Consider the following 68,853-nt stretch of genomic DNA (forward strand, 5'->3'; position numbering starts at 1 on the left):
TTTTTCTGATTTCAGGGAATTGTACCTGTTTGCTCTCCATCTCCCAATTCAGAAAGCCCCTAATCTTTCCTCCAGTTAGAACCTAGATCATCTAATTCTACATCCTGTTTTGTATCTTATTTATTATCTTTTAATGCATAAACATCTGTCTCCTCCTGTATTCAGGGTCCAGTACCAAGCTGAGGATAGTTGGTCCCGATTTGTTATGTAATTGATATGCATTGCTTAATAAATCGATATTCTTGGAAGTTTAAACCTTTGTTTCCTCAATTTATTTCATCTTTTACCTATCAGATTGTTTGGTTTTTTTGTTTTGCTTTTGCAAAGCCAGTAAGGTTGAGATAGGCCTTGGACCCCCAAGATGGGTTTTCAGTAACTTCATAGAGGACTGTTCTTAGAGGTCAGACTCTCCATCTTGACCTCAGATTCTTCTGAGCTAAGGTAAGATTTGCCCCCATACTGCTGGGGACAGTTTATCCTCACCCAGGTCATCCCGACTCTGGGGCCGGTGCTCTTATTCACTGTGCTACCTGGCCGCCCGAAATACTCCCTTTAAGAGAATGAAGGGTTCCAGTGACAGTAAAACACTTAGGGAGTCCCCCTTAGAAAAACTGGTTTGAGACCAGGAGAAGAGCACACTATTAAACTGACACCCCTTTAGGGAAATTCTTACTGGCCTTACAGGTGTAGCTTGAGATTCTTGACAATCTCTTGAGCTCCAAAGCAAGGAGATGGGAATTTGAGGCTGCCACTTGGAATCTTTCCCTATCTTTTGCCCAGGGTTAAAGTGAAAAGCCTCAGGAAAAGACAAGGTAGGGCCAGGTTATGAATATGAAAGGAATGTAAAGTGAAAAGCCTCAGGAAAAGACAAGGTAGGGCCAGGTTATGAATATGAAAGGAATTGGTTTGGCTCTTTAAGCAATTTTTGAAATAAAATAAAAAGTTTATGGAAAGGTGAAAGTGTTACCATGAACCTTTGAAAATGAGCTAATTGTTAGCTCTGGGCTCCAAGTTTTAAAGCACAAGGAAAGGCCTAATAGTTCTGGAAAACTAAGATTTTGAATTTATGGTTGTAAACCCATGTTGGATTTGGTTGAGATTTGTGCTATAACTAAATTATAATATGGTGAAATGTATTCTATTAATTGTGGCATCAAATGCAAAAAAACATGCAGGGAAAACTGAGTTATATTCTGGTCTCAGAAATTTATTAGCTGTACAATCTTAAGCAAATTATTTTCTCTGTTTACCTCAGTTTCCTGAACTCTAAAGAGGGAAATAATAATGGTATCCACCTCCCAGAATTATTGTGAGGATCAAATGATATAATAATTTTAAAGTGCTATAGTGCCTAGCACTATATAATTGTTAACTACTGTTATTGCTTCTTTGATTGTATAATGTGATGCCTCTATATGAGGTTTTAGCTGTGATTGCTATAAAATGTCAAAGCTGATAAGATGATTTTTTTAATGTAAAATAATTTGGAAAGGCATTAGGCTGAAGTGATGTCATCTGACTGGCAATAAGTTTTGTTTCATGTTTTAAATATATGACATTGTGCATGTTGTTATTGTATTTCCAAATTCTCTTATGCTGTAAAATTTGGGAAATCAGAAATGCTGTTTAAGGGGCAGCTAGGTGGCTCAGTGAATAGAGTAGTGCCCCTGGAGTCAGGAGGACCTGAGTTCAAATTAGACCTCAGATACTTTAACACTTACTAGCCCTGTGTCCTTGGGCAAGTCACTTAACCCCAATTGCCCTGCCTTCCCCCCTCCAAAAAGCAAAAAAAAAAAAAAAATTAAAAAAAAAGAATATCTCTTGTACATGCCTCCTTTTCTCCTGGGACACTACTAGTGAAAGCCACCATTCCTTTACACCTAGACTATTGAAATAGCATGCTGATTCACTTCCTTCCAAATCTAAATTCACTCCTACCCCAAACTGATCTTCCTAAAACCCTTCTGACTGTCACCCCAACTATCCAGTCAACTCCCTCCAGTGGCTCAATTATAGTCATCTGTGTGACCTTTAAAACTCCTTATAATTTGGCCCCTTCCTGCCTTGTTTCCCAAGATTTGGTAATAATGATCTACTTGCTACTCTTCACATTCCTTCCCCTGACTGGGCATTTCACTAGCTGTGGCCCTCATCTCCTTCCCCATGTCTACCCCCAGGCTTCCCTTACTTTAAGTCTCAGCTAGTCTCATTTATCTGATAAACCTTTCCCAGGCCTCCTTGATCTTAGTGCCTTCACTGAAATTCTCTCCAATTTAACTTGTACATAGTTTGTTTATACATAGCTATTTGCACATTGTCTTCCATGAAAGCACGAGTTCCCTGAAAGCAAAGATTCATTTTTTGTTGTTCTGCATTTCTTTGCATCCCCAGTGCTTAGCATAGAGCCTAGCACACAGTAGGAGCTTAATAAATACTTATTGACTAAATTACAGAAGAGGCCAATTACATTGGTGAGGGCAGTTTCTTCTTTGTAAATTCTCTATGGCAATTAAATCACGAGGTGTGCTTCTCTCACTCGCTCCCACACCCCCAAAATCTTTGTGGACTCAATGGAAAGATGTGAGATGGATTCAGCATTGGCTGAATGACTGGATCCAAGGAGTTTTAGTGTCCCAGGGCTCCATCTCCAATTTAATGCTTTTATTAAGGACTTGAATGAAGGTATAGATGACAGTTATCAAACTTGCTAATAACAAGGCTAGTTAATATGTCATATGACAGAATCAGGAAGCAACAAGCATTTTATTAAGCATTTACTATGTGCCAGGCTCTGTGCTAAGTGCTGTGGATACACATACAAATAAAAAGAAAGACATTCCCTGCCCTCAAGGAGCTTACAAATCTAATGGGAGACCACAGCATGGGAAGAGAAGAAAGAAGGTATCCTAGGGGGTGGAGTGGCAAATCAGAAGCATACCGTGTTTCCCTGATAATAAGACCTATCCCAAAAATAAGCCCTCCCCTTACTGTGTAAGATTCCTCTAAAATAAGCCCTCCCCCGAAAATAAGCCCTGTTGAGATTGCTACTGTAGTGAAGGTGATCCCCTGCGCTACACGCTACATTACAGTACCCTCTGTATGCACCGTACCCCCCGCCCCGGTGAAACGCACGCCACGCTCCGCCACGCTCCGAGCTGCATCCAATCAGAGCTGCAGCAGTGAGCGCGTCATCTTGTTCTTCCCCAGTGATTTGTTTATTGAATAAAGGTACATTTTTTTGTTCACATTTACCTGTTTATTAAAATTGCTGTCAATGTTCATTAAAATAAGCCCTCTGGTGTTTTTCTGTCCAAAAAAAAATAATAAGACAGTGTCTTATTATTGGGGAAACACGGTAGGTGGTTGGTGAATGACTCAGAAATTACTAACCTAGGTGGTTGGAAGAATGGGAGAATCACAGATTTCAAGCCAAAAGGACCTTAGAGCATCTGATCTCTGTCCCCCACAAAGTACCTTTTGATCCAACACTTTTGTGATCAGATACTTTCCTGTGTGGAGATAAAATTGTTTTGCATTTACCTAAACCATTCCTATATCCCTGTTGAGTGTCCTATCCATATTGTTAAGTAAGCTTCTTTTTCTTAAATGTTAAATGGTCTCATTTCATTACAATCCAAAACTTCCAGACCAGACTACCCCTCCCAGCCAGCTTTGTGTCATCTACAAATTGGACTAGCATGTATCCTATACCTTCATCCAGGATCTTAGGTTACAGATTGAGAGCTCAAAGGGTCCTATGAAATCATCTACTCCAATCCCCTCATTTTATAGATGAGAAACTGAGGCCCAGGAGAAGTTGATTTGCCTAAGGTTACACAGTAAGTGGCAAAGCTAGCATTCGAACACAGGTCCTCTTAACTCCAAATCTGGCCCTCCTCTCTGTATAATGCTGCCACTAAGTCACTGATAAAACTGTTGAAGAACACAGGGTAAATCCCTGGGACATAACCCTCGTAATCTCCCTCCAACATGAACATGAACCAATAATGACTCTTCCTGGGTCGGCTAGGTGGCACAGTGAATAGAGCACCAGCCCTGGAGTCAGGAGGACCTGAGTTCAAATCCTGCTTCAGATACTTGAAACACTTACTAGCCATGTGACTTTGGGCAAGTCACTTGACCCCAGTTGCCCTCCAAAAAGCAAATAATAATAATAATAATAACAATAATGACTCTTCCTTGTGTCCTGTCATTCAACTAGTTCCAACTCCACCTAACAGGTACTATCATCTAGATGAATGTCATCATTTTGCTGAAACTGAAGTATACTTTGTCTGCATCTCCATGATCTAGATCCCAGTCCAGTAAATGCCAAAAAAGGAAATTAGCTTAATTTAAGAAGGCCTCTTCTTGCTTTTAGTAATCACTGTTTCCCTTTTTAAAGGTCTTTCAAGATATCATCTAGAATTTTGTGAAGCGATAACCATAAAAACATTCTGCTATTGACTAAGAAATAGAGTGGTGAGTTAACAAAATAGATTAAGTACACAATACACAGTAGTAAATGAACATGGTAAGCTAGAGTTTGATGAACCCAAAGATCTAAGCTTTTAGGGTAATCACTCACCATCTGACAAAAATTGCTAAGAAAACTGGAAAGCAGTTTGGCAGAAACTAGGAACAGCCTAACAGCTTACACTATACACAAGATAAGATCAAAATGGATACATGATTTAGACATAACAGGTGATATCATAAACAAATTAGGGGAGCAATGAAAAACTTACTCATCAGATCTATGGATAAGGGAAGAATTTATGACCAAACAAGAGATAGAGAGGATCACAGGAAGTAAAATGGATAATTATGATTACATGAAATCAAAAAGCTTTTGCATGCACAAAACCAATGTAGCCAATAATAGAAGGAAAACAGGAAACTGGTGGTGGGGGGGGGGGAATTTTATAGCAAGTTTCTCTGATAAAGGCCTCATTTCTCAAATATATTGGTAGTTGAATCAAATTTATAAAAAGCCATTCTCCAATTGATAAATGGTAGAAAAATATGAATAGGCAGTTTTCAGAAGAAGAAATCAAAGCTATCTATAGTCATATGAAAAAATGCTCTAAATCACTTGATTAGATAAATGCAAATTAAAACAACACTGAGGTACCATCTCAAACCAACGAAAGTGACTAACATGACAGAAAAGGAAAATAGCAAATGCTGGAGACGTGGAAAAAGTTGTGAATTGGTCCAACCATTCTGAAGAACAATTTAGAACTATGCCCAAAGGACTATAAAACTGTCTCCCCTTTGACCTCGTAATATCACTACCAGGTCTGTATCCCAAAGAGATCAAAGAAAAAGGGAAAAAAATCTATGTATACAAAAATATTTTTGTGTTGGTTAAGAATTGGAAAATTGAGGGTGTGTCTATCAATTGGGGAATGGCTGACCAAGTTGTAGCATGATTGTGATGGAATAATATTGTGCTATAAGAAATGACGAGCAGGACAGTTTTAGAAAAACCTCAGAAGACTTATATGAAATGATACAAACTGAAGTGAGTAGAACCAGAACATCATACATAGCAACAATATTGTAACAATGATCAACTGTAAAGGACTTAGCTTCTCTAATGAATAAAATAATCCAATATAATTCCAAAGGATTCATGATGAAAAATGTTATCCACCTCCAGAAGGAGAACTGATGAACTCTGAATACAGATCAAAGCATATTTTTTTCACTTATTTATTTTTCTTGCAACATGGCTAATACGCATAACTTCACATATATAATTAATATATTGCTTCCCTTTTCAATGGTTGGAGGAGGGGCTAGAGGGAGAGAATTTAGAACTCAAAATGTTGAAAAATGAATGTTAAGATAGAATTTTGCTAGGAACAGAAGTCAAATTTGATGGATTACAGTTTGTAGAATCCACCCTCTTCTTTTTTTGAAAAGTCAGGATATTTGCCCTTCTTCAGTACTGCAGCACCTCTCCTGGTCTTCCTAATATGTCAGTGATCAATAGTGGCTCACATCTTCCCCTTCTTTCAGTATCCTCGGATAGAGTTCATCTAGGCCTGGACGGCAGATAGATGCTGTCTCATTTATCTTGAGTCTCCATTCCCTGCTAATCAATTTTGTCCTGTCCTTTCCAATCTCAATATCATTTTCCTTGGAAGAGAAATGAGAAGCAGAGTAAAAGATGAGTACTTCAGCCTTCTAATCATCACCTATTACCATTATCCAATCCCCTCTGTGCAGCAGTCCTATATATTCTTTGACCATTATTTTGCCTCCAACAGTAATTTTTTAAAAGCCCTTGTTTTTAAGTATTCCTCAAGCTAGTTTGCTCATGTCTCCAATTCTTAAAACTCCTTACAGAACTATTCTATTCTTACTTACCCTTTCATCTTTTTTGTTTTCAAAATTTTTTTTCTATTGACATATTTTGTTTTCACATCGACTAGATTTCCCCCTGTATCCATCCCTCTTCTGCCCTGCCTCTTCTGGGTCATCCTTTATAAAAAAGAATTTTTAATGAAAGAAAGAGGGAAAAAAAATCAGCAAAATTAGTCAACAATCCGATCTGACAGCATATGCTACATTCCAAGCCAACAGTCCCCATCCCCTATTGCCCATGTCTACAGTGGAGAGAAGATACATTTTCACAGTTCTTAGTAGCCATTTGTTTTATTATTTATATTGTTTTTCTGGTCCTACTTCTTTCACTCTGCACCACGTCACAAGCCTTCCTATACTTCTCTGAATCTCTTATATTGGTCTTTTCTCATGACACTGTAATATACCAGCACATTCATGTACAATTTATTTAGCTACTCCTCATACCATAGCTCTTCATTGTCTCTAGTTCTTCTCTACCACAAAAATACTGTAATCAGTATTTTGATATGTGGAAATTTTGTCTTTGACCTCGCTGGAGGTATATGAGTAGCAGTGAGATCCATGGATCAAAAAAAAAGACATTGTTGGGGAGGCTAAGTAGTGCAGCGAACAGAGCACCGGCCCTGGAGTCAGGAGGACCTGAGTTCAAATCCACCTCAGACACTCAACACAAAAACTAGTTGTGTGACCTTGAGCAAGTCACTTAACCCCAATTGCCCTCCAAAAAGCAAAAATAAAACAAAAAACGACTGTCACTTTTTTCATAGCATAATTCTTAATTGCTTTCCAGAATAATTAGAACAATGCACAGCTCCACCCCATGTATTAGTATGTTTTCATTCCATGGCCCCTTTAACATTGACTATTTCTATTTTTTGTCATCTTTGTCAATTTGGTGCACATGATACAAAACCTCAGAGATATTTGGTTTCACGTTCTTATTAGTGATTTGGAACAATCTTTAACATAAATCTCAACAGGTTAAGTTCCCTCCATAGCTTCATTGGTCCTTTTAGGCAGTTCCCATCTTTCCTCCTAATAAAAATTACTACCATTTGTGTCTTCAGAATTTTATTCTCAAAAGCTTCCCTTCATTTGGGGGCCAATTTCTCCTGCAAAGTACTACGACCATTGGATCTTTATCCTTCTCTTATCTGATCTCTTGACTCCCTAGGGCTCCCCTGCTCAGTAAGCTCTTATGGATTCCTAATTACCTCTAGGATGAAATACAAACCTCCTCTGTTGGGCAATTATGTACTTCACATTCTGGCTCCAGCCTCCCTTTCACACATTCTTCAGTGCAGCCAAACTGGTCTTCTTGCTGCTCTTCATATAAAATTCTATCTCTAATCTCTGAGCACTTTGCATAGCCTTGTAAACCCTTCTCACTTGAGCTCAGGTCAAGATCCAGTGATATGTAGACTTTCCTGACCCATCCCCCCCCTCAACTGCTAGTGCCTTTTCTCCAAAAATTACCTTGTATTCATTTTTTAAATAACATATACTTAGGTAACAGAAGTGACTGGAGAACCTCTTGATCTAATAACTGGGGCGCTGTCCATGAAGCCAGCATGCAAACCCCGGTTCCATAAGGATGTAAATGTGCTCTGGCACAGGGTTGAAGAACTGGCAGTTTGGAAGGATGAAGCAATCCCTTACTAGTTCTCATGACCAGGAGCTGTGTCAAAGAGGATTGGAAACTGAGCCAGGAAGAATCACCTACTCAGTATAATAAGGAAGAGGAGAAATGTCTTCTGGTATCTTCCCACTTAACAATAGAGAGGGACATTTATGGAGGAGATTCATGATTCAGATGGTGTTAGGACTAGATGACTTCTACAATCCTTCTAAATCCAAAATTACAAAACTAAGTTTGATTCTTATATGCTCAGTCTTCACAGACCAGTGCTGACAGAAAACTGGTCATCTGCCAAGAAAACAAGTAGAGGGGAGAGGTGGGCTCAATCAAGCCTGAGTGTGAGAAACAAGGTATCCCTAACAACCTTCTGGTTATCGCAAAAGAAAAGAGTCACAGTCAGACATCTCTACTTGGGATTTATTATCTTATTCTTTAAAAAAAGAAAAAAGGAATGGGGTAGAATGGAAATAACCCCCAAAACACTAAACAGGAACCAAGAACCCAAGAGTTTATAGTCACCCATTCCCACCCTAAGTTCAGCCCTTCCTGAGACCCTGACCCATCCTACCCTCCCACCCAAATAAAAAAAGAAAAACCCCAAGCCAGGAAGAGTGGTACCTGGGACAGTCACTGAGATTCCGGACACAGGGAAAGGGAAGGGTAGAGTCCGAAAAGTAAGGGCTCAAGGTGAGGATTAATGGAGAGGCGAGGCTCTGGAAGGAAAGGCTGGACCAGAGACATCAGGGCAAGAATAGGAGGGCAGAGAACAGGGTGCTTCCCTCCTGGCTGCTGCTGCCGCCGCCACAGTCCCCAGGCCCCTCTGAGGGAACGTCATGGTTTGTCCTACAGTCCACATTCCCAGTCCAGGAGGAGCCTCATAAGCCTAACTCCAAGTCCTCCAGCTCTTCTTCTAAGGCCCCCCTCCTCGCCAGTTTTTCTAACTGCTCTCTGCTGGGATGGCTGATCTCCCCGCTCTGGATCCGCTGCTGCAGCTCCACTATCTGACGAAGCTTCTTCTTCAGATTCTTGATCTTCTTGGCTTTCTCGGTGGTGGAGAGCGTGTCAGGTTTGTCAGGGCTCGGTGCGGGGGTGGCTCGGGGAGCAGGGGGCACACTTGGCAGCTGCGCTGGTTCCTTCAATGACACTTTATCCAGAGTCCGGCTCAAGCTCTCTACTGCCCCCTTCCCTTGCTGCTGTCGCCTCTTCTCCTTGCGTTTCAGGTTGCGTTTGGCAGTCTTAGAAAGGCCTGGTTCACCACTGTCTAGCCGGGGTGGAGTTGGTACCCCAGCCTCCAGGCTCAGCCCAGGAGGTAACTCAGGCTTACTCTTGAAGAACTTTACATACTTGTTTTCATACCTGAGAGGAACAAAAGCTGTCAACATGTCTTCAGTTCCCCTGCGTCCTAAGCCTGACTTTCTCTCCATACCAGTCTGATTTCTTTCTTTTCATCCCTGCACTAGGGAAACCAGCTTCCCCTCGCTTTTCTCCCCTCCCTTCATTATAACATGCAGCCCAGCACAGACGTTATGGAGGTCTAGGAAATTCTACCCAGCCCTCTGGTGGTAATGATAACCAAGCATTACAGGAACTCTTACTCTGACAGGGAAGATCAGTAAGAGCCTTCTGCCTCCTTACCTTACTCCTGCTCTCACATCCTATCCAAGGTCTAGATTACATCTCTTGGGAATCCAAGAGAAAACTTCCCCAGCACCTACATATTACCCTGCTTCTCCTGGGATAAATAACCAGCCCTCTACTCGTCCCTAGACCAGCCACATACACAGGAACTTCCTCCTGGGGCACGTAACCTTCTCCTGGGATAAATAACCAGCCCTCTACCCGTCCCTAGACCAGCCACATACACAGGAACTTCCTCCTGAGGCACGTAACCTTCTTTCACTTTCCGCTGCTTCCTCCAGGTCCCGTCCGGTCGCTGGGTTGAAGCAATATATTTACCTAGAGCAGGATAAATCAGGTGATGAAGACAATCTTTCTTGTTTTCCAAAAGCTCCAGAAAGAGAATTAAATCCTTGAATTTGTTTAACTGTGTTAATTTTCTTTTAGGTATTATTTGTCTACTCTATTCAACTGATCTACTTTTCTATTTTTTTTTTAAACCAGTACCAAACACATGCTGGTTATCTATCAATTACTACTGGGGAAGGGACTCCTCATTTGATAAGACCTGCTTGGAAAATTGTAAAGTTGTTTAGAAGAAGACAGGTTCAGGCTACGCATGCACCTTGCACCATGTAACATGATGATGATGAAGTGAAAGAGCAATTTAAATGTAAAATGCCATATCATAAAAAAGGATAGAAACGATCAGAAAAGACAAAAGACAATTTTATTATGTAAAATTTTCAAACTTTTGAATGAACAAAATGCAGCTAGAATATAAAGAAGTTGTAGAATGGAGAAAAAACTCTTTGTATCAAATATCTGATAAAATTTTAAGATCCAAGACAAACATGGAATTAATGCAAATAAATATATATGACTAAGCCATTCCCCAAGAGATCAAAGGGCCGTGAGAAGACAGGTACACTAAGATACTATTGGCTGACCTAGGATTTGGCCAAACTGACACAAAAATGTTACTAACCTCTTCATACTCTAATACCAAATTATTAATGAGGTCAATGACTTTGACAAAGAAAGGTCCTATCTATACCAAAATAGTCATAGCCACACTTTTTTGAAGCAGCAACAACCTAGAAACAAAATGGGGAACAAATGAACAAGCTGTGACAAATGGATGTAATAAAATATTATTGCGCAATAAAAAGAATAAATATGAAGAATCCAGAGAACCATGGAAAGAGCTGTATAGATTTAAGCAGGGCAAGGAAAGAACCTGTGGAAAACACACAATGACAACCATTATCTAAATGAAAATGATCCTAAAAGTCATCAGAAATCGGAGTAAATGCAGTGACTGGTGTTGGTTCTAGATGACTGTGAGCTGGGAATTTCTATCTCTGTATCCTCAGCCTTTAGCACAATGTCTGGCACTTAGGAAATGCTCGTGTACTGACAGACTGAAGACCTCAAATATAGTTTGTTCTCCTCTCCATAGAGGGAGTAAACTCTGGATGTGGAATATTGAATGCTTTGTTAGGGGTCAGTTGCTAAATCCTAACCATTTCTTTGTTACAAGGATGGGAAACAGGTTTATTGGATAATAACTATGTTTTTTAAATAAGATAAATTTTTTTTGAAGAGGAAAGAATGAAATTCTATCGATTTCCCTCAGTATATATACAAATATATCTGCACATTATTTCTCATGTCTTACATCACTCTACGTGTATTTGGGTGGCAAACACTGTGAACAAAGTAAAACATACTGTCCTTTTTCTTTTTTTTTATTATTAAGCAATCAGGGTTAAGTAACTTGCTCAAGGTTACACGGCCAGTTATTTCTGGGTGTGGTGCTGAGTGTCTGAGCCCGGGATTCGATCTCCAGGTCAGGATTATATCTCCAGGTCATCCTAACACTGGAGCCGGTGCTCTTACTCGCTGAGCCACCTGGCCGCTCTGTCCTTTTTCTTTAAAAGCTTACAATTTACTTGGAGGAGACAAGCCAGACATTAAAGCGCTCCAAAAAACACCCTCTTTATCTGAACGTTATTGTGTTTTATATATGTGTTATGCAAGGCAAAGGAATGACAGGATATGTATGTACCATGTATACGTATCCTCTAGGAGTTTGTGGCATTCAATCTAGTAGGAGATATAAGGCACAAACACAAATAACTACAACACAAAATAGACAGAGAGAAGTATTCAAGAGATATATACAAATACTGTGAGAGTTCAGAGGAGGGAGAAATCATTCCCTAATGGACTAATCTGGGAAGTCTTCAGAGAAAAACTATCACGTAAGCTGGGATTTGAACAATAGGAATTTTAAAAGGAAGAGATAAAGGAGTACCTAGTCAAAGGGAATGGCATGAGCAAAGGTATGGAGATAGGAAAGCATGGGGCATCCTTGGCTGAAGTTTGGCTACATGGCAGGGTACGTATAAGTTAGAAAGGCCCTGGGGCCAGCACATGGAGGATCTTCACCTGGATGAGGCAGTGGCAAATCACTGAGGAGGAACATAGTAAGGGCTGTGGTTTATTAATGATAGTTAACATTTATGTAAGGCTGAATGACCTGCAAAAGCATTTTACATATTATCTCATCTGAGCTATACAATGACCCTATGAGGTAAGTGCTATTGTCACCCCTGTTTCATAGATAAGGAAACCAAGGCAACTCACCTAACCTAGTAGGTATATAACCAAGTCACCTAACTAGTAAGGGTCTGAGGCAAGATGGGCTCCAGTCTTCTTGGCTCCAAACCCAACACTTTATCTCTATACATTCAGCCACCTAAAGTGCTTCACACCAGTGGCCTCTAAACCTTGACTAGATACTCCATCAATAGAAATGTTTGAGCACATACCCCCAACATGTTTGCTTATTTATAAATCCTATAATACTCCTCTACTAATAGTTATAAAAATTATAAAATTTACACAAAAATAGTAATTTAGAAAGGATAAAATAAAGCTAAACTAATAGTTGCTTCAAGTCACTAAGGAGTTAATTAAATAGAGCAGTGATATGGTGAGAGGTGCCCTTCAGCTGTGGAGAAGATGGGCTGGAAAAGGGAGAGATAAGGCAGAGACACAAATTCAGAGGTTACTTCAATAGTCCCCGCAAGATGTCACGAAGGCCCCTAAACAAGGTGAGTGGTTGAGAGATTGCAGAGAAAGGAAGAGATGCCAGAGGGATTGTGGAAGTAGAAACAGTAGGACGTGGCAAATGACTGGCTATGTGGGGAGATGAAAGTTGAGGCACTAAAGATGACATGAAGGTTTTGAACCTGTGTGACAGTGATACCCTTAACAGGAAAGGGAAAAGTTGTGAAGAAGGGTGGTTTTGTGGAGGAAAGATCATGTAATGTAATCTGAGATCTGTTGCAACCTACCCAAGCCTGCTCATCCTTTGCAACTCACTCTGACCCACCCAAATGAAAAGGGAGTAGCTGGTACTCTTACCAGTCACTGCTCTAAAGCCTGGAACCCACCGTCAAAGGGGCACCTTTCATAGCCACTAGGAGATTTAGGTGGGGAGGGGAGAAGTAGCCTGGGTATGGGAAGCAGAATTTTTCCAATGGCAAGAGCTTGGCTGTTGTTATGAGTGATTGGGTCCAGATTAGGTCTAACACTGCCCTGAAGGGCCAATTCCTGGAGGTAAGGGTGGGGAAGAGTAAGGCAGGTATGGCTTTTGATAAGTGATTGCTGGGAAGGTAAGATTAGACCCAGTTCACCACCCCTTGATTGGTTAATCACACACTCCTTGGGGTCAGGCCATAGTAACCATCACTTCTGTGGTTACAAGTATACAGGACATATTAGAAGGAATAGGGACTAAAGGTGTGGAGACCAGTTTGGAGGCTATCTCAAGAGTGCACCTGAGAACAATGAGAACTTGGCACAAAGGCATCAAAAGAATGGAAAGGGAGTGAATAATGGATTCTGGGAGAAGCGGAATGGAGATATGGAAATTGATTAAATTGGGCGGGGAGTAAAATAGAGGGAGGAGTCAAGAATGACAAGGAGATCTTGAGCTTGGGTGACTGGGAAATAGCAGACAGGCCAGAATATAGGTCTTCAAGTATTTGAAGGGCCATCACGTGGGTTTAGATTTACTCTGTTTGACTTCCCAAAGGAGAGATTAGGATGAAAACTGCAAAGAGGTGGAAGGGAAAAAAAGATTTAACAATTAGAACTCTCTAAAAGTGAAAAGAGCTGCCTCAAGAGATAGTGGATTAATGATGGAACCAGAGAAGAGATGAAAAACATGTCCCTCCTCTCAGTAGAGACAGGTGGCACCATGGGTATGAACTGTTACCAGTGAAGTCACATACAGTTGCTCATGTTGGTCAGTTTTTAACTGCTTTCCTTGTTACAAAGGAGCAGGTTTGGCATGGGGTGGGGTAGACATGCATAGGAAAATGATTGTGCTATAAAGCACAAAAGGCATCAATAAACTTTTTTTTTCTTTAAGCAATTGGGGTTAAGTAACTTGTTCAAGGTTACACGGCCAGTTATTTCTGGGTGTGGTGCTGAGTATCTGAGCCCGGATTTGATCCAGGTCATCCCGACACTAGAGCTGGTGCTCTTACTCACTGAGCCACCTGGCTGCCCCTAAGCAATTGGGGTTAAGTAACTTGCTCAAGGTTACACGGCCAGGTGTTTCTGGATGGGTGCTAAGTGTCTGAGCCCGGGATAATAAACTTTTAATAAATACATACAGAAGGAGTGAATCTCCTTCAAGGGAGATCTTCAGATAGAGGCTAGACAGCATTACTTGTAGAACACATGTTCAATATGAACTGGACCTCTGAGGCCTTCCCCTTCCCACTCAGAGATTCTGAGGACTACCAGAAGGAAAGATGAATACTTCAAATTTGGATATGTCAAGTTTGAGATGTCTGCTAACATTTAGGTAAACATGTACAGCAACTAGCCTGGAGCTTGAGAGGGCGTTCAGGTAGACATGTAGATTTGCATAGAGGTGGTATCAGAAACCACAGGAACAAATGAGATCACCCAGGAACTGGATAGAGTAAGAGAAGAAAAGATGTTGGAGCTTTGGACAACATTAGTTTAAAAGCAACCCAACAAGCATTCAGTGAGCACATATAAAGACAGAGAAAGTCCCCACCCTCAAGCAACTTAGGCTGAGATCTTGGGGTCACAGGATCCAAGACCTACAGCTGCAACAAAGATTAGGTGACTTGACACTTGGCCAGGGGAGTAAATGGGCAGGATTTAAATGTTCTTTCCAATGTCCCAGACTACTCCTCACTCTCCTGTTTGTGTGTGTGTATGTATGTGTGGGTATGCGCGCACGGGTAACAAAATGTACGCAGATAAATAAATACAAACTAAATTTAAAGTCATTTACGGAGAAGCATCAACAACTGAGATCATCAGGAACTTAAGCCTTGTAGGGACTCAGAGGTTCCCTCTGGGAAACAAAGAGGAAGCACTGAAGTGAACAGAAGGAATGGCCTGGAAGAGGGTTACGTAATTTGAAAGTAGGAAGGGACTTCCATAACTATTGAGTCAAATACACATCTAGTCCTATATGCAAAAGGAATCCACACAACGATCCAGGACAACATGGTTGTCCTGACCCTAAGAACTAGGAGGGTATAGTGCTATGGAAACAAAAGAGAAAAGAAGGCATCAAGAAGGGATGTTTTAGATAAAGAGATGGGGGCTATAGGTACAGAATGAGGTATACAATGTCAGCTGATGAAGTTTCTTGTCAGCAAATCTTGCTTAGTGGGTTTTTCTTTCTTAGGAGGGTTCACAGTAAGAAAGTGGCATATCAGAAAATGTATTGGAAAAGAAACAAAATGTATCAATCATTAAAAACCCAAAAGGAGAAGGGATGGTCAATAGTCTCTGATGCTGAATAGTTCAAGGAAGATGAAGACTGAGAAATGGTTGTTGGGTTTAGTAATAAGGTTACTAATAACTTTTAGAGGGTAGTTTCAATAGTTTTTGGGAGGAAAGGAAGACTATAAGGGTTTAAGAACTAATCAGATGGTGAGAGAGTAGAACCATCAAATATAGATTATTTATTCTGAGAATTCCGATGTTGAAAGGAAGGAGAGGATGGTACCTTGAGGGAGCATAAAAGACAAAGGAAAGGTTTTTAAGAATTAGGTGATTAATATCATTAATATAATGGACTAAGTGGCCCAGTGAATAGAGCACCAGACCTAGGTGTCAGAAGGACCTGAGTTCAAATCCAACCTCAGACACTTAACACTTACTAGTGTGTGACTTTGGGCAAATCACTTAACCCCAATTGACCTTCAAAAGAAAAGAAATAGGTGATATTTATAATGTAGGTGGACAGGTAAGGGTCTAGTAGGTGACTAGTGGTCAGGCAAAGATGAATGAGACAGTAGGGAGAGGGAGAAAGGGAAAGAGGAGGGGAGAGAGAGAGGATGTTTGATAGAGCAATGAATGTCTCAGAGTAAACATGAGATACATGGTATCAAAATAATCATCTCTAAGCTTTAACCTTGGTGAGGAAGAGAAACACCTCTTTTTCTGAATCAGGAGGAGAGGAAGGAACAGTGGGAGACCCTAAAGAATTTTAAAGTGTGGTAATAGAGAATTAAGGTTCTGGGTTTTTTCTGGGTAGAGGCAACCCAAGTCATCTGCGGGGGGATGGAAGTAGGGGTAAGTTTTATCAGCTTAAGAGGAAAAGCTGTTGTGGAGAATGAAATAGGGAAACAATAAGTGAATAAAAAGGACTACTGAGCAGCAAGGTAAAAAGCACATTTGGCACATCTTAAAAACACGTTATGGATTCTTCATATGAGCACACTTAACATACAATTCAATCGTATCTAGTTGATAATATTTCTGTCTTAAGCATCTGTTATAAACAAGGAATTATGCTAGACCTTGCCGATACAAAGCTTAATTTATGACAGTTCCTTGCCTTAAGAAGTTTACACTCTACTGGTGTTTCAAGTAGGAAGGACACAATATACACAGATACTCAAGTAGTATAAAATAAGGGGGATCATATAGTATATGTAGGAATATACAGCTAACTATAATATAAAGTAGATTGTGATGTGGGCAAAGAAGAGATCCAGACAAAGTGCTTTAAAATGATAAGAGAAATAACACTTCCAGCTGTGTGGGAGGGTGGGGGTGGGGTGGAAAGGGAGGATTAAAGAAGGCATTTTAAAGGAGGTGGCAACTGAGCTGAGTCTCGAAGAAGAGATTCTGAGAGGCGGAAATGAGAAAGCAGTGCATTCTAGGAATGGCGGAGGATCTGTGTAAATGCATGGAGATAGGAAAGGGCTGATCAAATTCAGCAAACTGCTCATAATCCAGCTTCAGGGGGTATAAAGAGTAAGGTAAAATAAGGTTGAAAAGGTAGATTAGAGCAGACTATGGAGAGCACTGAATGGCACGAAGAGGGAGGAATTTGTATTTAATCTCAAAGGCAACAGGGAGTCACTGAAGGTTTCTGAGAGGAGAGACAAAATAGAACTTGTGGCTTCAGAAACTTCTCTGGTTGTGGCCAGGTGACACAGTGAGTAAGAGCTCCAGTTCCATCATTGGGAGACTTGGGATCGGTTCCAACTTCAGATACTTAACCCCACACAAAATAACTGGCCGTGTAACCTTGAGCAAGTTACTTAACCCCGATTGCTTTAAAAAAAAAAAAAAGAAAAGAAACTCCTTCTGACCCTGGAGTCAGGAGGATCTGAGTTCAAATCCAGCCTCAGACACTTAACACAAATACTAGCCTTGTGACCTTGGGCAAGTCACTTAACCCCAATTGCCCTCCAGAAAAAAAAAAAAACTCCTTCTGACAACTGCCTGAAGGATGAGTTGGTAAGAGCATAGACCAGAAGAAAGGAGGAAAATCAATCAGATTATTACAAAAGACTTCATTTGAGAAAGGTGATGAAGAGCTGAGCTAGAGTAGCAGCAGTACAAGGGATGAAAATGGAATGTAAATAGAGAGTAAGAACCCACAGAAATGGGCAACTGCCTGGATGTTGGGGATGGAAGAGAGGGAAGATTTCAAGAAAATTCAGAGGTTCTAAGGTTAAGAATCCAGGGTGGTGGCATCTTCAAAAATCAGAAAGTCTGGAGGAAGGACAAATTTGATGGGAAAAGATGTTGAGTTCAGTTTTAAGAGAGACTAGGATGTTCTTAGGGAGTAGGTGGAGGATGAATCAGCAAAGAAAAGAGGAAAAAGAGTAATGGGAGAAAGGTAGAGAAACAGAATAAAAACAGCAGTGTCAAAGAAGTCAGAGGACATAAGAGCATGTAGCAGGAGGGATAATCAAGTGTTTAATACAGTAGAAAGGTCAAGAAGGATGAGAACTAAGAAAGACCACTGAATCTGACAATTAAAAAAAATCACCGGCCAGTTTTAATGTAATGGTGGGGTCAGAGGCTAGACTGAAAGGAGCTGAGTGAATTGATGGGTAAGTGGAGGCATCCAGTATTGACTAATCGTTCTTATACTCTAGCTGTAAGAAATAGAGAAATGGGAAATAATTTGAGGGAATGGCAGAATGAAATGCAGGTTCTTAAAGGAGATCTGGTAATATTTTTAAGTAACAGTAAATAGTCATATAGGGAGAGATTAAAGAAGAGTTAAAGAGAAAGTAATTAATCCAGAAGCTCCCAAAGGAGACTGGAAGAAATGGGGATCAGGGGCACAAATAAAAGGATTAACCTTGGCAGAGAAAACACCTCATCCACTGAGACTACAGCAACTGAGGAAAAGATAGGTAAGGTTCTAAGGACGGGGGATAAGAAAATTTAGGAATGACAACTTTCATAGTCTCAGTATTGGAGGAATGGAGGTTATATGTTGAGAAAGAGGTGAGTCTGGAGTTGGAGGTTTTAAAAGACAGAGTTTGGAAAAGTCACTGTAGGGAATCAAAGATGACAGCAGTGAGATTTCAGTTAAGTAATAACATAACTTTATAGTGTATCCAGTATGAATGATTTCATGACTTATGCAATGTCTGCTCTACATGGGGACCACATGTACATATACACCACATGTACTCTACACATATTTTCTGTATATTGTTTTGATAAGGAGGCTACAAGTTTCCTCCCTCTGGTCCTTGGGCAGAGTGGTACCAGTACCAGTACCATCTAAGGATGAGACCTCACTTTCTCCATCCCTGTCTTCTCCCAGGACCTCATCCTAGCACAAGGCTGCTGCCTATCCCCCAGCAGGCCTTCATACAATTCTTCTCTACAGTTTGGTGAGACAGAGAGCTGAGGAAGGGTCACGTTAGTAGTTTGACTACCAGGCTGAGTGCAGAGACACTTGTGTTCTGGTCTTAGCACAGCAGCTGGTACACAGTGGAAACTTAGTTAAGTGCTTGTTGACTTGACTTGACAGATCCCTTCCCTGCCCAGGCTGACAGTTTCCTGGGGAAGGTAGAGGAGATGCTTAAAGCGGCCCACGTTGGCGATTAGATCTCCAAAGAAAAAGCTCAGAGAGTCGGAAAAAGGGAGCAAGGGCCACAAGTTAGAGGTTCCTTCCCGATCCTTCACACTTAAGGTGGGTGAAGCTAAAGTGGGGGTGCGGGGGGGAGACCAGAAATTGAAAGGGACACGGGCAGAGCTCCGCGGGCTGGCGGACCAAAGGGGGTCCGGGGACCAAGTGGAGACTCCCGGGGCTAAGCGGAGGTCCGGAGACCAGTCCTGGCCAGCAGAGACCCTAGCCTAGAGTTTGGGTGACCGGAAGCAGAGGGACCCCGGCGCCACAGGACCGGAAGGGGGCGCAGGTGCAGCCCCGAAGGAGCGAATGAATGGGGTAGGCGGTCCGGGGGGGGCGGGAACAGGGGAGGGGCCCCGGGATGGGCGGGGCGCAGGTCCCTTCCAAGTCCGCCCTCCACCTCTACCCCCACCCCCAAAGGCCCGGGGAGAGGAGACTCTGCACCGCCCGCACTCACCGCCGGTCTCGTCAGTTACATAGGGAGTCGCCATCTTGGAAACGAGAACCACTTCCGGCGTGAGTGACACCCTCCCCCAGGACCCGCCTCCTTCTCCACCGGAAGTGGAGTCCGCCTGGTCGCGAGCTGCCATTTTCGTCTTAAAGAGACAGAGCCCCCTAGGACTTGATGCCCGAGGCTAAGGGAGGGAACGGCGGGGTTATTAAGAGGGGACTGTACCTTTCAGCTCGTCCTCGGGAGCGGGCTGGCGGCTGGACGACATCCCTGGCCGGGCGGCGCAGCAAAGGCGGAAGGGAGGAGAGGAGACGCTGCAGGCCCGGGCCGCAGGCGTGCGCGCCCCGCCGAGAGTCGGCGCTCGATCAGTCTGTGGAATGAATGAAACAGGAGGCCTGCGGCCGTCTCTCTACGGAGGGGGCCAGGCCGCCGAGATCCTCGCGGCTGGCCTCCGGCTCCGGGGCCCCAGCGCCGGCCGCCTCACGAGACTCCCCGGCTCGGCCGAGGCCGGAGATCTCGGTTCAAATCCTGACCCCGCTCCTCCTTGCCCCGGTGACCTTGGACTCGGCTCGCCTGAGGGGCTGGGCTCACTGACCTCCCCTCCGCTCCCTTCCGGCCTAAGCCCGCCCTCCCCGCTTCAGTTTCTGGCTCTGCCCAAGATTCCCACCTCTCGGTCTCCGGCTCTACCCCGAGGGTGCGGGAAGAAAGCGATCGCGGGAAGGAGGGAGGGGCGTGATCGGAGGGGTTGGGCTTGACCCTGCCGCCCTTCCAGCACTCCCCATCTCTGCCCTTCTCCCCTCCCCTTTTGCTAACTGCAAATCTTCCCGCCCTCGGCCTCTTCCCCCCCCCAGCGAAATTCGGAGGCTGGGGAGGCCCCTGGCTGCTGCTCTCTCCCAGTCTTCGCTTTTCTCCTCTGCCCCACCCCAGCCCACCCCTCACTGTCTGCACAGTGCTGACATTTATGTAGCGCTTTACCACGGAAACTGTTTCTGCCCCATCCTTCTGCTTTTGGCTGAGGCTAATGCCCAAGAGTGCTCCCTGCGGGGGGGAGAGACCCAAGGAATTGGGATAGAACTCAGTCGTTTGGGAGCCCTTTTTCCAAAATGACTAATGGTAACAATATACCACATAGGAACCTTTCGTGACTTAGAAATCCGACTATTGAAGGTCCCAACCCCAATCAGCAGCTTTCTTCTTCCACCCGGCAGTGGGTGCCCAGCTAAGATCGGGAATACTGTTTTGCAACGATTAACATGTTAATACATTCCTTCCCCCAATCCTCTCCCTCCTAATGTTTCCATTCTATTCTTTACACACACCCACGTCCGTAGTAGCCCTTTATGCTTGAAGCTGCGGGGAAACCTGGAAAAACTGGTAGAACTCAGTGGCTCTTTGGCATAGTCTCTCCGGGCTTAGGGTCACCCGTTCAATTCAGACTCTTTGCAAAAGGGAAACTCAGGAGACCTACAGCAGCTCCCCTTGGGGCCTGCGTAACCTGGTGCCAAGGGCCCCTCCTCTTGTACCTCTTTCCACCCCCAGACTTCCTGCCCTAACTTTGGGGCTGGCAGGAAGTGAAACTCTCTTGTCTAACAGCCCGTTGGGGGACTTGCAGACCCTAGCCTAGGCTGGGGTGTGGCTCTCGCCCCCAACCAGAGGAGGAAGGGAGAAGTGGGGGTGGGGTGGGGGTAGAAATGAAGCTGTTGTTTTTTCCTCCCTTTGTTCACTGTGGTTTCTTTTTCTCGCTCCATTTTGTGATGTGGCCGATAAGAGGAAATGTGCACCTGGGACATGGTGCAGTGAGCCTATTGATTATACCCATTTCCCACACATTGCCCCAGGGCAGTGGAGCCTGGGTGGTATGTGGGAGAAAGACTGAAGAAGGGGCTTACACTAAGGTAATTCACTGAGGGTCTCAGAAGGAATTAAGTTTCACTGAGGGAATGAGAGCCACTCACCCTATTTCCCCACATTGAGATCCCCTGTAATTTCCATTCTGAGGCTCCAGCTCTTAAAAAGGAAGCTGTCAGAATGGGATATGGGTAGAGTGAGATCAGGAATGGCATTTCTACACCGCTAGAATCTTTCAAAACATTGTCTCTTCCACAACCCTGTGAAGTAAGTAGTATAGGTAATATTGCCATTTTACAGATAGGGATTCTTGAGGCTCCTAGGGGAAGGGAAGGGAGAGGAATACGAATTTATAAAGATCCTACTGTGTGTCGACTGCTTTATAAATATTACCTCATTTGATTCTCATCAAAACACTGAGATGGGTATTGTTCATATCCCCATATTACAGCTGAGGAAACTGAGGCAAGTGATTTGCCCAGAGTCACATAGCTAATGATAATAATAGCTAACATCTATAAACTGTCTACTATGTGACAGGTACCTTTACAAATATCTCATTTGATTCTCAAAAAAATCTGGGAGCTAGGTGCTGTTATTGTCATCCCTATTAAGGCTGGGTTTGAACACAGGTCTTCCTGACTCCAGGCCCAGCACTCTCCACTGCTCCACCTGGTGCCTCATAGTTTAAGATGGCTTGCCCACAGTCACATAACTAGACTCAAACCCCAGCCTTCTGACTTAAAGTTCTCTACTTTTCCCACAATACAACACCCAGCATCCTCATGAATATTCTTTGCTGGGAAAGGAGATCTATAAGGACATAGGAAAGAGAAAAAAGTTCAACCATTTCCTAGAATGGAGAATTTTTTGACCTGTGATTTCATTGCTGCAGGGAACTCTGAGTATAGGAAGCTTCTCTATCCATGCAAATTTGGCAGTTGGTCTCTCATTTACACAGTTGCCTCACACACTGAAAGTGGAAGTGACGTGTCCCATTGTCTTGGAAGAGGTTGAAAATTTAGGGACAGCACTTGAACTAATGCAGGTCTTGGGTTTTCTATCCACTTTACTACTATGCTTCCTCTTCCATTATTGTAAATTTAATGTGTGCAATATTTTATAGGTAGGAAACTAAAAGCAGAGGGGTGAAATTTTTCTCAGTTTTCACAGCTGTGGAACTGTTACTTCACCTTTGAATCTCAGTATTCTCATCTATAAACTAGAATAATGTTCCCTTCCTCATTGGGGCATCGTAAGGAGTGTTTTTCAAAACTTTAAATTTGCTATGGAAATATGAATTTTTTTAATTCTCTCTAAAGGTGGGAGGGAACAGAGAGAGACTACATAGTCTTTCGTCTCAGACACCTGCCCCAGATCTCTAGCTAAGATAACTAGCAGCAAGCTCTTCATATCAGAAACTTTTTACTTTGCAGCTTCCTTTCTGGGGAACATAAGGGAGGATCCCGCAAGTGTGTCTGTCTGTATTGGGGCTAAACAGGAACTTCTTAGATATCGTTTTCCAATCCCATTAAAAAATATCCTATTTGAAGAGGTTGGTCTTTATAACTTTCCCATCCCAGACTTCAAGGCAGGTATGAGAGAAGAGATTCCAGGAAATAGTAATTGGTTACTCTGCCCCACTTAATAAAGGAAGAGAATTCTGATTATTGGAGATAGGATGGAACTGGAGAGAATATTTACATCTGCAAGTCAAGTCCAAAGGCTTTTACCTCTCTTTTCTAGACTTCTAGCCCCTATCTACTGGGGTCCCAGAGTGTTTTCTCTGGTGAAGTATCTCTTTCTGGGACACAGAACCAGTCCTCCCAAACTACCCATTCTGAGGTATGAGAAGCACAATATTTTTATTTTCATTTCTCATTTCTGGACAAGCATGGATAGTTATTCAGTTAAAGTGGCAGATAAGAGGGGCAGGGAATAGACATGGAATGAAAGGATTAAAGGGAAGCATTGGATACACACACATACTCCACAAAGTGGAATTGAGGGATGGAAATGTTCCCAGAACATGGAGATGGTGTCACTTGGGGTGTGAGCAATCTAGGGTTTGGCAATCTGTGGAGTGTGAGGTATATAGCATGAGGGTCTAGTAATTCTCAGAAGTTGTGGTCAGGTGAGGAATCTAGGTCTGAGATCCCTTAATGTGATGTGATTTTGAGGGTATCTCTAGTGATTGAAATTCATGGACTGAAAAAGAGCCTGAAAATTACTAGGGTAAGAGAGGAGGTGGCCAAAGCTCTCATAAGATGATTTAAAGCCAAAAGGGAACTTAAGAGGCATGTGGTTCGACCCCCCCCCCATTTTACAGAGGAGAGACCTGAGGCCCAAAGAGATTCAGTGCTGAAAATCACCCAGGTATTAAACTAAGAATTGAACACAAGTCCTCAGCCTACCAATTTCGGCTACAAGACACTGCTTCCTTTAGGAAAAGGACAACAGAGGAAGAGTGGGGTGGTGTCCTCCTTGCCTCTCAGCTCTTCTGCTATCTCGGGTCCTTCAGGGTCAGGGAAAGGTGAAAATGGGAAGGGACGTCATTGGATGATCTAGAAATAAAAAGGAAAAAATGGGGAGGAGAATTGGAGAATTTACTATAATAACATCACGACGATCACCTAGAGCAGCAGAACTATGGGGGGAATCTGGCTGTTGGGGAGCAGTAAGCCAGCTGGGTCCCTGACTTGGACCTGGGAACGGGGAGAGAACTGGGGGGTGGGAGCGAGTCCCGCTAGGCTTGAAGGGCGGGAGCTAGAGGCTGTGTCGTCAGTCTCTGGGCGGCCCTCCGGAGGCAAAGCCCGCCCCGCCCGGCTCCCCAAACCCAGCTCGGGCTCTGGCTCCTAGCTCCAGCGCCGGCGCCGCAGCACCCTCCCGCGCAGCCCCGCTCTCCTTAAGGTAAACTCCAGAAACCCCTCATTAACTCTCCCACTCCCCTCATCTCCAGGGGAGGGGCCGGGAGTGAAGGCCTGCGGGGTGTCTCCAATTAGTACGGCGGGAACAGTCTGAGCAAAACCTTAGGACTGGAAAGAATCGGAGGCGGGGGAAGAGGTGGAGGGGGAAGGATTGAAGACTGGGGATGTTGGGGGGAAGGGAGTGGAGGATCAGCCCTGGGTGGGGAGCAGAAGTGGATGGTTGGGAGGAGTGAACCCGGTTGCTGGCTTCCAAGGAGGGAAGAGCTGTGGGGGCTCCAGGAGTTCCCGGGGTGGGAGTAGGGGCTAATCGACCCCTCCCTCCTAGATCTGGGTCGGATTTTGCCCTCTGCCTTCAGGCAGTACCACCACCTCACTCCACCCTCTTCTCCTGGCCACATTTATAGTTCTACTGAGTCTCTATTCTATTTGTTACTCTTTTTATGGGGGAAAATTAACTTGGTAGGCAAATCATACCACCCTTAGCCCCAACTTTTAGTCCTTTGTTCCCTAAGGGTGAAGTGATTTAGAAATCCTTAATCTAAATCTCTGCCTCCTGGGTACCCAATTGGCACCCAAAACATAAGCCAACTGAGTGGCCTAGGGACTCGTGTCTGAACGTCCCAAAGCTCTCGATCACAACCCAGATGGCCTAGCTTCCAACCATCCTTTTCCAACATTCCCTTCTGCAAGATTGACTTCAGAGCTCAAAAGCCTCCATGGCCTTGGGAGCCTCCCTTAAAGGTTAAGACATATTGTTTCATATAACAATTTGTTTCAAACTTCTTGAGTATTTTTCAAGGAAAAATACTAAATGTCAAAATGTTTTGAACATGGCATTGATTTCAATACCAGTCGCGGTAGGCAAAAGAGTTAAAATAAGGATAAAAGTACAGAGGCAGTGTAGTAGATTGGAGAAACCCTTGACTTGGAATTAGAAAACACAAGTTCTAGTCTCTCCGATATCCAGCTAGAAGATGTATGACCTTGAACACAAGTCACAACCTCAGTGCCCCAGTTTTCTCAGCTCTAAGTGAAGGCATTGGGAGTTGGACTAAATGATATGTAAAGTCTCTTCCATTTCTGACTCCTTTCCTTACTTTGCTGAACCTGGAGAGCCTGGGGAAGGGGGAGGGGAGGGAAGGATGAGTCACAGAATGAGGAGGGCAGCAGACATGCCCTGCCCCTACCCAGGCTTTTGCTTGGACTAGCCCAGTTTACAATTAATCAGGAGATTGTAACCAGGCAGGGCCAGAGGAACTCATGTACCCAAATTCCTAAACTCTGTTGTAGCCATTGACTGATTCTTACCAGATCCAGGACTGACAATTCCCAGTCTCTGCAAGCACCGTCACCTTATGCCTCTCTTATTTGCCTCCCTGCCCCCCTCCAAAAACCCTCCAGAGTTTTCTGGATACTCTGGTGCCTCAACTAGCTCTTACCAGGGGTGGGGAACCTGCAGTCTCAAGGCCTTCTAAGTCCGTGGGTTAGGCCTTTTGACTGAGTCCAAGTTTTACAGAACAAATCCTTTTATTAGGGGGATTTGTTCTGTGAAGTTTGGATACAGGCAAAGGGCCACATTTGGGGACCTAGAAGGCACATATGGCCTCCAGGCCAAAGATTCCCTGCCCCTGTTAGACACTTCTGGTTCCAAGGACTAGTTCTGCCCCATCTGAAGACTATGAGGTCCCTCTGCACAGGGGAAGGTGGAAAAGCTTGACTGGGACCTGGGGTGCTTAGATTATGGACCTTGGCTTTAGCAAGAGTGGGCAACTAGATGCATGAGTCCCTTGTCCACTCAGTGGACTGTCCCACCTTCCCACTCTTCCTTGACATAGATTTTGTCTTCCCTAACTTGCCAATTGGGTACCCTTGGGAGACAGATTTGGACTGAGTTTCTCTAGATCCTTTCACTCTCTGGGAACGTTGGAAGTAGTCATTAGAGATTAAGGGTGATGAGATAGCCCAGTTGGGGGACCGAAGAGAGGGTTCTTAAGTTGGAGGTATGGAGAAATATAGAATGGTCTTCTATGCTTTGTTGGGGAGTAATAATGTGCTGGGATTTCATTCTTCCTAAGTTAAATAGCTTCCCTTTCCCACTCTCCTGGCACCATATAGGTTCTTTCTACCCTTTTACCTCAGTTTCATCTTCTGAGTCACCTTTGGATCCTGGAGCAAAAAAGAAAAGACTAAGAAAGAAACTGACTGTTTCTTGCTCACCTTTCCCTGACACTTCCCCTTGTCCCTCTCTCGAAATGGCATTCCCTGGATATGGAGGGGGAAAGGTGGGAGAAAACACTGGCTAGAAAGAAATAGAGCCTTCTATCTATCTGTGGAAGAAGTGGAAGAAGGAGGTTATGTAAGGGTAGCTCATTAACTCAACCCAATCTTATTAGCTATGACATTATGTCTTATTAGCTACTGATAGCCATTAGATCTAATGGAAGCAGTGGCTCCAAGACAGGGTATACCGTGGTCCCTGTTGAGAATAGCCCTTTTTATTCACAGCAACAAGAGGCTCTAGGACAGTCCTAAGGGCTCCCAAGGAGCCTCTGAGAGCTTCAATTCCAGACATAGAGGGGGTGGGGAAGAACCAGGAGAGGGCAGGCTGGGAGATAAAAGCTGAGGTTGAGTATGGAAAAACTCTAGGGAAAGGCTAAGTTGGGGTAAGAAGAAGAAACTGAGAGGAAAATGAGCACAAATTTCTTGCTACCACAGGAAGGAAAAGAGCCAGGGTGTCACCCCTGAAGATTTCAACTGCCTCCCTGAGGTGCTGTCCCCTCCTTCCCTTACCATACTTTCCTTAAGACAAGAGAAGAAGCTCCCAGAAACTTCCCTTCAGGGATCCTTTAGAAGGAAACATAATCTAGTCCCCTATGTCTCCTGCCTTCTCAGCAGCCTAATTCAATTTGATAAGCATTTCTTTTGCTCCAGGCACCCAGCTAGCCACTAATATACAATAACAGGAAAGTAAACAGACTCTGCCCTCAGTTTACTCCTTTCTTTTTCCCTAGTGTCAACAGTCCAAAGTTGGGGAGGTTAAAACTAGGGGTTCTGGAGATGTGTTGAGCCAGGGAAGGATAAGGCCTCCCACCCATCTCCACTGCTCCCTAGCTCCTTTTTTCTGAAGTTCGGGAAGCTAGTTACAGTGCCTCCCTTCCCTACCAATTCAGGGTTCCATGTCTTCTCTCTCTCAAACAGCCAAGGGTAGATCAGTGGGCAGGGCAGGGGTCTGAACCTCAAGCACTTCATGATTCAGGGGTGCTTGAGCCTTTCCCAGCTGAACTTGGGACGACAGAGAGCAGCAGGTGTGTGGGGGTGGGGTCAAGACACCTCAAGGTGGAAGGTGGAGCTAGATGGAAGTGTGGGCAGACCTCCATCACCGTTGTAAGAACCAGAGAGAGACCTGTCCTGGAGAAACACCAGGCTGGAGGATGTACAAGAGGGATGGCAGAGACCAGAGACAGAGAAACAGCTAAACAGAGAGAGGTGGGGGTGGAGGAAGAGCAGAGGAGTTGTTTTCCCCAGCAGGCCAGGAAGAGGTAGAGAGTGAGGGAAAGAGACCCGGCACCAACACCACCACCACCTTCATCTCCTCCCTGGCTAACCCATACTATTGCATATCTTTCCTTCAGTATCCCCCATCCCAGCTTGTACCCTGAACCTCTCCATAGGAAGTTCAACCTTCAATTTTTCTGCCAACTTAGGAAGCAAGTGGAAAGATGTTAAAGAACTGGGGCCCTTTGAGCCCCAAGGACTTCGCCCAACTGCAAGAATATATGGAATGTGAGTCTTCTGCCCCCTCCCCATTCATGACCTCCTTTCATGATCCCCTTCATGACCTCCATTTCCAAAAATGCCTTTGGACTCCCCTCCACAGCCTGGTCCTCAGTCTTCCAAGAAACCTTGAGCTGTCCTATGTCATGATCAGGATTTGGGGAAGGAAGCAAATAACTGGGGTTTCAAATCACTGATCCCTTTCTCTATGCCTCAAAACTTCCTATAATTCCCTATTTCTTGGTTTCTCTGGTGTGTGTGTGTGTCTGTCTGTCTGTCTGTCTTTCTCTGTATCTCTGTCATTTTGAGTAGCAGAGTTTATTTCTCAATAGACTGCTCTTTTGGATGTTACTTCCTCTCCATGGGTCTCACTTTCCTTGTCTGTAAAATGAAGTGGTTGGACTAAATTTTCTTTAAGGTGCCCTCCAACTCCAAAGGTCTATAAAAATCTGTGATTTTTTTTTTCTTTTTGGAGAGGGGAAGGTAGGGCAATTGGGGTTGTGACTTGCCCAAGGTCACACAGCTAGTTTTTTGTGTTAAGTGTCTGAGACCAGATTTGAACTCAGGTCCTCCTGATTCCAGGGTCAGTGCTCTATTCACTGCACCACCTAGCCGCCCCTAAATCTATGATTTTAGAGCAGATCTGTATATGGAGGATGAGAAGAGATCCTGCCCTGAATGTAACTGTTGCCTCCCCCAGATTCAACCAAGAAAGTCAGTGATGTCCTAGCTCTGTTCAATCAAGATGGAGAATTGGCTCAATATCTCCAGGGAGATGTGAGAGGCATCTGCAAAAACTTCTCCCTGCTCCCAGTCCCTTCCCTGTGGAATTCCTGATATTCCTTCAAGACCCCCCCTTCCAGGGATCACTTCCTATTCCCCCTATTTTGTGCCCCTCCCTCCCAGAATCCCACATCTTTTTGTCTTTGTTCCTCTGAGGCCTTCATTTCCCACAGAATTTCCCAACCTCATCCCTAGACCTTTCTCTGACTCCCATAACATTAAGGGTGGAAAGATGAGGAATAACTTGCTGAGTAAAGAAACACATTCTTGACCCAGGTGATCATGGTCCACCCTAAGATACCCCCAAGCTTTCCCATTACCTCTAGCTCATCATTCCTTGTTCTTTAACCAGATCCCTGGGGTAATTCCCATTCCTATACTAGTCCATAGGGTATGAAGGGTTTCAGCTCTTCCTGAAAGCCTACCTAGAGGTGAATAATGTCCCCCCACAACTGAGTCAAGCACTGTTTGGATCCTTCCAGATCATGGAGTCTCAGAAACAGGACGATGAACAAGGTATGGAACTGAGAGTTAGCAAGTGCTGAGCCTCAGAAGCAAGATCAAATCAGCATGGGGTCTGGACTAATTCAGCTGATAGTCTTTGCTCAGTCTATTTGAAGAAGGGAAGGGTGATGTAGACTGTTATATGACTGGCGAGGGCAAAGGTAATGGAAGGGATGGGCTAGAAAGGAAGCAGACTAGCTGAATCAGAGGGAACCTCTGACCTTGCCGAACTATCCTCAACCAGAAGTATCCCTGATCTGTCTCAGTGATGTCTCCTGCTATTTCTCCTTACTGGAGGGTGGACGGCCAGAAGACAAACTAGAGTGTGAGTTATCAGAGCAAGAGAAATATTGGGGGGAGGGTTGGGGTAACGGAAAAAGTTGGAGAATGTATTTCTAGCCATCCTCCCCCCACTCTTCCAGGATTCCTAGTTGCTGATGCGTCCATAGAAAGAGGTAGAACCCCTAGGAATGGGCTTCAGGTCCCTCTTACCACTCCCCTGTTTCCTCTAGCTTTCTCTTACATAGCCCTTTTCAGGTATAATACATAGCTTACTCTTATCATTATATATATATATAGGCTCCCACAGCAGACTTTCTGAGGGCAGAGTTTGTCTCTCTTACCTCTTTATCCCCCAGAACAGAACTCTTCAATCAGGGTGGTTTAGGGTAGGATATGGGAATGGCCTCCACAAACTGACCCTAGCTCTGCCCCCCCACCCCAACTTTCACAGTTACCTTCAAGCTCTATGATACAGACAGAAATGGACTCCTGGACAGCTCAGTGAGTTCTGAAGACTGGGGAAGGGGATGGGTGGTGGGTGATAGATATATTTTTGACTCTGTTCTCCCTTCCTTGAGCCCCTATCCTTTGCAGGATCCCCAGGTGCAGATGATGCCAGGGAAAGAAGTTGAGTTTCCTGGGCAGGGTGATGGAATGGGTTCTGGCATAAGGGCATAGGACAAGAAGTAAGAATTGCCCTCACTCAAAATCCCCTCTTCCTCTAGAAATCCCCTCTGACATCACAAGATTTCCATAGGCAGATAAGACTATGGGGGACGCAGATCTAGAGATGGGGACTTCAGTAGTATAGGAGATGAGAGATTTGATCCTGGCTCTCCCTAGGAAGTAGACAGAATTATCACCCAGATGATGCGAGTGGCAAGATATCTGGATTGGGATGTAACTGAGCTGAGACCAGTAAGGCAATTTTTTCTTTCCCCATCCCTCTTGGCCCTGTCCCTGTGTACTGTCTCCTACCCCTTCCCCATGGACTTTGTACCTGTTTTATCCTTCCCTCTGAGGACCATCCTTGATATCTGGGTTGGGCCAAGCTCCTCACACTGGAAATCTAACCAGTGGGGCCTTGTATACATGAAATCTTTTTTTCCTTGACCCCCTTCTCCAATATTCAGATTCTGCAGGAGATGATGAAAGAGATTGACTATGACGGCAGTGGTACAGTGTCTCTGGCTGAGTGGGTACGCGGTGGATCCACCACTGTGCCTCTTCTGGTGCTGCTGGGACTCGAGGTGGTGAGTCAAGGAGGAAGGGAACAAGGACATTTTTCTCCTTCCATCTCAAAGCTCTGCTAGGGACAATTATGACTTCTGTACCGGGAGAAGGGTCTAGGTGCCCCTCATCCAGATTACTTGTGGTGTCCTCCCCAGAGCTTAAAGGATGATGGTCAGCACATGTGGAGGCTGAAACAATTTTCCCGTCCAGCTTACTGCAATGTGTGTGAGACAATGCTGCTAGGAATAACCAAGCGGGGACTGTCCTGTACCTGTGAGTGTATTGGGAAACAGGGTGGGAGGTAGGAACAATCTTTGAGTGATGGAGAGCAAAGAGTTGTGCTTGTAATGAGTGAGTGACCCCAAAAGAGAGCCCAGAGCATGGACTGGGAGCTCCAACCAAGGTTAAGAGCTTTCCCTCTTCTTTCTTTTTTTCTCTCTCCCAGTTTGTAAATTCACAGTCCATGAACGCTGTGCCAAGAAGGCCTCACCCTGTAAAGTCAGCACCTATGCCAAGTCCAAGAAAGACACTGGTGTGAGTGACCCCTGAACTCAATCAGTGTTTTCATTATCCCTCCTCAGCCCCTTCTCTGGGGGTAAAGGTGATTCCTCCTCCCCTTTCTAGGAAGCAGGGGTAACTTAACCTAGATGTTATTTAGGTCCCTTAAGTCAACAGGTTAATCTCCACTCTCTCAAGGCCCAGACCCATGTATGGGTTCGTGGAGGCTGTGATTCTGGGCGCTGTGACTGTTGCCAAAAGAAGATCCGGAATTTCCAAAGCCTGACAGGACTGCATTGTGTGTGGTGCCATTTCCAGGTCAGGAGCAGACCCTTTCCTCCAGACCTCCCAGAACCTCTCAGCCATCTTGAATTTTCCTCAACTTCTGGTCCTGAGGCTCCCTCCCTAAATAACCTTTTCTCTTAGTTCCCCTCCATAGACCTTTCCTACTGTAATATCTCCTAGACTCCTATCACGTGGGCTGAAGTCCCTCTATATCCCCAAATATTCTCCTATCTCTTTTCTCCTCCCTGAGTTGGGAGGTCTTAAGGGTAACTCTCTCATTCATGGTTCTTTTTACTCCCTAGATCCATGAGGACTGCCTGTCTGCCATGGGCCCTGAATGTGACTGTGGGCTACTTCGTGACCACATCCTGCCTCCCTCAGCTATCTATCCTTGCATCCTGGTGAGCACTTGGGCTTGGGAAAAGAGGAGAGATATGCTAGAAAGAGAACCTATAGAACCTCCCCCAAACCCTGTAGAGACCCCCTCCCTAGACTTTCCACAAACTTTGTAGCTCCCCTAGGGAGTACCCGTAGATCTCAGAGAGAGCATATCACTCTTGCCCATTTCTTTAGGGTTCAGGCCAGACTGGTACCTATCTGTGGCTGAGAAATAGTGAAGGCCCCACAAAGTGGACTCAACAGGGACAAAAATACCCATACACGAAATTCAGCCTTCCTCCCTTCTGTTTACCTCTACCTCTGAACAGGACCGCCAGAACTTGAGCTCCAGGAATGTCGACGAATTACAGCATTTGGTCCCTGATGGGCAGGCCCTTCGGGTACAGGCAGCAGTGCCTGGGCATCATGGTGGGGGAAAACTTGGGGTATTAGGATGGCTAGACTCTGGACTGGGGGGGATGAAGTTGGGGGAATATCCAGGGAATACAACCTGGCCCCCAGATCCTCATCCCTGCTAGTAACAGGCAAAGGGGAAAGGGGAAAAGAAGGCATCTTGGAGTAAAGTCCCAGAACTTGCCTTCTGCCTCTTCCTCCCCCTCAAGTGTTTTACAAATCTTAAAACTCTCTATAAAAGTGAATTATTGTTGTTATTATTATTAATCTTTGTGACCCAATTTGTCTCTCACATAATATCCCTACCCTATTTTTATTGCTTCTCCTCAACAGATTATCCCGATCCCCAATACCCACCCGCTTCTCGTCTTTGTGAACCCCAAGAGTGGTGGGAAGCAGGGGGAGAGGTAGGTGGAAATAAGAAAGGAGATGGATTCATAGTTTGGAAATTCTGCTAGAAGAAAGGTGGATGGAGTCTTCCCAGAGATTAGATTAGAGAAGGGGAAGGGGGCAGGTTAAAAAGTATTGCAGGAGAGGATAGGACAAATGATTCCACGAACCTGATTGCCTTCACCCCTTACAAATCTAGGGTGCTTCGAAAGTTCCAGTACCTACTGAACCCACGACAGGTTTACAACCTTGCAAAAGGGGGTCCTGAACCAGGGTGAGTAGAGGAGTATTTTGAGCTTGGTCTAAATGTCTGTGTGTGTATAATGGGGAACAGAGATGAGTGTGTGGGAAGGATGGGGTACCTGTGCTGAGCCTGAAGAGCTGGAATTTGGAACAGAACCTCGAGAACAGCCTCTAGAACCATCTTCTTTTCTTCTGCCTCTATACCTTTGAACACACAAATTGATATCTTGTGCAGTGGGGATCTCCAAGGAAGATCCTTTGTTTGCCCAGTTGTCAACAAGCCCCTCTTAAAGTTCATTTTCTTTATACAGTTTCAGATACTTCCCTTTTTCTGCCATCGATCTGATTTCAATTTTCCTTCTTACAAACAAAACCCTAGAGTGTAATGGTGGAGGAGGGAATCACCCAGAAAAAAAAAATGTCATTGAGGGTCAAGGAATTAGGGTTCTTCCGACCTTATTTATAGTTATAACCCCCTCCTCCCTTCCTTCCTTTGTCTCAGGCTTAAGTTCTTCAAAGACCTCCCAGATTTCCGGGTGCTGGTATGTGGAGGGGACGGCACAGTAGGCTGGATCCTGGATGCCATTGGTCAGTATTAGGGGAGAGGCATGGAGTCCTGGGGGCTAGAGGAGTGGTAACCTTCCTGGCTTGACTCTCCACTCCTGTCTCTGCTTTTCCCAGACAAGGCCAGCTTCCCCAACCCACCGCCAGTAGCTGTGCTTCCCCTGGGCACAGGGAATGACTTAGCTCGATGCCTAAGATGGGGAGGAGGTAAGTGCCATTCATGGGGGTAGGGAGGCAGTGGTTGTAAAAAGAGCCTAAGAAGCTGAGAGGACCTTGACAACTGGGGTGTGGATGACCAGGTAGTATCTTAGAAGAGAATAAGACTACAATCAAGAAACAATGAGGGGCTAGATTTTAAAAGGCTGGAGGAGCTACTCTTATGTTAACTGCTCTCCTGCCCACATGAACCGCCATTCTCAGGGTTTGCAGAGAAAAGAATTCAAATAGATGTTGGAGTTGAGAATGATTCCAATAGAGAAAGTACTGGATTTGAGAAGAGAAATGCCAGTCAGGCTAAGGATTTGGGGGAAGTGGAATATGATAACCAGAGAAAACCTTTCCAATCCTCAACTGCCATGACACAACATCTGTGTATGTGTGCACATAATGGGCCATGAACTCCTGAAGAATTAAGATGAGACATTCCCTGGTAATTGGCTGAACCTGAAGGCCTGTGAAGTTCCTATTCAGTCGCCTCTCCTCCCTCCAGGTTATGATGGGGAGAACCTGGGGAAGATACTCAAGGACCTGGAGTTAAGTGCCACAGTATATATGGATCGATGGTCTGTGGAGGTGATTCCTCTGGACCCCAAGGAGAAGAGTGATCCAGTCCCCTACCAGATCATCAACAACTACTTCTCCATTGGTGTGGTTAGTGGACTTTGCTTTTTTTTTTTTTTTGGAAGAGAGTGGGGTCAGAGAATCAGTGGGTGCTCAAATCATTGTGAATAGAGGATACAGAAAGGGAACAAGAAGTCTGAGAGAAAGTCTAGAGCTCATTGAAATAGTTCAGGGAGGGGGCGGCGAGGTGGTGGAGTTTATAGAGCACCAGCCCTGGAGTCAGGAAGACCTGAGTTCAAATTCGGCCTCAGACACTTAACATTTACTAGCCATGTGACCTTGGGCAAGTCACTATACTCCAATTACGCTGCCTTCCCCCTTCCAAAAAGCAAAAAAATAAATAAATTTATTTAAAAAAAATAAATAGCTCAGGCAATAGAACTGTGGTTTCATAGACACTTGAGTTACTGGGATCATTGGCGTGTAAGATCTAGACCATTGTGTAATCACCCCCTCTTTCTCCCCACCCTGCCCAGCAGCACATAAATAGGAATGTCCCGAGATGTGGTTTATTTGGATACTGAGCTAGTTTGGGGGGGGGTGGAGTTATGTGAGGGGAGTGGCCTTTCCTGATTAAAAAAGATATTGGGACTTGTCTATGAACTTCTGCCTTCCTCACTCAGGATGCTTCCATTGCTCACCGATTTCATGTCATGAGGGAGAAATATCCTGAGAAGTTCAACAGCAGGTGAGGGAGGTGTGGGAATATTGGGAATGGGGTAGCCACCTACCAGACAGAGTAATGGAGGGGGCCAGGCTTTGGCTACTCTCTGTGTCCATGGGCCAAACAAAGGCAGTGAATTCACTAAGTGGACATCCTCTCACCCCCAAGCTTCCCTTGTACCTCTTAAGATTGGACATGGAGCGCTGTCTTGCCTCCTCCACCCCCCTGCCCTCCCACAGGGCCTATGTAACCTGGCCTATGTAATCTGCCCCCTCCCCCTGGGCCTGGGGTGTGGGGCTGAGGCAGGATGAAGAACAAGCTATGGTACTTGGAATTCGCCACATCTGAGTCCATCTTCTCCACATGCAAAAAGCTGGAAGAGTCTGTTTCAGTGGAGGTGAGACACTTTTCAAACATAGCCTGGCCCTCACTCCCAAAAGACATATCCCAACCACTCCCATCTTTCTTTCACTTTCTGATATACACCAATTCTCTGACTCCCAAATGCCACACGTTGTCCAGACTATTACATTTCCCCATGGTTCCCAAGCCCCTGACTTTCTCCCAGTCTTCCAGCCAAACTCTCCCAACCCCACCCCATCAACAAGGTACCCAGTATGGGGCAGCTGGGTGGCACAGTGAATAGAGCACCGGCCCAGGAGTCAGGAGGACCTGGGTTCGGATCCGGACTGAGACACTTAACGCAAAAACTAGCCGTGTAACCTTGGGCAAGTCACTTAACCCCAATTGCCCTCCAAAAAGCAAAAAACAAAAAAAACCCAAGGTACCCAGTATCCAAGGCATAGGGTGGGATGGTGTCCAGTCATGGGAAAGAATTGGGGAAGGGAACAGGGGCATTCAAAGGAAAAGAGGCACAGCTACCCCTGTTACTCTCTTTGGGGGGTGAGAACGTGAGTGCCAGAGTTCTCTCGTTCCTTCACCTACCCCAGATCTGTGGGACACCTTTGAAACTGAGTGACCTATCCTTGGAAGGCATTGCAGTGCTAAATATTCCCAGCATGCATGGAGGCTCCAACCTCTGGGGAGACAAAAAGCGACCCACCAAAGATACCCAGGATTTGGATAATACTTCTGTGCCTCCTGAAGCAATCACCAACCCTGAAGCCCTGAAAACCTGTGTGCAAGGTGAAAGGACCCTGGGAAGGTTACGGGTCACCTGGCCAAATTGGGGGTAGAACTGAATGGCCCTTTTAATGGTGGGAGCAGGGCAGGGAATACTCTCTTTCTTCCTATGCTGGCCCCTCAACTTTTCCCAGATCTGAGTGACAAGCGACTGGAGGTGGTAGGACTAGAGGGAGCAATTGAGATGGGGCAGATATACACCAGACTGAAGAATGCTGGACATCGGATTGCTAAATGCTCCCAAATTACTTTTCGGTAAGGAAGACCCTGGGCTTAGTGGCAGGAGGTGATGGGAGGGGTTGCAGGAGACACAGAGAACATGAGAATGGAATGATTCCAAATGCTTAGAGACCCTTCTCTGGTGAGATAGGGCCTGAAGTCTCTGAAGGCAAATTGGAGGAAATCTGTATGTTAGGTCCTGTATTCTCTCTCCCCTCCCCTCAACATCAATCTGCTCTGGGCTCCCACAGGACTAGAAAAGCCCTTCCCATGCAGATCGATGGGGAACCCTGGATGCAAGCACCGTGTACTGTGAGTTCTTCCCCAAACCTAACTCCATAAGATTCTCTAGTCCCTGAACTTACGCCCCAGTGTCATTCAGATCTTGATCTTGTACATGGTAAACACATCCCCTGAGTCTTCTCTGAGCTCCCAACCCAGATCATCTCTTCCCGAGCCCCTTACTTTACTGTTTCTAAGATGAGCAGCTTTCTGCTGAGCCTGGCAGGCCACATACATGCCCAGACCCACAGAATTTCCCTGGAGCTCTCACTGCCTGATTCCTCAGCCTACCAGCTTCCTTTGCTATGAACCTGGGCTCTTTACCTTTCAGATCCAGATCACCCACAAGAATCAGATGCCCATGCTTATGGGCCCCCCTCCGCGCTCCTCCAACTTCTTCAACCTTTGGTCCTGAGGGGAGGGCCCCTCAGCCCCTTTCCTCCACTTCCCTGGGTTCTCCCTCTACATCTGTGCTACCACCCCTGCTCCTCCCTTGGGGAGCTTGGGTGGGCCCTTACCCTCACAATATTTATTGTCCCACTCTGCTTCCCTTCCTGCCCAACACACTTTGAAAGTGCCTCATCCAAATAAAACGGTTTGGTTTTTTCATTTCACTGTCTTGTGTTAATTGAGGAAATTGGAGGTTTGTTCTCCTTCTGTTCTCCACTCCCACTCTCTTTTGGGCTGTTGATAAATAAAAAGAGACACAGTGTTGTATTCAAAGTTTTTACTTCAGGTAATGGCAGGGCAGCTATCAGGGAGAGAGAAGAGGGAAAGATGTGAGTTTCTCCCAGCCCTAGGCCAGTCCTAAGATGCTTTGGGCTCTCAGACCTGATGCCCACTGAGGAGAGGGCTACTTTCTCCACTTGGGCCTGGATAGAAGGAAGGGGGCAATCTCAGCCAGTGAACTGTACGTCGAGGCAGCCAGGATTGTGGAAGAGCTGAGCCCCGTTTCACACGCCTGGAGTGATGGGAAGAGAAACAGCGATCAGCAGGGATGGAACATCTTTCTTAAAGTTGCCCTGCCCAGCCCGCCTGGGATTTTCATATGTACCATCCCACAGAAAGGGATATATTGCCCATTTCCAAGGTGTCTGACCACCATGAAGTCCCACTTAGGTGCTGAGGCCATTTCTTTTCATTCTGCCTGTCCTACATGGGGACAAATCTCCCTCTAAAGGCTTCATATTCAAAGTCCACAAACCTCAGTCTGTTCAGCTTCTAATTTGTTTTATTTATCCCTCAAAAATACAGAACTATGCTTTCACCTTTGGTGGGGAAGACATCTGTAGGGGGAAGAGGGACAATAGACCCTAGTAGGAGAATACATTTGTATAGCACTTCAGGATTTTGAAGTGCTCTGTCTACATTCTCACCTGATCTGCACAATAGCCCATGAAGAAGGTAATACGAGTTGTTAATTCCCATTTTAGAATAAGAATTTGGAGCCAGGAGGGACCTTAGAGTTCAGTTAGTTTAGAGGTTCTTAACCTGGGATCTTTGATATTGTTTTAAAAATATTTTGCTAACTTTCAATATAATTGGCTTCTTTTGTAGCCCTATGTGTTTTATTTTATGCAGTTGAAAACTGTTCTGAGACCTACAGGCTTCACCAACTGCCAGAATGTTAAAAAGCTCCTACACCAATTGGATACCTCATGTTACTGAAAGAGGGCAAGGGACTTGTGCCAAAGGTCATACAACTAATAAGTTGGCAGATCCAGGATAGAAATTCTCACTATTACATCCTCCTGAATATTACAGAAGAGGAAAATGAGACTCAAAATGGGGCGCAGGGTCACACAGCTCCCAAGTGGTAAAACTTGGAAAATTTGGGTCTTCCAACCCCAAGTCTAGAGGCCCTTAAACCATGACAAGAAGGCTAAAGGAAGGCTGGGTGAATCTCAAGACCCACTCCTGTGTTCCAAATCTCTATGGAATCACTCTCAGTCCCCTCTACAGAATGATTGGGGAAGGACTGAAACTACAGCAGACAGGCTAGCACATGGAAGAGGAGGCTTCTTACCTGTACATTAGAGATGCCAGGGCTATTGCCACTATAGCCAGCATAACACCTACCAGTAGCGGAGCCTTCTGGGTGCCTGCCTCCTGTCCTGTGAACACAGCCCCAGGTATTCTCACTGTTAATACTCCTTTCTTCATGATCCCTATCAACCAACACCACCAACCTTTCCTTAGATACCTACCTGGGACTATGATCTGAGTGCTGGCCATAACCACGCTGTTGGTATCAGCCAGGGATACATTTAGGCAGTAGATCCCCGCACCTCCTTCCAGAGCTTGGTGCAGCACCAGCTGACAGTCTGGACTGGATACTACAGGCTGGCACAGTTTCTGGACAGGAAGCTGGCACCCTGGAGATGAGATCTCTGTGCAAACTTCATCAGGCAGCCTGAATATGGAGGATGGAGGAGGGGTGGGGAGTATGGGAGTCAGTTTCTGCCAGGGAACTGGAGAGAAAGACTGAGCAAAGAAAGTTAGTGCTATTAATCAGCACTGGTGAGTCTCCTGGAATTAAACATTTCCAAGGGTCAGTGTGCCCTCCGAGACTACTCACCCGCCTTGGCAGGACACAGTGAGCTCAATTGCATCTCCCTCCCTGACGGGCACAGCCTGCAAGATTTCAGCACTCTCAATCCCCTCTGCAGAGATGGACAATCACATAGGAATTCTTAGGGTTTGTGTTGGAAAGGACCTTGGAGGTCATCTCCAACCTCCAAGGAAACTGAGGGTCAGAGAATCAAGCTACTCCCCCAACTCTATCTAGTCTGCAGAGAAACTGCTGATTCCTCCAAATAAGGTTCTATTGTCTGAGTGTCCCCTGGACTCCAGAGCTGGCTCAGAGCCCCAGAATTTTTTTGGAGATCTTGCCAACATGCCTTTCCCTCTCAAGGCTTTGGGAGACTATTGCCTCCCTCCTGTCCCTCTCCAACCCCTCCCGAATGAAGCAGACAGGACTCACGGACAATGTCAAGGGTGAGAGCAAAGGAGCCAAATCGATACAGGATACAGTCCAGAGGGGTCTGGCGCCTCGCCAGTGCTAGGACCGCTGCGCCAGCAGAGGGGAGGGCTGATAACCCTTTAACACATATAGCAGCAAAAGAAGGTTATAGGAACAAAGACAGGAGTTCTAGAGTTTTTCTACCTAGGGCCAGCTCAAACAGGTACATTAACTAGTTGAAGTGAGTTTTTGTGACAATTAGGTTTATGTGTCAAGGGGCTAGGGGATTTCTACACATTTAAATATGAAACAATGACATACAGATGAAATATAAACCTCATGCAGGTTAATTCTGAGTCTACCACCCATCCCTACCTGCTTTTCCATTTTAATTCTAGGGGCAAGTTGGCTTTTCCCCACAGCAGGGACAGGGGAGGGACCCAGGATTCCCGAATCCCAGTTATACCCACCTGTTGTTCCAGGGAGGTTGGTGGTTTCTGGTCTTAAAGAAGTAGTAGAAGGGACTGTGGGTACCTCTGAGGTGCCCTCTGCAGGAACAGCAGGGCTGGTGCCTGGGTTTACCATGACTGTATCAGAGGTGTCCACAGACTCCACTCCTGTTGAGTTCCCTATTGTGTCTGCAACTGAAACCCCCTCATCTGTGTTATTGGTTGGTGCTACAGGTGGCATTTCCCCAGCAGTGGTGCCTGGGGACCCTTCAGCTGGCACTTCTCCAACTGTGGTCCCTGGGACCCGTACAGTTTGTGCTTCCCTAGTAGTGGTACCAGGGGTCACTACAGTTAGTACCTCTGTGGCTGTGGTACTAGAGGCCACTGTAGTTGGTATCTCCCCAGCTGTGGTACCAGGGGCCTCTGAAGTTGCCATCCCTCTAGCTGTGGTGCCCAAAGGCTGGGTGCTTGGGGGATCAGTGCCTGGAGCAGGAGAGGTTCTGCAGGAGGCTAGGGGAATGGCAGCCTCCAAGACCACCTGGGCAGTGACTGGGCCTGGCACCTGGTACGTGTGAGTGACAGTGGGTACCCGGGAGATGAGGGTCCCACTGCCATCTCCAAAATTCCAAGTGTAGGACAGGTCAGCCTGGGACAGGTAACTGCTAGGATCGTGGAGCTGAAGGCTGAAGATCAAGGGCTGGTTCCTCAGAAAGTGCCTCTCTCCCCCATCCAAGGCCTGAAGCTGTGACACACTCACAGAGAAGGGAACCTGGTCTGGGAGTGGGATCAGAAAGGAGAAAATGAAGGGCTAAAGACTTCCCTGACTCTTCCTCCTATCCCTGCACTCTCTGGACCTGGACAGCTGGAATTATGGGAGACTCCATTTCCAAGACTATTTCATTGATTGATTCTTCACTAGCCCTTTACCCCTATAATCATGCAAATTCCCTGACTCAGTCCCCACAGAACACTTCTCTAACCCCTTCCCAGTGCCTTTCAGACCCAATCCCTTCCTAGATTTCTTATCTATTTTTGCCACATCCCTGATTCTATTCTTTGCTCCTACCAGTGAGGGTGAAGGCAGACACGGCTCTGGCAATGGGCACGTAACTCCGAGGTCCTCGGTGATGATAAACTGTCACCTCCATGGTATGGGGACCTATAGCGACTCCAAGTGTCTCAATGCTCAGTTTGGACACTGGGCCTCCCATAACTTGCCAATATTTCCCTGTGGTTAAGGCAGAGAAGAAGATTACGGACTGTCAGGCATGTGGTCCAGAGAGGACAGAGGTACATACTGAAGTGGGGTCAAAGGACAAGATTAGAAATGTCAAGAGAGAGCAAAAGCTAGTACTGGCAGGATGTTCAAATGAATACAAAGTGGGTGTGAATGAAAAAATAAAGACCCAAGATACAGAACCATGGGCGGGAGGAATCCCAGTATTGAAAGAGCAGAATAGGGTCCAAGGGAAAGGAGGACAGGACTAAGATGATCCCAGAGGTGAACAGAGTCCCTAACAATAAGGGCAAGGAATTGGAAGGTATTGGAAGGTATATCAGAGAAGATAGTTTCTTACCCCAAGTCTTCCAGACATAGATGAAGTTCCTATGAGGTCCAGCCTCAGATGGGCAGGGTTGCCCATCAGGAAAGACACAGGCAGCATCAGAACCTTGAGGATAAACAGGTTGTCCACCCCATACCTGGCTCCCTGAAAGAAATAAGGTCATATTTGAACTTTAATGTCTTCTTTACCCCAATCCCAATCACTAACCAAGAAGGAGGTTATACGCATTGACTGAGTAAAGTGAAGCCAGTGGCTCAGTGGGGCAGCATTCTAGAAACATGTATTTTATTAAATCTGTGAGGATTTTAAGGGGAGTACACAGAAAGGATATACTCAGGAACAAAGAGAGGTCCCTTACCATTGATTGTACTGTTGCTGGCCCAGATAATATGCCCATTGGGCAAGACCTGCTGGCTTGGGGGGAAGTGCAGGATGATAGAGAAGGAAACATGGGCACCAGTCAGAGTTGGAGCATCATTATTGACCTCCAGGGTCACCTGGCCTCCTGGATAAGAAAAGAGCATTAACTGGGGATCCTGACCCCTGCAAGCCCCTTTTTATTTTATGGTTTATCTTCTAATCCCACTTCCAACTCTGCTCCTCTTTTCACCATTTTCCTAATTCCACCCTTCCCTACCTGTCCCAAGTGCTGTTTCTCACCTTTCCAGCAGTCAGAGCCCTGAATTCCAGCCTCCATCCATTCTGGATACAGCTTTGAGTCCCACATATCAGTTTGGGGCTGATTCCTGAGACCTTCCCAGCCTGTTTTACTTGGCTCTAAAAAGAACAAATCACAGTGCCAACTCTGGAGTCAGGAGGACCCTCGTTTGGTTCCGGCCTCAGACACTTAACACCCACACAAAAAAACTAGCCGTGTAACCTTGGGCAAGTTACTTAACCCCAATTGCCCTCCAAAAGGCAAAAAAACACAAAGAATAAATCACAAGAAACAGTTAGTAATCTTCCCACTTAGGGGACATGTAGCAGCAGCCACAGTAGTTATACTTATTATTTATATATCTATATTTTGTTTGGACTTGTGATTTCATTAGTATGGAAACATCATATATTGGTATAGCTCTGTAATTCATATTTGAATAAGAAAACACTTTTTCTTACCTGGGACACTAAGAAATTAATTAACTAGCCCATGGTCACATAGCTAGTATGTGTCAGAAAAAGGAATTGAACCCATTTTCCTGATTCTAAGATCAGCCCCTATCCATGCCTTACTGCTTTCATGGATGAATGCCTTTTCATAATAGATTAGAAAGAACACTGTGAGGGATGGGGCAGAGTATTAAGAAGGTGATCCTCTAAGTTAGTAAAAATGGGAAATCTTAGAAGGGTCTAGAAAAGGGCTAGGAGACAGAAAGAGAAGATAACTAGGAGAATATATGCTATAGAGTAGAATTCTGAAGAAACAGTAGAGCCCTTGGTTGGATCAATATGATGGGGGCCTCAATGCTCTGTTCTAAATCTCTAGTGGAGAACAAAGTTATCAGGGCTGAAATTGCTACAGATGGATGAGCTCAGTGATTTCCATCTTGTTGCAAGTGGATATATTACAATGGGTCAAACAGACCTTTTAGAGATTGAATAAATATTCAATGGGCCTGGGTTTAAATCCTACCTCTGATACTACCTGTGTGATCTTAGACCTCAGTTTCCTCATCTGAAAAATGAGGAGGTTGGACTGGACTGACTCTAGGTTCTCTTTCAGTTCTAAAGCTATACTCCTATGAAATAATGTTGTTTGAATTTACGTATCACTATATTCCAGCTGTATATAGATGCTGTTACTCTTAAAATACAAATTTATTTTAAAATATTACTGAATTCATAGGAACTTTTTTTTCCCCTCAGTCAATGGATACTAATAGTACAGCTGCTATCAGGTGAGGGGGTTGTGAAATGGTCTTGATGTTTAAAAAGAAAGAAGGAAGGACAAAGAAGGAAAGAAAGGAAGGAAGGAAGGAAGGAAGAAAGGAAGGAAGGAAGGAAGAAAGAAAGGAAGAAAAGAAATCTATCAGACAAAATATTCATACCCTTTGATCCAGAGATTACACTATTAGGCATATTTATCACAGAGGTCACTGAAAAAAAAAAGAAAGATCTCATATTCACCAAACACTTCTAGCAGCACACTTTGTGGTGGTGAAGAACTGAAACAAAGCATGTATCTACCAACTGGAGAATGATTAAATAAACTGTAAGTGTAATAGATGAAATGGGGAATATTACTGTGTTTTAAGAAATGATGCAAAGAAAGATGGAAAGACTTATATAAACTAATGCAGATGGGGAGCAGTTAGGTGACGCAGGCGCAGAGTGTAGAGCACCGGCCCTGAAGTCAGGAGGACCTGAGTTCAATTCCAGACTCATACACTTAACACTTACTAGCTGTGTGACCTTGGACAAGTCACTTAACACCAATTGCCCTGCCCTCCCCCTCCAAAAAAAAAAGAAAAAAAACTAAAGCAGAATGAGTTAATCAGAGCCAAGAAAACAATATATGTAATGACTACAATGTAAATGAGAAGAACGATCACAAATGAGTGTTTCAAAATTACAAAGATCAAGCATGGCCCTAAAGAAGAAATAGAAGAAGACATCTTCCCCTACTCCTTTGTAGAGGTGTGGGAGTCCACAGGTGTAGAACATTGCATATATTGTGAGATTTTACAAATATGATATGTACATGTCAGTTGTGCTCATTTTTCCTCTTCTTTTTTCATGAAAAAATTCTTTGTTATATGGTATGGATCTGCGGAAGGGGGAGGAATACAGCGGGGAGTTTGTGATGAAAAACAATAAAAAAAATATTAATAATAATAATGCTAAAAAAAGATAAAGAATTTCTGGATTAGACATTAGGGGAGACGGGTTTCCTGACTTTCCAAGATTCAGAGGGACAGCAGGGGCAAGAAAAGGGCTTTAAGGACCTAAATTAGAGGTTGAGAGAAGGAACCTAGAATAATCTTACTATCTCATTGTTAGGATAGAAGGAATAATAAGATCTCCCCTTCTCCTTTCTCCTCCCCACTCTCCTCCCTTACTGTAGCTTCTGATATTCCAGACCAACCCCCCTTCCCAGTCACGAGGTCCCAATCCCCCAGCAGATCCTTTTCATGTGATTCTCAGCTGAGACCCCCATGCCTCCCTAGCCCTAGCCCTAGCCCCAGAATAGCAGACAAGGACAATAGGCCTCCTTCTCACACCCAAAGGAATAGAGGGTTCCTCTTTAACCTTTTGATCTCATACATTTCCTTCTTTTCCCAGAGAACTGCCTCCTTCACATTCATGCCCCTAAAGTGCCAGGTACCAGAAGAGGCAGGAACAATTGGTATACCAACTTTAGGAATAGTCTATTTCACCTTCAAAAACTCTGATTTGATCTATTTCATTCCCTTTGAAGTCTTAAAACTTAAGCAACAAGCACTCCAAAATTCCTCCCATCTTCAAGAGGTGCTTCAGTTCAACTTTCCCATATTTCTAGAGGGGAAGGGATGTTGAGTCTAAATATTCAAGAATACATGGGGGAAGGGGGTCAAAAGTTGCCTAGGGAATTGACTAGGAGTGCTGTTATCCTCAAGATTATAGGCAAGCTAAACCTAGGAGATAGTCCCAGTTCAAACTACCCATTCCCTCCCAGCCTCCCCTCCTTCTCATACTCACCATCAGCAGCTATTGTAGTCAACAGGATACAGGTCATGGCCGTATTATAAAACCAGATCATCTGTCCTAGTCTCATTCTTTCTGTCAGTTGAACAACCATAGCACAGAGGCTGGTGCTAGCTCCTATATAAGAAAAGGGTACTACTCATTTGCATAGCCCTGCCTATCTTCTCCTCCCTTCAAAATTCCCAGTGAAGAAAGGAAGAATTGAAGAGAGGTGAATGGGACTGACAGTGGTATGATTTAGGAAAAAGAACACTGCACTAGGTGGCAGAAAATGTGGGTTCTGTTTCTATTCCTGCTCCTACCAATTATTGGTTATATGACTATAACCTCTCTGGACCTCAATTTCCCATCAGCAAAACAGGGAATGTATGGAAAATGCTTTGAAAACCCTTCTTTTCCCTACTTCAAAACCTGCTGGATGTTTTGAGCCCCACCAGGTGATTAGAAGAGATTGAAAGACAAGGGTAGTGGAGAGAGCATTGGATTTGTAGTGTGTGTGTGTGTGGGGGAAGATATTAGAGTTCTGGCTCAGACACTTACTTGCTGTGTAACCCTTCACAAGCCACCTGGGTTCTCTGACCCTCAGATTCTTCATCCATACCTACCAAACAGGGTTTGGTATGAGATAGTGAGTATAAAGTATTGTATCAACACCATCTATTTACACCATCACAGGGAAAACCAAGGATGAAAAGCTTTTTGTATATTTTGAGTGCTATATAAATATTCGTCATGAGGCTAGTACTAATATAATTATTCTAATAACTCACAGTTATTTAGGGCTTTAAAGTCTGAAGACAAAAGGGGATTTGAACTTAGGGATTTAAATTCTGATGACAAATACAGGAAGTTGTGCCCCCTTGCCTCCATTATTGTTATAATAGAAATATAGTTATATACAGTGGTATGCTGGTAAATGCTTAACAACCAGCTCTCTAAAAAAAAAACAAGCTATGAATGACATACTTTTAAGTTTTCATTTTCTTAAATGTAGACAATCAACAAAATACTTCATTAAGCCCCGGTTGGTAGCATTTGCTGATTTCTTAAATGTAAATTCTCACACTGAAAATTTAACAATTAACTCTCACGAACTGGCTCCAGCACACCCTTGGATATCTCTTGAACTCAGAAATATAGTTCTCTGTGTTCAAGGTCATTCTTCTCTGTTCAGGACTCCCTTGGAAGAAGGGAAAATGAAAAAAAAATTTTTGACTCCGAGTCAGAAGAGACTTGAGTTCAAATTCTACCTCTGACACTTACTAGGCCCAGCACAGTGCGTGCCTCTGGGGCATATAGTATGTGCTTAATAAATAGTCACTTAACTGAGCCTCAGTTTCCTCAGCTGTAAAATGGGGATGATAACCAACACAACCTACCTGACCGTTGTTGTGGGGTTTAGATGAAATAATATGTTTAACAGTGGTAGAGATATGCTTCTTCAGTATATGGGTGAAAAACGCTTTGTAAACTTTAAAGCATTTATATAAATGACAAATATTATTCTATTCCTTTGATCAGAATTTGTAGGAAAAAGGTTGAACAAGAGACTTAGAATCTCTCCAGACACAAGCTACAAAGGGCAGGGGATATGGATTCAAGAGAGGTACATAGCTACAGAAAATGGGAGATTACCTACAATAGGTGAATAATTATTGGACATAGACAAGAGGGATCACCAAAATAGTCTTTCAAGTAAGAGAAGTTGACCTAGGTAAAGAATTGGCAGAGTGGAGAAAAGGGATGGGGCGTTAGAGTATTTTACTGGAGCCTGTAGGACAGGACAGGGTTCTCAGCCCCACCCCCGTGATGACGTAAACCAATAAGACACTCTGGGGGCGGAGCGAGTGAAACGCGGGAAGCTGGGGCGGGGCTTCTGGAGGAGGCCGGGCGCGGGAGGGGGGGAGGCGGCAACATTGTTGCAAGTTGAAGAAACTGACTGACAAGGGGCAAAGGATACACTGCGTTCCATCCGGGCTCGGGCCACCGCGCCGGCCCCCTGCCCCCTAACTCTGTTCCTAGAGCCAGGCTCCTCTTCTCACGATTCCCACCCGTTCCCAAGTTCCCACTCCTGGGCCGTGCCGGCCCCGCTCCCCGGCTCTCCATGGATAATTTCCAAAAGGTGGAGAAGATCGGAGAGGGCACTTACGGGGTGGTGTATAAGGCGAAGAACAAGGTGACTGGTGAAGTGGTAGCTCTCAAGAAAATCCGTCTGGACACGTGAGTGGCCCCCTCCTACCCTCCACCTCACCTCCTCGAGGGTTCCTGGAATGTCCCCATCCTAAATAGGGGTCGGCGGGACCGGAAGATGGAGGGGCAATTTCTTTTGGAGTGGGGTTCTGGGTTTTGGGGGGGACCGGGTAGCGTGGCTTCCTGGGTGGTGTGTTGGGAGGGGTCTCAGCCCCAGTTGAAGGAAGCTTAGAATGTGGAAAGCCCCTTCCTAAAATTGCCTGTGACAATGCCCCAAATGTGTAGGGATTAATTCAAGGAGAGGGAGAAAACCTCCAGAATGGCATGTGGGACCCAATGGAGTTGGATTTTGTAGGAAGTAAAGAGGAAGAGGGGTGGCAGAGAGACCCCAACTGGTGGGAAGCAGCTGCCAACAGGTCTTTCCCCTCTTCCCTACCTTAGAATTCTCCCTGTTCTTTCAAAAGAATGGCAGTTAAACCTTCACTGGCCTACTGGGGGAGGTTAGGATCACCCCCTCAAACCTTTTCCCCATTGCCCGAACTTGCCTCAGTTTCCCACAGTGTAAGAGAGTTAGATAGAGGCCTCACTTCCTAGCACCTTATTGTACTCTGGTGGGAGGGAGGAAATGGTGGCTTTTATGTGTCCAAAAGCCACTCCCTGGCCTGTGAGCCCCACCCTGCATGGGCAGGAGTAGTTTGTAGGTTTGCATTCTCTTTAGTCTCTTCCCCACCTTCTTTTCAGAGATGCTTGGAAGGGCCTCGGTTAGCAAATGGGATCTAATTAGGGAGATTGGGCTCTGGGGAGGGACCTTCTTGCTAAACTCCCATCTCTGCTCCCCCATCCTCTCCAAGTGAGACAGAGGGCGTCCCCAGTACTGCCATTCGAGAGATCTCTCTACTCAAGGAACTTAATCACCCCAACATTGTCAAGTAAGTATGTCTTTGAGGAGGCTCTGATATGTTGATGTGTTCATCTCCACAGAATGGGCCACTGATTCCCCCATCTCTTCTCATAGTAATATAAAACTGTTTTTAGCACATCAGTATCAATGATCCCTTTTCCTCCCCCCCCCCCACTTTGGTCACCCTGACCTCTCTTCTATAGGCTGCTGGATGTTATCCATACAGAAAACAAACTCTACCTGGTTTTTGAATTTCTGCATCAGGATCTCAAGAAGTTCATGGATGCATCTGCACTCACAGGCATCCCTTTGCCCCTCATTAAGGTAACTTGCCTTTTCCTCTTCTGGCCTTTGAGTCTTTCTCTCTCTCTCTCTTTTTAACAATAACAACCTGAATATATGTCCCCATATTCCTTGTGTTCAGGGCAAATAGGGGATTCTACCTTCAGTAATGGGTTTAAAACACAAAGTATTTTACAGGTAATTCAGGTTCCTCTCCCCCCCCCCCATCTCATTTGTGCTTTATTTTGTAGGCCATTAATTAGGGCTGGGGTAGGCTCAGCTGGGCTAGGCTAGGCTAGGGTAGGCTGGGCTGGGCTGGGCTGGGCTGGGCTGGGCTGAGGAACCAAAAAAGTTGCAACTACACTGAGTCAACTCCTTATTAACTGCTCAAGTAGATGGTGGTGGGAGAGTTTTAGAGGAGGTAGACCAGCTCATTTAGCTGAAAGTCTGTAGTTTATTCATCCCATCTTCTGACATGAAAGCATCATGAGTGCCTTCTTGGGAGGGACAATGGCTGCATTTGAAGGATTGGGCTTTGGATTCCTCCTAGGAAGCTATTTTCAGTGTATCAGTTAAAAAAACAAACAAACCATTTCATTGAACATCAACTGTGTACAAGGCACCATAAGGAAGGAGAGCTGAATCCTCTCATGCTATTCTTTCTTCTTCCATATTCTTCTCTTGCCAGAGCTACCTGTTTCAGCTTCTCCAGGGTCTAGCCTTCTGCCACTCTCACAGAGTCCTCCATCGAGACCTCAAACCACAGAACCTTCTCATCAATGCTGAAGGCTCCATCAAGCTGGCTGACTTTGGACTAGCCAGGGCCTTTGGAGTACCTGTTCGTACCTACACCCATGAGGTAAGAGCCCCATCCCCTGTGTTCCCCTCTGATGATCTTCTTTTATGTACTTCTCAGGAGTCATTATATGCCCTTTACTAAGTCACTAAAATTTACTTAGAACCTACTATTTTCTTGACACTATGCTGGGGATAGAAACATGCAACAGCCTCTGCCCTCAAGGAGTTTACATTTTATTGAGGGAGACAACATGTACATAAAGAAATATATAGAAAATAAATAAGAGGTAATTTTTTTGAGGGGGAAGGACACTAGTAGGTGGGAAGATCAGGAAAGGTTTTTGTCACTTCAGTAGAGTTTTGAAGGAAACAAAGGAGGATTCCAAGAGGTGGAGGTGAGTGGGAGGGCATTCCCTACATGGGGGACAGGTATTGCAAAGATCATATGTCATGTGTTAAGAACAGTATGAAGGCAAATACAGGAAATAATTTTAATAAGATTAGAGGTAATAAGGTAAGCTGGGACCAGGTGTAGAGGGCTTTAAAAGCAAAACAGAAGAGATCATATGTGATCCAGAGTTAGTAAGTAGCCACTGCAGTCTGAATAGGAGAGCATACTGTAGATTATCTCATTCGAGGGAAGAAAGGTCCCACAGCTGTCAGAGGTAGGTGCCTATTATCCTAATTTTACATCTGAGGAAACTGAGGCAAACAAAGGTCAAATAACTTGTCCAGTGTCATATAGCCAGTAAGCATCTGAGGATGGATTTGAACTCAGGTCTTCTTCTCGACTGAAGGCCTAAGCACCCACTGTGCCACCAGCACACTTATGTCTAAAGTGACATAGTAAGACTTGGGCTTTAGCAACCATATAGGGAATGGATTTGAATGAAAAGGGACTTGAGGCAGGGAGACCAAGGAGGAGGCTATTTCAATAGTATTGGCAAAAAAGTTTATGGGGACCTGAACTGAAGTGGTGGCTAAGTGGAGGGATGGGAGAGATACTGTAGATTTGGCAGTAATAAGAGGTGACAACTGATCAAATATGGGGGGTGAGAGTGAGAAGGGAAGGGTGATGTTGAGGTTGTAAGTATGGGTTATTGGAAGGAAGGAGATAGAAATAGTTTGGGGAGGAGCTAAATTTGGGGGATTTGGAGATGGCCTCTATAAAATGGAAAATCAAATGGAAAATGTTGGTGGACCATAAAGTAGAATATAGAAGTCATCTATTATCATGTTGTATAGTATGCTAGAGCATATTATAATGGACACTAATAATAATTATTGTCTGACACTTCAGGAAGGTCTCAGGATTTAGTCTCATTGCTTGTGGAATCAGATTAACCAGAGGCAAAACTGGGATAGTTGGATAGAAGCACATAAAACAAATTGCACGGCAAGGATAAGGACCAAGTGTTAGGCTGACTTGAGGTTGGAAAAGATTATTAGGGGGAAATCAGTGGGAGGGACAAGCTGGAAAGAGGAAAAGCTCTTCTAAAGTTTGGAGTTTTTAGAGAATGGTGTCTTTAGGCTTGGATTTCCCTACTATTTAAACATTGCCAATCTTCCCATTCTATTCAGGTGGTGACCCTGTGGTATCGAGCCCCAGAAATTCTCTTGGGTTGTAAATACTACTCAACAGCTGTAGATATATGGAGCCTGGGTTGTATCTTTGCAGAGATGGTATGTCGAAGACCTGACCCCCAGTCCTCACCAATCCCCTACCTTCCCACTCCCTCCACCACACACATACATCCCCTTCTCCCTCATGGCATGAGAACACTTAAGAACTGCCACACTGGTTGAGACCTCTGCTCCATCCATCCCTGCATTAGTTTCTGATGGCAAGGGAAGTATTTGGAAGTGGGAGGGGCGGGTGGGTATGCTTTTCTTCCCTGATAGTGACAGGCAGGATAGTCCCCTGACCAAAGCCTCATTTCTTTGGCTTTAGTCCTGTCATCATTCATTTACAGAGAAACCTATTTTTCTAGCTATTTCATGCTCTCTAAAAGTTTACTACCTGCTATGGGAAGTAGTATTTCCTGTACTGAGCCAAAAGTTTCCTCCTTCAGCTTCTTAGGGTACCACTCCTGGTTCTAATAGCACAGAGTTTAAGGAGCTTTATACTGTTTTTTATTTTGTAGACTTTGAGCATATGCTCTCAACTTTTGACTTTACCAATAGAAGATTCTTAATATTTTTAGTCATGTGGGAGCCCCTCCCCCATCCCCTTGATTCTTAAATTATTCTTCTGAATCTTCTCCAGTTTCAATGATAATCTCTCTTGAGGTGCAGTGACCCTGTATTCCAGGTACAGATGTACCATGATTTTGGACCAGGGTAGGATTAATGTTTTCTCTTTTGTTGCCACTACCTTCCCTGACAACTCCTAGCCTTTTGTAGGCCTTTTTGGCGCAAGCAACACATTGGCCCAGTCTCTTCAAATCAGCAACAAATATTTATTGAGAGCTTTATTCCCAGGTCTCTTTCCTGGACCTTGAAGGTCAATTGATCCAATCCCCCTCATTTTATAGATGAGAAAACAGCTAAGGGCTCAGAACCCATCATCTTAAAAATATAGTATGGGTTATTTGTCCCTTAATGCATTACCTTACACTTGCCCATATTCCTGTTTCAATCAATCAACAAGGATTTATTAAGCACCTACTGTGTGCCCAGCACTGTGCTAGGTGCTGTGGGGGATAACAGAAGAAGTGGAAGACACAGTCCCTGCCCTCTGTACTCCTATCTAGAAGTGGCTGCATCACAAGGAGGGGGGATGACTTCAGTGCCCACCCCACACCCCGTGAGTGGCTTGGGATCCCCTTGCTGCACATCAGTGGCCCCCACTCACCCCTCCCCAACCCCCCCACCCCAGCCTAGGGGGATCTGAAAAGCCATGGTTGGGGGAGGGAAGGAGGAGGTGTGGAGATAATAAAGGGGCTTTATTGTCTCAGGCTCAAGTGTGACTGACCCCGTGAAGGGCCCTGGGGGGAGTCATGGGGTCCCATTGACCTTTCACTGCCTGTGGGAACTTCTACTCTATGTGTAGGGAGGGGTTCACCTACGTCACCCCTGTCCCCCTCTTCTACTTTCTAGATTACCCGTAGGGCTTTATTCCCTGGAGACTCTGAAATTGACCAGCTGTTCAGGATCTTTCGGACACTGGGGACACCAGATGAGGTAGCTTGGCCAGGAGTGACCTCCATGCCGGATTATAAACCCAGCTTCCCCAAGTGGGCACGACAGGATTTCAGTAAGGTGGTGCCTCCGCTAGATGAAGATGGACGGAGCTTGCTATCGGTAAGCTAGGAAGGAGGGTACCTCCCAATCCCAGAATGTATCCTCCCCCACCCCCAACCCAACCCACACTGCCTCATCTGGAGAGTCAGGAAGAGGTCAGGTCCCTTGGACTCAAAGGTCTTACAATTTCCTAAAGAAGAGGCTTCTGTGCCTCATCTTTCTATGGTAGTTTCTGGGGTTGCCCAGCAAAGCTTTTAAGGAATAGAGGTTGAAGCTGAGTCATATGGTATAATGAATTGCAAAAATGGCCCATTTGTATAAAGGATGGAAGGTGGGTGGGATGGTATTTTAGTAGCTTGTCCCTCACCCCTCCACACATAGAAATCGATCTTAATAATAATTTCCTTTTTTTCCTCCAGCAAATGCTGCACTATGACCCTAACAAGCGTGTTTCAGCCAAGGCAGCTCTAACTCATCCCTTCTTCCTGGATGTTACTAAGCCTGTACCCCACTTGCGACTCTGAGCCATGCTGTGCCCCTACCCCCCCCAATCCTATCCTCACCTTCTAGGGTAGACCAGCCCTGGCCTGGCTTCAGGGCTGTTTGAACTTAGATAAGGGTCGGGGAGAGCCAATTTGGCTGCCCCAAACTCTCAACTTACCTTCTCACTTTTCCCCACTCTACCTATTTTTGGGATAGCTGGGGATTGGGAGGGGTAGGAAATGAAAGGGAGATTCAGTATTCAATGCACTTAAGCCAACATCTGCCTTCCACTGCCCCCTTCTAGGGCATGAGCAGTGAGACAGACCCTGAAGCCTCAGCTCCTGATCTATGCTGAAGGGGATGGACAAAAGACAGGACCTCAGGGCTCCCCACTGTCTGACAAACCACCCCCTACCTAGGACTTCTGTCTGGTGATGATTGTCTCCTGAGTTTGGGAGTGACACATAGGATTTTCAGCATACCCCTCCCATCCTCCTGCTGCTACTGTTTATATAGGACCTACTATAAGCAGAGGGCTAGGTGGGAAGCTTTGAAAGAACATTCCACAAAGGCCCCTTTTAAATAATTGTGTATTTTTTTTTTTTGGTGTGTGTGTATGTGTGTGCTTTTCCTTGTGAATTTTTTAAAAAGAAAATTAGATAAAACCAGATTTTGTACCCCAGAATGCTCATCTTCCCTCACAGGCTGGAGGAATAAAAAACCCAGTCCCAGTAAGTGCTGCCACAGAACTAATTAGCCCCAGCTCCCTTGTCTGCCACCCCTCTGTCCATTTGGCAGAAACTGAACTTGGGATGAAGGACAGGAACAAAGGGAGAAGGGAAGGAGAATTGTTCTTCATTCTGATCCATGACTACTGCACTGCTGCCTTAGAAGGGTGGGAGGTGTTTGATTTTTCCATCCTTTTTGGAATTGGCCTCTAGTTTCTTTCAGTTAACTATTGAGCATTTCTGCCTCCTGTTCTCCAATGAAGGAAACTAAAAACTGGGGCCAGGGGTTAGGGTTAAAAGTAATTTTGAGAATGCCTGACACTTTTCAAAGGGAAGGTTGTGACTGGGCAATGGGAATGCCAGAGAATATTTGTTTAAAAGAAGGAAGGACAATACTATTTATATTCCAGGTTGTACTAGTTTTTTTTTTGTTTGTGTTGTTTTTTTTTAATCGGGGAGGAATTTTGCTGCCATGTGCACCTTTAGGGTTTTGTAAGGGAAATCTTAAAAATTTTTGTCTTCCTATGGTCTTATGTGTCCTCATTCCCTACCCCCCACAACCAATCCCTGTTAATGTTATTTGTAATTTAGTTTGTAATTCATTAAAACAAAGTTCCTAGTTTTATAGCCTGCTTCTTTCGTCCTGGGGATTCGGGGAAATGGAGGGGCAGAGTCTAGTGATGGGTGAGGTCTTGGGTTTTCCTCTTAACAGACCTCGGCAGGGGCTGGACCTCCGACATAAATGACCGGAGTCACGCTGCGCCAGAGAGAAGCTCTGGAAGCTGGCGGGAGGAAGCCGGAACGGGGCGCAGTTCTTCCCGCCTTGCCCCGCCTGCTGTAAGTTGGGTCACACACACCATGGAGTCCGGCCCCTCCGACCCGCAGATATACTGCACCTGTAACTCCCTACCCTTTAAGCCCCAGGATGACCCCTCTCCACATTGGGGACCCGTCAAATGGCAGGTATCAAGCAAGAGGTCATGACCTTTGCCTCGACCCCCGGAAGTGAACGTTCCCTCTATCTTCATTCCCCTCCCCCTTCCCCTGTCTAATCCAGTGAGAGGATACTTCTAGGTAAGAAATACCTAGTGTTGATCTGCAAATTTCTCTCGGGAGGTACTACCTGGTATCAACCCCAAACTTGGGGGTCGAAGGTTAACATAAGGCTTCCTTTTTTGCCCCGCCTCGTTTGCCAATCAAACTCTAATTCGCGATACGATTGGTTAATTCTCTGCCATGCTCCTCCCCCCATTGCTCACCTGATTAGATGTTTATGAGTCTAAAGGAGGAGGTGGGGGTTCGTTGGGTGTCGGGATTCCATTGGTCGCTACAGACGTCTGTTAACAGCGCACCGCCCCCTACCTCGGAAACTTCAGTCTTTAATGGCTGCTCATTTGCATGGCGCTTCGTTGTCTATTGGTTGCGTGCTTCGTCCGTCAGGTCTCTCCCTCTTATCCGTTAGCGACAATGCCGGAAGAACCCACCTCCCCAAAGACGATTGGCGAATGTGTCGACGTAAGCCCCACCTCCGGCGGTGGGTGGGGGAAGCTGCTATTGGTCGAGGCCGCCGCCCCAGGGTGAGGAGAAGGAGGAGGAGAAGGGTTTGGTTGACTTGCAGCTGTTTGTCTGTTCGACACAGGCTCGGGCCCGATTGGGTAGACGGAGGCTTAGGTACTGGGGCTGGTGGAGCCGGAGGGGCTGGGGCGGAAGGAGGCGCCGGTGAACTGGGAAGGAGGGAGGCCCTTCTTTGCGGGTGGTAAGGGGACCGGGCTTCGGCGCCCTCTGGGGCCAGAGAGGGAGTGGGGATGAAGGGGGCAGGGATGGGCAGGCCTAACGGGGAGCTCTTGAGTCGGGGGACGGGCGGGAAGGGAGAGCGAAGTTGGTGGGTAGGGGTCTGGGATGTATTGGAAAAGATAAGAAGGCGGGCGGGGAGGTGACTGGACCTAGCTAGGCCTGCCTCTGGTCGGGGTGGGATGCAATAGGGTGGGCCTGGCGCATTCTGGAGGTGAGGGGTACGGGGGGGGGGGGGGGGGGGGTTGGGCCCTGCAGACTAAAGAGGATTGCTTGGGGCAGGGGTTGGCTTAATTGGCGGTGGCGAAGAGGGGGAGCTAGATCTAGGCCCTGGAGAAGAGGGGTTGGAGGAGTGGATGAAATAATCCCATTTGTAGGGCGCTGAGGTGGGGGTGGGTGGTGGAGGGGCCACACCTGACAGCCTGATGGGCTGCAGCGAGAGGTGAGGGGGTTATTGGAGCTGGACTGCAAGGGAGCCGCTTAATGGATGGGAATAAGGATGAATTGGGAGGATCCATGAAGGATTCTTAGGTGGGTGATACTGGAGTTAAGCTTAAGAGAAGATCCCAAAAGGAGATGGGGTGGAGTGACAGAACTTTAAGGGTAAGTTAATGGAGTTTAGCTGAGGGAGATTTGGACTCTGTGCAAAGAGTTAAGGTGAAAAGAAGTAAGCTTTATTTAAGCTTGAGGAATGGAGAAGTTGAGAAGCTTGACCCACGCTTTGGGAACAGTTAAGAAGCTTTTGGGAGGCTATGGGCTCCAGAGAGTAAGAAATTACTCATCTTGTCCACTTGTCCCAGTATCGGAGAGAGGGTAGTCAGAGATTTTTGATAGCCACACAGAGCAGAAGTAATAGAGACCAGTGTGGTATGATGTTTGTTTGTTTTTTCTGTTTGGTGACAGCCCCAAACTCAAGTCTCCTCTCCCCACTCCACACCAAGTACAGTTGAGAGGAGTGTTGACTTTATAATTTTTGTCTCCCTGAGAATTTCATTTGTGAGGGAGCTAGAAAGTTTGAGGAGAGTATGATTAACTTCAATCCCACCTAGCTGTATAATAAGGTAATGTTGGTGCTCTCCCCCTCCCCCTTGAGAAGTAGAGAATGGAAGAGATTGAATTGATCATTTTAGAAAGGTGCTTGGAGTCCTCACCAGTCAGAGTTAGATGAAACTTTTAATTGTGGGACTCTGGGCTTTCCTAGCTAATGATGGAGTTGGGTGGACCAAATTTTTTTCAGAGAAACTTGGATGAGGTTATTCTGGAGAGGATTTGGCTTAGAGTGGAAAAATTCTACTCAGGGATTTGATTTGTCAGTTCATAGCTACATGTCACTAATGGACTTGGTTTCTTTATTATTGGGAACTGGTATTGGATAGTGGCAGCATTTGTAGGGTTTGAATGAGAGGGCTGATAGGCTGTAGAGTCAGAGATGAGAAACCCTTTGTTATTCACCTCCAAGATCCCTACCTAGCAAAGCCCTAACTGTATTATTGACCTCCCAAGAGGTTAGTCTGTCTAGTACTGTTGAAGGTTGGAGGCCTATTGGTTTTCCCCTCTTGAGAATTTCTTCTTTTTTTAAAATTATTCTTGGTTTGTCTTTTGTTATCATACTTCCCCATCACTGTTTTACCCTGAAAAAGGAAAGAGATGTCTAAGCACCTCAGAACACATTGGTTCTCTCCCCAACTCCATCTCTCTCACTTAAAAGGCCATGTAGCCAAAGATAGTTTTGCCTACCCTTGATCCCCTGACTTCTGCCTTCTAACCCATTCCATATCCATCTTCCTTTTTTGTGTGCCTGTCTTAGTCCCTCTTCAGAAATTGATCATCACAGTTCTGTTTCCTTTTACCCTGTCCCTGTTGTCTCCTTAAGCAGATACTTTGTTCACTTTGCATTTGCAGCTGTTCAAGCGATAGCTTCTCTGCTAATGGTCCTATTGCCTGATATTCTAGGTATAATTTCCACATCAATACATCTTTCTGCAGATTGCAGTTAGGCAATTTAGGACATTTTTTCCCAACCAAATTGCCCAAATGCCTTTCTAATCTGGGAATGGCCACGATATATAGTTCTTTGCTTAGGAGAGATCTGTTCTCCAGTGAAAAATCCAAGACCTTTTATCTTCTAGTTTGGGGTCTCTGACAGCCATATGATCTTTAGGACTGCCAATTCCTTACTGAAATATATGGGTTCTCTCAAGTTTTAGACCCCTTTGTCTTTGTGTCCGTTTCACCAGTGACTTAGCAGGTCTTTGAGTCTCCCTGGCTCCACGACTGATCCACAGTACTACTTAAACCACATTTTTAGACAAAGTATTTTTTATTGCTTGTGAATTAAGCTTATTGGTATCAGGAAGCTTCTGGTCAGCATTAATGCTCAATTCCTTGTCTTTTCAGAGTTCCCACTCTCTCATCCACAGAACTAGCCCTATACAAAATTGTGAGGTAGACAAAGTTTCTTATGTGCCATTCTTCCTCATTTTTTATCACATAGTTGGTAGGTCCTTCCTCTACTCCCTCCCTCAGGTTTCCACTTTTGTGGACCAGTCCACAGGTTACCTACCACACAAGCAGTCATAGACTACAAGTTGGCAGGGACATGATGAGGTCATCTAGTTTAATTTGTACCTGAGTAGAAAGAAATCTTCTATGATGATACTTCAAAAGTGATTATCCTGTCTCAGCTTAAAGACCTCCAGTGATGGAGAAGTCACTGCTTTCAGAGGTCGTCCTGTCCATTTTTAGACATGTTAAATAAAAAGTATTTCTTTTTATTGAGTGAAAATTTGGTTTTCTCATCATTTTGGTTGGCCTGCTCCACCTTTCTTCCTACAATGTCTTGTGGAGACCTGAACCCAGTACTTCAGATTTGTTTCAACGAGGGCCAAGTACAACAGTGCTATTGCCTTCCTTACTTTGATCACAGGCAGCATTACCAGAAGCATAAAGATCCATTAGCTTTTTTGGCTACCATATTGACTCATATTGAACTTGCAGTCTTCTGAAACACCCAGATCTCATTCATATGAACTGTTCATGCTTTTCCCATCCTGTACAATTAAACCAGTGATTTCATTCAGATAGGGAACACCTAGTGAGGAAATTCCCTCTACTAATGCAGATCAGGTATTCAGCAGCTTAGACACTTAGAGAGTTGCACTGAGAAGGTTAGTGACAGTACTGAGGACCATACAGTTCTGTGTGTGTCTGAGGTTTGACTCGACCCCTGGGGGTCCTTATTTGAGGGTGGCTATTCTCGCTGCTATACTTGCTCAACTATAGGGATTTTAGGTTTACCTCTAGTAATTTTATTGCATTAAATCCAGCCTGTTGTTCTAGGCCTTTTTTATTCTTTCTTGGTTCTGTCATCCAAATAGATTTGTGTGATTTACACATTTGATAGTCATCTCATTTATACCTTTATCCAAGTCACAGAATTTGAAAGTTGTAAGGGACCTCAGCAGCTATCTAGTCCAACTCACATAGGAAAGGGATCCCTACTATAAAGGACCTGACAGGAGGCCCTGCAGCCTCTGCTTAGATGCCTCTGAGGGGTAAATACCACCTCTTAAAGACAGTTCATTCCACTTTTAGATAGCTGTAATTGTTAGAAAGTTTTTCCTGAAATCAAGCCTAAATTTACCTCTTTGTAACTTTCACATATTGTTTTCCATTCCATCCTCTTAGGCCATCAGGACAGGTTCCTCCACGTGATAGCTCTTAACATACTTAAAGATTCGACTTTCATGGTCTACCTTGAGCCATCTCTTCTCCAGGCTAAACATTTCCTAGTTCCTTCAGCTGATCCTCATATACTATGGACTCAAGGTCCTTTACCAGACTAGTTGGCCTTTGGACACTCCTCAGCTTATCAGTACCCTTAAACCATGGTACCCCAAACTGATGAACACAGTACTCCAAATGAAGCCTGTCAAGGGCATTAAAAATAATACTTCTTTCTGAGTGGGGAAGAATTTGATTCCATAGAAGTAATGGAACAAAATTTCATCTTAGGGGCTCAGAACTAATTCAGTTTTGTAATTCCTATTATATTTACATGTTTAGAAGGTCCTAAGAATCAGACATAGGGTAGGGGCAGTTAAATGTAGCCTAAGAGACTCAGAATCATGTTTTGGTCAACTGCTACACATTAAAAATAATAATATAACTCACTTTTATGTAGTGCTTTGCAAACACTTTCTTCACAACCACCCTTTGAGGTAGGTTGTATAAGTGTCATCTCCATTTTTGCAGATGAGGAAACTGAGTCTCAAAGAGGTTGAAAATGGAGCAGCCCTGTGGGAGGACAGATGCCATAATTCATTTGTTTAACATTTATTAAAGTCTTCATATACCACAACCCACTCCTCCTAACTCCTTCCCCCAGGATCTGAGAAAAGATGAGATCACAAGCATGACCAGTGACTGAACTGAGCAAAGGGCAGCCCAGGTGAGGAAGGGGTATAACTAATATTTGAGCCAAGTTGTGATTTCTGCCCAGAATTTTCTCTGAGTCCTTTCTGGCTGTAATATGACAGTAGTTGTATGAGACCTCTTCAGGGAATTGTAGTGGGGGTAACAACTCAGAACTTTCTGGCCATTCATGTAGTAACTAAGAATGTTTTCTTAACTTTCTGGGACCTTGTTATATTGGGGGTTTTTTTCCATTTAAAAAATAATTTAAAATTGTAGTCACCCTAGTACTGAAGTTAAGAAGACCACTTATTTGGTGAGATTAGGACATATGAGTTGTAGTAACGGGTGACAGGAAGCACAGTTAGCCCATGTGAGTTACTGTAATGCCTTGTGGGTCAGGTCCACAGCCCGGTGAAGGGGGTGAAGTTCTATCCAAGAGGGCTTCTGAGGTACTAGGCAATAAAATCGAAGTCTCTGATAGGAAAGAATCCATCTCATCAGCATTATTAACCTTCCTGCAAGAGAAGATTATGATGAATATGGAGGTGGAGGAGAGTAGAATTGATTCTGTTCTCCCCTCCCCAATCTTTCTAGGTTAGCATTGGAAGGTTTGCACCACCTTGAAGATAAGAGATAAGCATTCTACTTGTCTTTTGGGGCGATGTAGATGGGAGTAGAAGTGGCATGAATGCCATTTAAACCACTTTCTGATTAAATGACATGGAGCGTATCATCTCTTACCCACTAGATATGGTTGCCCTTCCCTGTTTCAGATTTGATAGGATATTTTTTTATAATAAGGTTGGTTTCAACAGTTCACAGGGAGAATTAGTCTGTTAATTTGCTCAATCATGGAACAGGTCTGTACCCAAGTTGGATTTGATGCTTCATATTTGTTCTTATAACTTAAGCTCTCTCGAGTTCAGTAACTCTGACTTCTTGGAGAGGCAGGATTGTGTTGTTGAAAAAGCATTTTACTGGGAGTTCCTTGAATTTAGTTTTCTCTCTGTCCCTGTATGATGTGGGCAAATCAATTGACATCTATTCCTTAGTTTTCTCATTTGTAAAATGAAGGGATTGTATTATATTACCTGATGTATTGGAAGGAGCCCTGACTTGAGTCAAAATCCCATGGCTAATACTTACAACCTATGTCACTTGGCCTTTTTAGCATTGAGTTATCTCATCAGAATGGACCTATACAACTTGCTGGCTCCTGAGGACCCTTCCAGCTCTAGATCTAGGGTCCTGTGATTGACAGGACTTTTTGTCCACTCTAATAATCTATCACCACTGTGAAGATGCTATTGCTTCTCCTCTATAAACTACTGGCTTTAGAGATACCAAGGTCACCAAGATGGGGGAAGGCCTAGATGGTAATATTCTGAATTAGTTGATTACAAGGAATGCATTGGTTTGGTGGCAAGGCCTTGTTTTATAAAACATATTAGAGGAGTCTACAGTGCAGTTAACTTTCAGAACTGGATTGGATCACCTTTGGGAAGCAACTGTTTGCCAGGGAGTTGAAACCTGCTGATGGGTGACAGACTTCTGGAGGTTGCAAACACATATGGGATGGTTGATAGGTAGAAGGGACACTTAAGGTGTAAAATTACTTTTGTCCTTGATGGACTAGCACACTAAGGATATGTTAGTTACAAGCCTCCTTTAATTGACTTGACTGATCAAGTTCCAGCCCTTCCTAGTTTTCCCTTGAAGTTGAGGGTCATTTCCAACCAAGAGTGCAGTGATTGTGACTTGGGTGTTTTACAGTCTTCATCTTCCTGTCTGTGGTGGTTAACCTGTATCTATTACTGTCTCCTACCTCCATTCCCCTTATTTTTTTCCCTAGGCCTAGAGTGATGTGACTGGCAGATGAGGACCTAGTTCAACTTGATGGGCCATGTTTTCCTATTTCAGAACAGTGGTGCTGTCTCTTAGCATAGAGCTCTCCTCAGTGTATCCATAGTGAGAGGAAGAAGGTTAAAGAGCTTCGAGGCAGAACATTCTAACAGATGCTGGGTGAGATACAAAATTTGGATAATACATACCTCAGCCTTGGGTGTATGATACAGCACATACAAATGATTATGATATAAAATAGTGCATAAATAAATATGAAATGTACAAATAGTTCTGTGCGAAGTTGGGCAGTCATGATAGGCTTCCTGTAGGGAGTAGAATTTGAATTGTACTTTAAAGGATGAGTAGGAAAGGTGAGTTCTCTATGAATAGAGAACTTGAGCAAAGGCAGAAAAGTATTAGACATGTACTGGGAACATTAGGCAGTTTGGATTGTTTGGATCCTAGTGTATACAGAGGGAAATAGTATGAGTTAAGGTAAGAAAAGTAACATGGTGCCAGATTGTACAAACTTTTTTGTCAGTTAAAGGAGTTTGAATTTGACTCATAGGCATTAGTGAGCAGAGGAGAGTAACCTAACCAGATTTATGGAGTATTCAGTTCTGTTCAACAAACAGTAGTGTCAGTTTTGTGAATGATAGATTATTGGGGGGGAGGGTAGAGCAGAGAATGGAGGTAGAAATACTTGTTAGGAGACTACTGTGGAGTGGGGTGTCTGTGGAATTAGAAAATCAAGGTTAGATGCAAGAGATACTTAGCTAGAATTGACAACAGTAGATAATTGACTGAAAAGTGAGGGAGGAAGAACAAAGTGAATAGTAAGGTTTCAAACATGAGAGAATGAGAGTGCTGTTAACAAAAATAGTAAAGTCAAAATAAGAAGCTAATTTTGGAGAAAAGATAAGCTATTTTTTTTTTGTTTAACACAAATTTTGGAATTACAAAGGGACATCAGCAGCCACCTTTAGTCTAACCTATACTTAAAAGAAATCCCCACTATAACATAGCTACAAGTAGTCATGCAACCTGTGGTTGATATGTCGATATGGGCTATAGTCTCCCATAGAAAATGGGAGACTAGAGCTCAGAAGAGCTCTATATAGAGCAGGGGTGAGGGACCTGTGGCCTCAAGGCAGAAGGTTCCCCACTCCTGGAGAGAGATTTTGGTTAATTATCTGCATAGAGTTGAGAGGAGAGAGTGTAGAGAAAGAAAAGAGGGTGGGGGACAGAGCCTTGGAAAATTCCCAACTTAAATTAAGTTTTGTGGGGTGGCTAGGTGGCGCAGTAAATAGAGCACCAGCCCTGGAGTCAGGAGGACCTGAGTTCAAATCCGACCTCAGACACTTAACACAAAAGCCTAGCCGTGTGACCTTGGGCAAGTCACTTAATCCCAATTGCCCTCTAAAAAAAAAGCAAAAAAAAATTAAATTTTGAAAGAAGATGAAGAAAAGATGAGCCTTATCTATAGTATAGCAATACTGATATTTTGTATCTGTCTTTCTATATCTTCTCCCGGCGCTCTATTCCATACCTTTTCTTCCCACCTCTGCTCCTTACCTTTCCCCTCTTAATGAGCTTCTCTTCCCATTTCCATGTAGTTTTGATGCTTTCATCCAAGTACTCTAGGTGTCTTCCAGAAGACCTATCCCTCTGTATCCTCCATAGGTCATTCACCCAGCAGACTAGACTGATGGAAAGTTTTCCTCTGGTTCTCAGCACTGAGGCTGTGCATTTTTATCCCCTCACTCTTGCTACTTACTACATGATGGGCCTCCTTCCTTCTCTAACTACATGGCTCTGATGGTGTTTTTTCCTTTTTAGACATAGTCTACTTATATCTTCCATAGATCTTTCCAATCCTTTTCAGGTCATCTGGAATTTTAATTCTTCTGAAATTCTGCTCTTCTGTGCTTTGTTGCCATATAGCATCATTGCTTCATTTAGCTATGGGTTGGAACAGATGACCTCTGAGCTTGCTTCCATCTTTGAGATTCTGTGACAAGGAGAATATTAGTACAGCTGACAGTTGAAAGCACTGCAAATGGATAGAGCACTAGCCCTGGAGTCAGGAGGATCTGTGTTAAAATCTGGCCTCAAACACTAAACATTTAACTAGCTTGTATGACCCTGGGCAAGTCACTTAATCCCAATTGTCTCAGAAAGAAAAGAAAAGAAAAAGCACTACAAAACTTCCCAAATAGAATCCAGTCCTCTTTCTTTTTTCTTTTTTTTTTGTTTTTGTTTTTGTTTTTGGAGGGGGCAGGTAGGGCAGTTGGGGTTAAGTGACTTGCCCAATAGTCACACAGCTATTAAGTGTTAAGTGTCTGAGGTCAGATTTGAATTCAGGTTATCCTGACTCCAGGGCTGGTGCTCTGTTCACTTCGCCACTTAGCCACCCCCAGTCCTCTTTCTTCTTTTTCACTGCTAGACCTAAGTTCATTGTTCATCAGTAGTCAGTGGGCTGCTGCTGCTGTCATGATCTGAGCAGTGAGAGTGTCGATGTCAAGGCTGATCTTTGATGGTCATGGATCTCACTGTTGTAGACTAGGCTTCACTGGAATAAATGGAGTATCATCCTCTCTTCCTAAAAACACATGAAGTGGATTGTTTCCTATTTCTCTTGAAACCCAAATCAGTTAAATGAAGGTTTTCCTTTTTAAAAAATTATACTCTCTTACACTTAGAGCCTTCCCATATTATAGTTGTGGAATTACTTTCCTTTTGCTCCTGCTTCAGCCTTCAGGAATACATAGAACTTACTGACATTTTTCGAGTATCATTGACTTTGGTAGAAAAAAAAAAGGTTCCTTACTGCTGCCATTGCTGTGCCATATCATTTCCCAAACCATTGTCTTGGTTCCAGGCTTAGTACTTGGGGGAGTTTACAAAATCCTGTTCTTCAGCCTAACTTAACCAGTTACTCTCAGGAAGACAGAGCATGGGTTTGGAGCCAATCTTGATTACTTAGCAGTATTCATCTAATACTTCCCAAGTACCTTCTATGGGAGATGAATATGATTGTTAAGAGAGAGATAAAATACTGAGTTTGGAAGACAGAGAATTCATTTCCCATTGGAGGAAATTAAGGAGAACTTCATTAAGGGGGAGGTCTACTTGTCCTTCACCCATGACATTCCATTTCTTGTCTCTATGTCCTTGCACAAATTATCCTATGTCTGGAATGCCCTCCCTCTTCATTAATACCTTAGAACCCAGAGCAACCTGCTTGAGAATTCAGCTCAAGTGTTACCTCTTTTGGGAATCCTCTCTCACTTTGTATATTTTTTGTATCTATTCCTTCTTCTCTCAATCCCTTGACTTCATTTCCTCTTATGTCCTCCTTTACTCCATTCTCTGGTGCAAACTTCCCACTATATGTAGCTTTGATTCTATCATCCCTTCCCATCTTCTCTTATAAAGTTGCCCCTACTATCTCATCTCCAGTCTCTCCCTATCTACTGTTTCCTTCCCAGAAACCTGAAGATATATTTAGGTCTCCTTGGTCTTTAAAAAGCCCTTACCATACCTGAAACCTAGCATCCTATTTCTCTTTCTTAGCCAAATTCCTTGAAAAAGCCATTCATACTTAGTGCCTCCATTTACTCTTCTCTCATTTTCATCTAAATTTTTTACATTTGGGCTTCAGTCTCATCACCCAACTGAAGTTGCTCTCCAACATTACCACAGATCTATTAATTGTCAAATTTAATGGCTTTTCTCAGTCTTCCCCCTTCCTGACCTCTCTTCAGCTTTTGACATTGTCGAGCACTCCTGGAGAGACTTCTCCTATCTTGAGTTTTCCCCCCTCAAATGCCATCCTTTCAAATGCCCTGTTACTGTTAAGGGTACTTACTGCCCTTCCAGTCACCCTGATTCATAGCTTCAGTCATTGGGTTTATAACCTTGACATTCCTCTTACCCTAAATATCCAGTCAATTGACAAGTCTTGTCATTTCTGTCTCCATAACATTTCTTGCATACATCCTCTTCTGTCTGTTCACATAGCCACCATCTTTGTTGAATCCCTTATCACTTCTTACCAGGACTATTACAGTAACTTAATTGGTCTCCCTTCCTCTATTCTCTCTCTCTCTCTCTCTCTCTCTCTCTCTCTCTCTCTCTCTCTCTCTCTCACACACACATACACACACACACACATTCTCTCTCTCTCTCCCTCTTCTTTCTCTCTGTTTCTCTCTCTCTCCCAGTCAGTCACCTACACAGGCACTAATGTAAATTTCTGCACACATTCCAACTCAGAAAACTTCAGTTGTTACTTCTAGGATCAAATATAAATTCTTATTGTTTAGCATTTAAAACACTTCACACCCTGGCCCCTTCCTCCCTTTCTGCTCTTACTCATTACTCTCCAGCAGGCATTCCACAGTGCAGCCATACTGGCCTGCTTGCTGTTCTCTCCCCCCTCTCCACACCTTCGAGCTGACTGACTGACATATGCTTTCTCCTCACCTCTGCCTTCTGGAAATTCTAGTTTCCTTCAAGATTTGTCTGTGAAGCTTATCCTGGTTCCCATTTGCTAGAGCCCTTCCTCCCTCTCAGAACTTACTTGTATTCATCTTGTATATATTCTGTAGGCATGTAAGCCCACAGATTGTCTCCCCTGTGGAGTGTAAGCTCCTTGGAATCAGGTACACCCATAAATCATAGATGCTTAATGTAGATATGTTGATATTTAGCTGTTGTTTCCACTGATCACTGTCAGCTCCTTAAAGACAAGGACTGTGTGTCTTTGTCATCACAAATACCCAGCACAATGGTTGGCACATAGGAAGCACTCTAACAACTGTTAGTTGATTGATCTTGTGATGGGGCCTTAAAGGATAGGTAGGATTTTGGCAGGTGGAGATTAGAGAGGGAAGATACTTCATAAGGAGAGAAAAAGAATGTGAGCAAGGTGTCAGAATTTGAAAACTTATAAATATATTGGGGGAATGAAGCATAGTCTGATGTGATTGGAAGGTAAGTGAAGAGAACCTCCCATCTTCCAAGTAATCCCTTAACATATAGATGGCTATTATGAATGCGAATTTGTGTGTGTGTGTGTGTGTGCCAACAGCTCTGAATTGTCACTTATGTGTCACCAGAAAGCTTTGAGCTCTACTTCCAAAGTTATTTAATTTTTCCAGTGTTTGGATTTTTTTTTCTAAGTGTGTTAATAAAAAGTGTAAAAATTAGAAAATATAAATATTCTTAACTCTTAAAAAAACATAGATGGTTAAAAGCCACAGGTAAACTCAATGACATACCTTTCTTCTGCCCTCAACCTGGGGTTGTGGTTGCCAGATCCACATGGAATGGCGAGTGTAATCCAGTCCCTAGGCACCAGGAAGACAGCTGTGAGTGAGACAGTAGGGAGGGTTTGCTGACTCATGTGTGATAAAGCCTAGCTGTGGAGTTGTTTTCACATTGCTTCTTCCACTTCAACAAGAGCAGTTGTGGTCTGCTGAGCAGTTTGATGGCTTTCTCTAACCTGTGTTTGAAGAGTTGAACTACAGCTGGAAAAGACAGTAGTCTGGGAATTGAAGACTGGTTGGAATTTTTAGAAATGACCTTTTATAAAAAACCTGGACAGGTGTGAGGGGTTTAGGATTAGAAACTGCATGTACTATAGTGTCTAAGGAGTCTAACCACTCATCAGAGAGGGCTCCACCCCATCCCTGGGGGGCAATTTGAAAAGCTGCTCAAAAGTACCAAGGAAATATGTGGAGATGTACCAGGATAGCTGAAGGGTAGAATTAGGTTTTCTCCAGGCTGATGAGGGGTTAATTTTACTGGGACCCAAAATGGTTTATGTGGAGTCTTAGTTCTTAGAGGTTATAAAATCCCAGAAAGAATGAAGAAGGGGTAGGGATTTTTTCTCACCTGTTACTTTCCATCTCAAATTCCATGTCAACTCTCTTGTTAGTAGAAATCAGGTCATGGTTTAGGTTTTGGGTTGGGGGTTGTTTTTTTTTTTTTTTTGGCTTGTTTTGGGGGCTTGAGGTATGGGGTTAGTTGAGTTTTATTACATATATGTCCATTCATTTTAGGATGTCAGATTCCAGGTACTCCCAGAGGAAATATGCCATGGTGGGTCTTGGACATCGGTCCAAGAGTCTTGGACATCAGTCAGAAAAATATGAGTTCTAGTCCTACCTAACCAGCTTTATAACCTTTGAGAAGTCACTTAATCCATGTGCCTCAGTTTTCTCATCTGTAAACAGAGTTAATATTTTTACCACTGACCTCACAGGATGATTGTGAAGGAACTGCTTTGCAGCCATAAATACTGCATAAATTTGAGATGCTATTAAAGTTTTGGTGACAAGTGAAAGAAGATTAGAGTCTCCATTCCTTTCTTAGAGTGATTGGAATGGGTCCACATTGTAACTACCCAATTTCTTCTGCAGGACTGCTGAGAAGCTGGGAAGCCCCCTTCCCCTCCCCCCCTTCCCTACCCCCACCCCACCCTACCCTAATATTTGACCATGACAAGCAGAGGCACAGCTCGGCCCAATGGCCAGCCCCAGGCCAGCAAGATCTGCCAGTTCAAACTCGTCCTGCTGGGGGAATCTGCAGTAGGAAAGTCTAGCTTAGTGCTGCGCTTCGTCAAGGGGCAATTCCATGAATACCAGGAGAGCACCATTGGAGGTAAGTGTTAGGTGAAGCCCTTGGTAGAATA

At 44.5% G+C, this 68,853-nt stretch overlaps 5 protein-coding genes across 18 annotated transcripts in view; 3 read left to right on the forward strand and 2 right to left on the reverse strand.

The window, feature by feature from the left end:
* Window positions 1-2,744: 2,744 nt before the first annotated feature.
* On the reverse strand, window positions 2,745-21,199 carry PYM1 (PYM homolog 1, exon junction complex associated factor). 7 transcript variants are annotated; one of them, XR_011166587.1, is made up of 5 exons: window positions 19,552-19,689; window positions 9,880-9,973; window positions 8,636-9,373; window positions 6,379-6,492; window positions 2,745-6,147 (listed from the first exon to the last, which is right to left on the reverse strand). XR_011166587.1 is itself a non-coding variant. In XM_069078900.1 (4 exons), the coding sequence occupies exons 2-4, from the start codon at window positions 19,811-19,813 to the stop codon at window positions 8,893-8,895; spliced, it is 618 nt and encodes a 205-aa protein (XP_068935001.1). In that variant the 5' UTR covers window positions 19,814-19,915; window positions 20,141-21,199; the 3' UTR covers window positions 8,414-8,892. The 7 variants fall into 7 exon arrangements, 5 of the variants coding, with proteins under 5 accessions (XP_068935001.1, XP_068934987.1, XP_068934977.1 ...); XR_011166586.1 differs by lacking the exon at window positions 6,379-6,492; XM_069078900.1 differs by lacking the exons at window positions 2,745-6,147; window positions 6,379-6,492; window positions 19,552-19,689 and adding exons at window positions 19,771-19,915; window positions 20,141-21,199 and having other exon boundaries at window positions 8,414-9,373.
* Window positions 21,200-24,173: 2,974 nt separating this feature from the next.
* On the forward strand, window positions 24,174-37,430 carry DGKA (diacylglycerol kinase alpha). 6 transcript variants are annotated; one of them, XM_069078922.1, is made up of 24 exons: window positions 24,174-24,303; window positions 27,953-28,103; window positions 28,795-28,871; window positions 29,261-29,393; window positions 29,626-29,706; window positions 30,115-30,164; window positions 30,507-30,581; window positions 30,797-30,916; window positions 31,052-31,169; window positions 31,342-31,430; window positions 31,593-31,712; window positions 31,982-32,080; window positions 32,387-32,458; window positions 32,805-32,878; window positions 33,061-33,135; window positions 33,607-33,692; window positions 33,786-33,875; window positions 34,378-34,538; window positions 35,132-35,196; window positions 35,479-35,569; window positions 36,123-36,318; window positions 36,450-36,570; window positions 36,786-36,846; window positions 37,148-37,430. In XM_069078922.1, the coding sequence occupies exons 2-24, from the start codon at window positions 28,040-28,042 to the stop codon at window positions 37,229-37,231; spliced, it is 2,202 nt and encodes a 733-aa protein (XP_068935023.1). In that variant the 5' UTR covers window positions 24,174-24,303; window positions 27,953-28,039; the 3' UTR covers window positions 37,232-37,430. The 6 variants fall into 6 exon arrangements, with proteins under 6 accessions (XP_068935023.1, XP_068935016.1, XP_068935051.1 ...); XM_069078915.1 differs by having other exon boundaries at window positions 24,177-24,303; window positions 28,025-28,103; XM_069078931.1 differs by lacking the exons at window positions 24,174-24,303; window positions 28,795-28,871 and having other exon boundaries at window positions 28,025-28,103.
* Window positions 37,431-37,528: 98 nt separating this feature from the next.
* PMEL (premelanosome protein) lies at window positions 37,529-46,071 on the reverse strand. Of its 2 annotated transcripts, XM_069078965.1 has the most exons (13): window positions 46,017-46,071; window positions 45,471-45,593; window positions 43,841-43,888; window positions 42,453-42,569; window positions 42,151-42,297; window positions 41,805-41,936; window positions 41,294-41,455; window positions 40,249-41,001; window positions 39,800-39,916; window positions 39,395-39,479; window positions 39,024-39,229; window positions 38,843-38,930; window positions 37,529-37,777 (listed from the first exon to the last, which is right to left on the reverse strand). In XM_069078965.1, exons 1-13 carry the CDS (start codon window positions 46,069-46,071, stop codon window positions 37,642-37,644), a joined length of 2,169 nt encoding a protein of 722 aa, XP_068935066.1. In that variant the 3' UTR covers window positions 37,529-37,641. The 2 variants fall into 2 exon arrangements, with proteins under 2 accessions (XP_068935066.1, XP_068935075.1); XM_069078974.1 differs by lacking the exon at window positions 43,841-43,888.
* A 1,252-nt stretch (window positions 46,072-47,323) lies between these two features.
* Window positions 47,324-54,726, forward strand: CDK2 (cyclin dependent kinase 2). Of its 2 annotated transcripts, XM_069078987.1 has the most exons (8): window positions 47,324-47,696; window positions 48,518-48,595; window positions 48,771-48,891; window positions 49,538-49,708; window positions 51,229-51,330; window positions 52,298-52,453; window positions 52,747-52,950; window positions 53,310-54,726. In XM_069078987.1, the coding sequence occupies exons 1-8, from the start codon at window positions 47,581-47,583 to the stop codon at window positions 53,412-53,414; spliced, it is 1,053 nt and encodes a 350-aa protein (XP_068935088.1). In that variant the 5' UTR covers window positions 47,324-47,580; the 3' UTR covers window positions 53,415-54,726. The 2 variants fall into 2 exon arrangements, with proteins under 2 accessions (XP_068935088.1, XP_068935097.1); XM_069078996.1 differs by lacking the exon at window positions 52,298-52,453 and having other exon boundaries at window positions 47,325-47,696.
* A 13,871-nt stretch (window positions 54,727-68,597) lies between these two features.
* The window catches only part of RAB5B (RAB5B, member RAS oncogene family), a 6,056-nt gene continuing 5,800 nt past the window's right edge, over window positions 68,598-68,853 (forward strand). Inside the window, exon 1 of the mRNA XM_069079038.1 lies at window positions 68,598-68,822. Coding sequence (XP_068935139.1) covers window positions 68,660-68,822 — 163 coding nt within the window. The 5' untranslated portion in view covers window positions 68,598-68,659. The remainder of the gene's footprint in view (window positions 68,823-68,853) is intronic.

Source organism: Petaurus breviceps, unplaced genomic scaffold, assembly GCF_028583685.1.
Source record: "Petaurus breviceps papuanus isolate PSGF00001 unplaced genomic scaffold, PetGlider_PUasm1.0 154, whole genome shotgun sequence".
NCBI lineage: Eukaryota > Metazoa > Chordata > Mammalia > Diprotodontia > Petauridae > Petaurus > Petaurus breviceps.

Coding starts and splice junctions, on each gene's coding strand:
- PYM1 (XM_069078876.1), bottom strand. CDS start 19,684: ATGGCAGCTCGCGACCAGGCGGACTCCACTTCCGGTGGAGAAGGAGGC. Junction 9,974..19,551: donor TGTAACTGACGAGACCGGCG/GTGAGTGCGGGC, acceptor ATCCTGCTCTAG/GTAAATATATTGCTTCAACC. Junction 9,826..9,907: donor GCAGCGGAAAGTGAAAGAAG/GTTACGTGCCTC, acceptor TCCCAGGAGAAG/GTTACGTGCCCCAGGAGGAA.
- CDK2 (XM_069078987.1), top strand. CDS start 47,581: ATGGATAATTTCCAAAAGGTGGAGAAGATCGGAGAGGGCACTTACGGG. Junction 47,697..48,517: donor AAGAAAATCCGTCTGGACAC/GTGAGTGGCCCC, acceptor ATCCTCTCCAAG/TGAGACAGAGGGCGTCCCCA. Junction 51,331..52,297: donor GTTGTATCTTTGCAGAGATG/GTATGTCGAAGA, acceptor TCAATCAACAAG/GATTTATTAAGCACCTACTG.
- PMEL (XM_069078965.1), bottom strand. CDS start 46,071: ATGAAGAATCTGAGGGTCAGAGAACCCAGGTGGCTTGTGAAGGGTTAC. Junction 41,937..42,150: donor CAGCAACAGTACAATCAATG/GTAAGGGACCTC, acceptor TATTTCTTTCAG/GGAGCCAGGTATGGGGTGGA. Junction 41,002..41,293: donor GTCTGCCTTCACCCTCACTG/GTAGGAGCAAAG, acceptor TCCCACTCCCAG/ACCAGGTTCCCTTCTCTGTG.
- DGKA (XM_069078922.1), top strand. CDS start 28,040: ATGTTAAAGAACTGGGGCCCTTTGAGCCCCAAGGACTTCGCCCAACTG. Junction 30,582..30,796: donor ATGTAACTGAGCTGAGACCA/GTAAGGCAATTT, acceptor TCCAATATTCAG/ATTCTGCAGGAGATGATGAA. Junction 33,136..33,606: donor AAAGGGGGTCCTGAACCAGG/GTGAGTAGAGGA, acceptor CCTTTGTCTCAG/GCTTAAGTTCTTCAAAGACC.